The sequence below is a fragment of the Dioscorea cayenensis genome, unplaced genomic scaffold (assembly GCF_009730915.1).
Source record: "Dioscorea cayenensis subsp. rotundata cultivar TDr96_F1 unplaced genomic scaffold, TDr96_F1_v2_PseudoChromosome.rev07_lg8_w22 25.fasta BLBR01001055.1, whole genome shotgun sequence".
In the NCBI taxonomy this organism is placed as follows: Eukaryota; Viridiplantae; Streptophyta; class Magnoliopsida; order Dioscoreales; family Dioscoreaceae; genus Dioscorea; species Dioscorea cayenensis.
Genome location: NW_024087446.1, coordinates 1 through 53,367, shown reverse-complemented (window position 1 = coordinate 53,367; position 53,367 = coordinate 1). Strand labels below are relative to the sequence as shown.

The 53,367-nt window shown below is 32.6% G+C and overlaps 3 protein-coding genes across 7 annotated transcripts; all 3 read left to right on the top strand.

The window, feature by feature from the left end:
- Nucleotides 1-5,472: 5,472 nt before the first annotated feature.
- Nucleotides 5,473-7,391, top strand: LOC120255540. Of its 2 annotated transcripts, XM_039263352.1 has the most exons (4): nt 5,473-5,958; nt 6,350-6,569; nt 6,657-6,865; nt 7,174-7,391. In XM_039263352.1, exons 1-3 carry the CDS (start codon nt 5,858-5,860, stop codon nt 6,828-6,830), a joined length of 495 nt encoding a protein of 164 aa, XP_039119286.1. In that variant the 5' UTR covers nt 5,473-5,857; the 3' UTR covers nt 6,831-6,865; nt 7,174-7,391. The 2 variants fall into 2 exon arrangements, with proteins under 2 accessions (XP_039119286.1, XP_039119285.1); XM_039263351.1 differs by lacking the exon at nt 7,174-7,391 and having other exon boundaries at nt 6,657-6,994.
- A 7,807-nt stretch (nt 7,392-15,198) lies between these two features.
- Nucleotides 15,199-22,737, top strand: LOC120255539 (disease resistance protein SUMM2-like). Its single transcript, XM_039263350.1, has 2 exons — nt 15,199-15,465; nt 20,188-22,737. Exons 1-2 carry the CDS (start codon nt 15,235-15,237, stop codon nt 22,735-22,737), a joined length of 2,781 nt encoding a protein of 926 aa, XP_039119284.1. The 5' UTR covers nt 15,199-15,234.
- A 9,906-nt stretch (nt 22,738-32,643) lies between these two features.
- LOC120255537 lies at nt 32,644-35,698 on the top strand. 4 transcript variants are annotated; one of them, XM_039263348.1, is made up of 6 exons: nt 32,644-32,879; nt 32,998-33,099; nt 33,233-33,277; nt 34,105-34,213; nt 34,602-34,821; nt 34,910-35,698. In XM_039263348.1, exons 2-6 carry the CDS (start codon nt 33,000-33,002, stop codon nt 35,087-35,089), a joined length of 654 nt encoding a protein of 217 aa, XP_039119282.1. In that variant the 5' UTR covers nt 32,644-32,879; nt 32,998-32,999; the 3' UTR covers nt 35,090-35,698. The 4 variants fall into 4 exon arrangements, with proteins under 4 accessions (XP_039119282.1, XP_039119281.1, XP_039119280.1 ...); XM_039263347.1 differs by having other exon boundaries at nt 32,994-33,099; nt 34,123-34,213; XM_039263346.1 differs by having other exon boundaries at nt 32,994-33,099; nt 34,910-35,181.
- Nucleotides 35,699-53,367: the final 17,669 nt, after the last annotated feature.

Sequence of the window (53,367 nt, the reverse complement as noted above, 5' to 3'; positions counted from 1 at the left end):
GGAAATCATTTTGGTCAACAGCTACATAGATATGTTCTAACCAGAGTGCACGGGTACCCACCGGTGGGCGAAGTTATATTGTGGTATCCAAAAAAGCAAATTGAAAAGCGGTACCCATTCGAAGCATAGCAATAGTTGGGTATCCTTTCAAGATTTTTACCCTTAATTATCATTACTGAGTGTCTTTTCAATCAAATGCGTAATTTAATTTCATAGGATTTAATTCCTTAGTAATTATCCTATTCATTGGCTTAGTATTATAGCTTACCGATTCTATGTATGAGAAGACTATCATTGGTGGCTTGAGAGTAACCTCGAGCTATAATTAATGAGGCCTCATCGAGCCACAACACTTGTCCTCAAATAGTTAGTATCGCTAAATGATTTTTGAGATTTTTAATAGATGTAGTGTTTTTTTTTTTTTGTAGCATAGGTTTTTGGATTTTCCAAATATTTTAAGGTTAGCTTTCTTTGAATCAGGTTTAAGTACCCAATGCAAGGAAATTATTCACAATACACATACTATATAATTATAAGTGATTGTAGAAGTAATGAGTGTACAATTGTTCATTATTTTATATTATTTTAAGCACTCATTAGGCAAGTATTAGAGTTGTATCTTGGAAATCGATGCTGAAGATAGTATATTTTATATTCTTAGGCTTTAGCAATGCTTAAAGATGACAAAAGCCATATCATTTTAGAGTCAAAGCGATGAAGATAGACCCTCTCCAAACATCAACAAATTGGGGATAGGACAAAACACTGTAATTACGGATGACTTCTACGGCCATGCTTAGGGGTCAAAGCTGGCCTCTTATAGAGAACTTTACAAAGCATGGTTATGCCCATAAGGAGGAGAATAAAGGGAAATCAAAGAAACTTGCTAGAGACTAATGGTTATCGAGAGAAGCTACGAGCATAGCATACGCTCATAAGAGATGTCATAAAGGTTATCCAGAGAAGCTTATGGTCCAATGCTTATGGTCATATGCTACACCGTGAATACCGAGATAAAAAGACCTTATGGACAAGAAAAATTATAGCCCATATATGTTCTCGTAAGCTCGTGATCCATCATCCCCAACTCCTTATGGTCAGCAGTCCCATACAGACCATAAAGCAACCCATAATCGGCACGATAAAAATATTCTTAACAAGGAGTTTTTAGGGCCAAACTTTGTTCTATTTTGATGGCGGGCTTAGGAAAAAGAGATCTCGAGGGTTCTTTAGGGTGAATCAAGAGGGAATCAACCCACCTATCTTGGAGAAGAAAGATTGCAGCTATCAAGATTAGCTTGGTAGTCCGTAAAAAGGTCTTTGGGTATTCTTGGCAATCATCTTCAAAATGATTAAGAGGGTTTTCATGTCTTCTTTTTCTCTTTGTGTCTTCTTTGCTTTTGATGCTTGGTCTCTATTAATGGAGAGCTAATTTTGTAGATACTTGGGCATAGTTGAACTATAGGGTTTCATTCCTTTTGCGCGTGGTTTTTACGTTTTAATTTGCATATGTTAGTGCAGCGACAGTCTTGATTTCAAAGCAAAAGCTTTCATGTAGGATGTACTTTTGGTGAAATACCCACCAAGTAAAAACAAGCCATGATTAGGGATAGTAAGTTATAGGCTCAGATATCTGCCATTTTACATATCATTTTGCATCTAAATCTAGCATAAAATTTCATGATGCTTACCACCAAACTAGTACCAAATTGCATTCTTTTTGTTCACCATGGGATCTAATTGCATCTTAAAGCCAAAGAAAATAAATATGGGGATAATTTAAAAGGCGAGATCTAACAAAAATACAACTTTAGAAAATCACCACAACCCTCATCACAAGCTGCGCGATCGGGCGATGTGAAAAATCACTGAGAAGACATCACGGGGAGTGATAACAGCCTCCACAATGACCATTGCGACATACAACGCCTAGAATCAGACCATACAAGGATGTGAGTTATGTCCCAATAAATTAACCTTGATCAAAACGGCCCGAGGTTAGAGTTAGACCCTGGGTTTTATTATCAAAGGGGAATTCTTTTGCTAAATTTGGTTAGAGGCAGATGGATTTTTGTAGAATAGTGCGGCTAAAGACAAGGTTCAACCTAATTTTAGCAGATTTTGGCAGATTTCTTAAGAGAAAGTTAACGTAAATCTATAGTGGAGTGTTCGTGAAGAGATTCGACGCTTTTTTCACGTCCTTGGGATCTTCTCAACCTTAATCATCAGATATCTATTGGAGTGAGTTAGTTTTAGGATTTTTTACTATTTTCCTATGGATTCGTTATATTCTTTTATCGATATTTTTATATTAATAAGAGGACCTAATTCGAGGGAAATTGTATGTCAACGTACTTTAGCTTTTAGTTGTCAACTTTCATTGGCAATACATTATATTTTCTAGTTAATTTGGATTCACTGCGTGTTTGTTTAATGTTATTTTGTTGATGTTGTAAAAAGAGATTCCCACTCATTAGAACACACATGATTTTGCTAGAGGGGGGTAAAAAAACAATGTTTGGTTGGAGGAATAAAATTAGGGATAGAGAAAAAGAAAAGATATAATAAAAATTACATTTATGCATTTGTATAATTAAAAATATTTGTATAAGATAATGAACTATATTTAATAATGAATATTTAACATTAAATATTATTAAATATTTAGAATATAATTATTTACTTTAATTTATTATAATTAAATATTTGACATTAATATAATTAATTCACATATTTAACTATAATAATTTAAAATATAGTAATAGTTAAAAAAATAATGATATTTAAGTTATTTTATTATGTTAATCAATATGTAACTATGTTATTTTAATAATTAATTATTTAAAGTAATAATTTTATTAACATATAATTAATTAACAAAATAAAAAAACACTAATAAATAATTTAAATATAATTATTTTTTTAATTATTATTTTATTTTAATTGTTGTAATTAAATCTATTAATTAATTAGATTGAATGATTGAATAAAAGGTATAAAGGTCATTTCATTGCTAGGGATAACCAAACTCATTATTTTTGTAAACGATGCCACTCACCCACATGCATTAATCCCATTACCATAAAAGATACTATTCATATATTTCCTAGTTTCCAAACATTGGTTAAGGATTTATAGATGCAAGTGATTCTCACTCCTAAAGAAATAATCCATGATCCAAATGGGCTAGATTTCTGGATCAATTAAAACGGACATAAAAGGTTAGAGTGGAAGAGATTCCATCTTACGTTCATAGTATTTCAAACTTTGCTGCCAAGAGATTTTTATATTCAGAAGTAATTATCTTGTCCATAAGAATTGATTTTTTATTATTGTATAAATGTGTGATACATTTATTGTAATATTTTGATTTAATAATAATTATTTATTATTTATTTATTTAATTAATACACTAATCAATTTCTCTAACTAAAGGGCCAGAAGCTAGAAAATCAAAACATTGTGATCTACTGTATCTCAAGAGCAATGAATGGTAGGGTGCAACAATTTTATTAGACATAGAGGTAAAATAGAAATAGATTTGATTTAATTGAATCCATAAGTAAAATAAAAATTCATAATAAATTATAGTTAAGTTTTACTCTTTTACTTTTAATTTATACTGAAAAGCAAGAGTAATCAATCAAATGAATAGGAAAAAGTTAGATAAATTACACGATTATAGTGGATGATGAAATCAGGCTAGTTCCCCATACATATTTAAGGTGGCAGTATAGATTTTATTTTATTTTGGTAAAGCATGTGTTTAATAATAATAATAATAGCCAATAATAATAATAATAATACCATTTTATTGTTTTACAGTAGATGTGTCATTTCGTTGTATTAATAATAGTATTATTTTGAAAATAAAATAAATTTTTAAAATTAACAACATTTAAATAACGGTAGGGAAAAGTTCCAAAAACGGAGAACTTTGTTTAATTTTTTTAAGCTGGTGCTTACTTTATCTTAGATCTAGCACATTGGCAAGATGGTTCCATGACAATTTTACAGAGGTATGACTAAGCCTTGGTGTTATTATGATAAATGTAAAAAAAAAAATAAGGGCAAACTTGAAAAGAAGCCACACACAACATATATATATATATATTTATATTTATATTTATATTTATATTTATATAAATACATATATATTATTTATTAAATATAATATAATTTTTTTCATGTACCCTTCTTATTTGAATATCTTTCAGTAGTAATTTTTGTATAATATTAATTATTAAAGTTATAAATAAAAGAACAAAAGACAAGCATGGATTGATCCTTTTTTTCATATAAATAAAAATAAAAACACCCAAAATTGTCAATTTGCCGGTTTTTATAAACGAAATTTTTATTGAAGGACTAATAGTAATTAACCAGAAGAAAGGCCCATAAATGGTCCACATCTATAAAGACTAATGGGAAGGCCCCTATATATTCTGGTTTTGGCTCCTGCGATTTTTAGGATTTTAAGAAAATTTTTTAGGGTTTTATCAGAGCACTTTGGGAGGAAATACGATGGTTTGATTCATCTTCCTCCGTCTCTCGTTGTCTGTCTCTCTGGGGTTCGTTGTGGGTGTGGGTGAAGAAGAGAATGGGCATTTGCTTGCGGAGCTAGCACATCTACTCCGATCAGTAAGGAGAATTTAGCTCAAAATCTCATAATTTGATGTTTAGGGTTTTCAATGTTTCACAATTATTAGATGTAGTTTCGTTTTTATGAATTTTTGATTTTGGTGGTTTGTTTTGATGGATGATGATGTTGCAGGAAGGGATGACGAGGAGGAGGCTGTGTTCTTCAAGGGAATGCAAGGATAGAGCAATCAAAGTTTCACTGTTGGTGCTTGTGCTTCTTCAGCCATTGCCTGGATCAGTATATACTTTATACATAGTTTCTCGATGAATAAAGACTTTTTCTTTACTGCAATACTTAATGCTATGAGCTTATGTGAGATCTCTAAAAATTTTGAGTGAATATGTGTAGTAATGCAGCATCTAGAAGCTTGGTTCCTTGGCATGGGTTTCAGCCTTTTCAGCTGGTGAGTTCATGAATCATTCTTCTAATTTTTGTTTAATTTTTCACTAACATTGGCTCATCTATGTTTTCTATATGTAAATACTTAAATTCACCACCTTTTTAAAAAGGAAAAAGACTGATTAGTAGTGTTGAAATATTGGTCTACGTATTATTTCTTGTAGCTTAAATTAATTGAAACAGTAGATTGTCAAATAATTACATTTGTGTAGTGTGTGTGGCTTCAAGTTATTGTGTTCATGAAATTTGATTTGTATGTGGAACTTCAGTTAATTGTGATTCATGAAGTACCCAAACAAATTACATGTTTGTCTTTGCGTTGCAAATTCAAGCAATTGAGCTGATGATATTGGATATATATATGGTACTTCAATTAATCTGGCATGAATCATCCTAATAATGTTACATTAGTGTATGCGCATGTGGAGCTTTAATTAATTGACTGCATGAATTATTAAAAAGAAAAATAGTTACATTTGCGTGTGTGTGCGTGTGTGGATGGAGTTTCAATTAATTGAGCTTATGAATTATCAAAAGAGTTACATTTGTATTTTTGTGTGAGAGGCTTCAAATTATTGGGTTCATGGATTATCCAAATGATCACATCTGTGTGTATGTCAGTGTTCATGTGAGCCTGCATGTTTGTGTGGATTTTCAATTACTTGAGCTCATTAATCGACAAAATGATTAAATTTATGTTTTTGTGTGCTGGGCTTCAAGTAAATGGGTTCATGGATTATACAAATAATTACCTCTGTTGGGGTGTGTGTGTGATAGCTACTAGCAAATAATTCTGTAAATGGTGCAGGTTCTGGTATGCTGGCAGGAATGTGGAGGTTTAATCATTCATTGGATGCTTGTGTGGATAAAATTCTAGGGCGTGATTGGGATCGCATGAAGTTGGGTTTGGCAGGCATGTAGGTTCTTCTCAATTTATATATTTATATTTATGTAGATATGTTCTTGCATTGTGCCATTTGCAAATGTGCCCTTCAGTAGAGCTCTCCAATGCACCATGTGGCACACTTAGATTTTTCTATCTGTGCACCGGCAAATATGTAATGCCAGCACCTCCTGGATATTTTGGAAATTTTTGGTTATCTTTGTGACTTTCTTCTATTTTTCTTAGTAACTCTATAACTCTAGTCTCGATTTAAACTATGATTTATTTTCTACTGAATATCTGGCAGTATTATCACAAGAAGGATTGAATTTCTGTGTGTTACATTTATGTTTGTTTGAATGTTCAATTCAGTATATTTGTGGAAAGAAATGTTTATTGGACTGAATGCATGGCATTTTTGGCAGAATCATGAAGAGGCATATGTATAATCCATCACGTGTGAAACTTTTGAGTAAACATATGTACCCAGAGGAGGTATTCAATGACTTGAATCCTGATCGTGCTTTCACATTATGGCGGTTCCGGAACATGTATGTGGAGGGAAATGATGTTCAAAAGTTCCAATACAGCAAAGTCGAAAATTATAAAAACTCCATCACAAAGGAGCAGCCCAAGCAAATCATTGTAAGTATTTCATTCTTTGATCCTGCTTGACACGTTTAACTTCATTTTTTAGAACAGTTATTAAAACTTCTTTCCTTTGGAATACAGAGCAGCCAGGGCAGTGATATGATCACGGATCCTATGGATTGCATTTTTGGTGATTTGGAAAATGGCAAGGAAATCTCTCATTCTAACAATGTCAGCAAGCAATCTAGAAGAAGAATACGTGGCCATAAGAGAGCTCGTCGCCATTACCATCATCGTGAGGCTAACCAAATGTAAAATTTTTGTCACACATGACATCAAAGTGACCACTGGTGAGTGCTTAAGACACCATTCTGGTTTTCTTTGATAGAGAGCATAAAAGAGATCATGTTTGTCATCCAAAAACCAAATACTTATAATCTAAATCCATAATGTGCTTTCTTGGGTTTTATCTTTTGCTAGGAATAGTCCTCATTGTCTTTCAATTTCTCATGTCTCATATGGTGTGGTACTTTTGCTGATTATTTTTACTAGGGAAGTACCAGATGGTACTGAGGAAATTCTGAATTAACAAAAATAAAGCCTGATATTTTGTGAAATTCCCAAATAGTCTGAATTTTAAATCATGAGATGTGTGAAGGTTCAAGGTGAATCATGGATTTTGCCATGCATTTAAAGATCTTTTTGTGTTTGAAAATATTGTGCTGAGAAATGGTTGTGAAGTATTTATTGGAAGAGAAGACAGTGCTTGTGAAGGAATACTAGTTGGAGTTCACTTGGAATGGTTGGTGAACGTGCAACCAAAGCCACAGCTGAGTGAGAAGTGATGAGATTATGGTGGCGTTTGATTAGATATAGCTGGTGAGAGTGCAATGGCCAGAGCTACAATAGAGGGAGAGTGATGAGATTATATTAGCTTATTGTTAGATACAGTAGAATTTTAGTTGTATTGTATTTATAAAGTTTTTATAATTTTTGTATTTGAAGAATACAGAGACAGTGTCTTATTAGATGTATTTAGAGTGTTGCTAGATTTGGTTGAGGTGAGACTTGGATTTGGAAAATATATGTTAATGGTGAAGTTACCTTCATTCTCGGTGATCATTAGGTTTTATTAACTATAATATCAGGTTAAATTTTATTAATTATAAAATAAATAACTAGGTATATATATTCAATTTTATTTTATTTTTCTAATATATGGTTATGTGTTCTTTGTGGAATTTATTTCATATGACTAAATGTTTATATTAATTAGTTATAATTACCTTTTAGTCCTTAAGTACAATTTACATTCTTTTAATCCTTTTTATAATTTTTGTGACCTCTGAGTAATTTTGGCGGTGTTAGTTCTTTTGCATGTGACGGATGATGTTTTCATCATTGGATTCGATTACTGATCCCTCTATGTAAAAGCATTATTTAAAAATAAATAAATAATGTAAAAAAAATTTAACAGATCCGGATCCGCCAGAATGAGATGGTTTTCTTTTTTTTTTTGGAAAATGGGAAAATTTACTTATATATATATAATTTTATGTTTTTTTCAATTTATAAATCAAAATAAATAAGCATATATCCACTCAATTATAATAATTGTGTGTTTTGCTTATATATATATGTATTGTAATAGTTTAATTAAAAATAATAATAATTATTATTATTATAATAATAAAGCAATCAGTATGGTTGTGGAATAAGTAGAGATTCTTGGACTTATCAAACATTTGCCAACCTGGAATATAAGTATATACCGACTACACAATATGCCCATCCTCCATTTTTGTGACTTGAGTTACAAGCATGGTGAGGGTTAAGGTTAGACATCACTGATTGCGATGTTGAGGAGTTGTTGATAGATGGTAGTGCATTCAGTGTAAAGTATTTTAAGTTGAAATGGCTTCAAAATCTCAAACGAATCACTTGGCTAGCAGAAACTGTACCTAGTGCTTGCTTCCAGTTGTTAACAAATGTTTCTATTAGTTGGTGTTCATCTCTAAAGAGTCTTTCATAGGTTTTGCATCTCCCATGCCTTAGGAAGTTCAATGTAAGTGATTGTTCAGCAATGGAGGAATTGATTGACCCTGCCGAGATTCAACAAGTTTCATCAGGCCTTTCCACCTTTTCTAGTCTACTATCTTTGGAAATCAAGTATATGGATGACTTAGTGAGCTTAAGCATATGCTCATTGGATTTTCCTGTTTTGCCTGTGCTTTACTTGGACAGCTGTCCAAAGTTGAAGAAACTTCCTCTCAAGTCATCCATTGTTACTAATAAATTCAAATATGTGAGAGTTGACAAAGAATTGTGGAATGGTTTGGAATGGGAGGACACAACCATCCCATCTCACCTAGAGCAGACAAGCGCATCATTCATCTCAATGGTTTAGTATATCATACAGATTTGTATTTCAATCATTGTTAGTTGGTAATAATCTCTACTTTAGAAAATATTCTTATACAACATTTTGTATTTGGAAGTAATCTAGTCTGTAAGAATTAATGATTTGCTATTATTTTGTATGAATGTGTGAGTTTATTGTAATATATTTTTGTTCAGCCTGCCTCCATCCTTCTTTATTTTTAGATTGCTCATTATTTTTTTCCTTTTTTTTTTATAGTCAATACACTCAATTTATCTTTATAAAGTCACATGGAAGAAAATCAAAACATTATTGGTTTTAGCTGTAGTTTAATGACCAATGGCTGGTGCAACAACTTTATTAGATATACGGTATAAAACACAAAGATGGCTCATTTATAGATGGATGATCTACGAGTAAAAACAAACGTATATTAAGGTTTCAGTGCTTCACAATTTAATACGGATTTCATTTCTTTGAACCTTGATTTTTGTGGTCTGTTTTGATGGATGGATGTTAGCAGGAAGGGATGAGGAAGGAGGAGGCTCTATTTTTCATAGAATAGTAGGATAGCGCTATCAAAGATTTCTCTGTTGTGCTTAATTGTGTCTCTTCAGCCATTGCCTAGAATGGTATACTTTATATATAGTTTCTCAATGAACAAATAAAACATCTTTCCTTTTTGTCAGAATTCATACTGCTATGAGCTTCAATGAGATTTCTAAATTTTTTTATTTAAACATTTTTCAATAGGCATGTAATGCAGGATCTAGAAGATGTTAAGAACCTGGTGATAACTTAAAAGAAAAGATGAAGAAAACTGCACACTTTATTCATAATCATTGAAGTCTTTATAAAAGGCAAAAATTCTAAAAAGATAATCTCTAGTAATTTGAGTTTTAATCAACACACACTAACTTAAATATTTAAATCAAATATCCCTCAAACAAATTAAAATAAACATCATTATCTTAATTCCTCCCATGAAACTTATGTTTATCTCCATAAGTTTAGTTATCTCTCTGCATGAATGCTTTTCATACTAGATACACCGATCAATGCCCCGAGCTCGAAAAGTAGCTATTTTTGAGAGGCTTTGTAAATAAATCGACAATCGATCTTTGCTTACGCATTAGATGAGATCAATAATTTTCTCCTTTGTAAGATCTCGCAAGAAATGATATCTTACGTCAATATGTTTGCTTCTTCCATGAAAAACTGAGATTCTTAGATAGCTTGATGGTTGAACTCTGTTATCGCAATATATTGGAGTCGAACCTTCTTGTTTTTAATTGAAGTTCTTCAAGAATATTTCTTAACCACATCTGCTGGAGAGGCACATGTCGTTGTCTGCTACAAATTCAGTAGAGTAACAATATGTTGCTTTGCTTTGATGACCATGAGATAGCTCCAAAAACCCATCATAAATACATAACATGATGTGCTTTTTCCGATCATCTAAATCTCCCGCATAATCACTATGTTGTAAAATCCAATTAGTTATGATATCTCTCTCTGTACAATATTCCATAATCTATTGTTCCTTGTAGAGTATCGCAAAAAGTCGTTTTGCGGCCATGAGATGCACTGTTTTTGGATTTTTCCATGAATCTACTAATGAGACTTACACCAAACATAATGCTCGGGCCTTGTTGCGATTAAATACATCAAACTTCAATAATTTGCTTGTAAAAAGTGTTGTTAACCATGTTTCCTCGAATTATTAACAAGCTTCAAACCCTGTCTCAACAGGAGTACAAACCGGGATTACAATCTTCCATTCAAAAACCGAGTCGATATTATGCACATATCTTTTTGAGAAATAAAAATACACGAAGAAGATTGGATAACTTCTATACCCAGAAAGTAATGCATTAAACCAAGGTCAGACATATCAAATTCAATCATCATGGAAGTCTTAAAAGCGCTCAATTATCACTTTGTGCGCTTTTGCGGTGTAGATTAAGTCATCCACATATAAGTAGACTATAAGTACCTTTCCTTCAGACTTCAAAATTTCATAAAAAGCTGTATGTTCATGAGTGGCACTTCGAAATCCTTTCTTTAAAAAGTAAGCTTCTATGCGACTATACCATGCTCGTGGAGCTTGCTTTAATCTATAGAGAGTTTTTTTTTTCAATTTATACACTTTATGCTCATCCCCTACTTTAATATAACCCAAAGGTTGATCAACAAATATCTACTCTTCTAATTCTCCATGTAGAAAGGCAGATTTTACATCTAGCTGAAATATTGACCATGAATTTTGAGCCGCCAATGTAACCACAAGCCTGATAGTGTCAAGCCTTGCAACTAGAGCAAAGACCTCTTTATAATTTATACCAAATTCTTGCTTATAACCTTTTGCAACCAATCGTGTCTTATATTTGTCAATCTCACCTTTCTCGTTTAATTTTGTTTTGTATACCCACTTTAAACCAATTGTTTTTTGCCCTTTGGGAAGTTCAGTCAATTCCCATGTTTTATTTTTTCAATGGATGCAATTTCATTATCCATAGTTTTTTTCCACTTTGAATGTTGGATAGCTTCTTCAAAAGATAAAGGATCACAATATGAAAATAAAGCAAAGTGAGTAGCAAGGTCTTCAAATTGGTTGAAATCTGTTACTTCATAATCTGCCATCCAAGTCGGCCTTTTTCGGACACGAGTAATAGGGGATTTAGTTGATGTCTTTGCTGCTGTTTGTGAAAGTTTAGTAGTAATTGAGGTTTCATTAGTTGAAATTTCTTGATGTGGGACCATATTTCCAACATCCTCCCTCAAATTCAATTGGGTCATCGGTTTGAACTTGCTTCCGGACTTCAGTACAGCGAGAGCTTTGTTTTTACTGAGACTTGTACACTCACTATGTCTCGGAGGTCCCCTACACATGCGTGGACTTATCCCACTGCTAGTCTCGGAGGTTATATTTTAACTCGACTATGTTCTTCCTGAACCCTCGTATGTCTTTTACTGGGTCCCACTATAACTCGCTTTTTACTAGGATCATCCCCAAAGCTCGATACCAGCGATAAGCTTAAAAGAAGATGAAGAAAAGCATGCACGCTTTTATTCATAATCATTGAAACTTTTTATAAAGGCAAAAATTCTATAATCTCTCTACTAATTTGAGTTTTAATCAACACAAACCTAACTTAAATATTTAAATCAAAGATATCCTAACAAAACTAAAATAAACATCATTATCTTAACACCTGAATCATCAACAAACAACTTTGTAATAATACTCGTACTCTAATAAGGCCTCATGTATTTGAAGGGAAAATTCACACAAGTTTTGTTAGCTAAGAACATCCCACACACACACTACCTTCTCTGAATAACAGAAACAAAACAATTAACAAAACACATTTATATCCCCTTAGTTTTGATGAGTCATTCTTCACCGTGTCCAGTTTAGCTCACTGAACCAACTAACCTGCATTTGCCTCGGACTTACTCTAATGTAATCTATCAGATCTCTTAATCTCCACCGTTCACTTCCTTTCTCATCAACTCATCAACTTCTGCCTCGAACTTAAAACACAAACCTCGCTGATCACATCTACACCATCCATTCCATCCCCTCTCAAACCAGCAACTACTATACCGAACTATCAAATACCTGAAATGACTAAACTACCCTTGATTAACAAAACACTCAACAGCTTTTTCAAATCACAAAACAACTGACAGCTTCCAAAAACATCTCCGCCTTCTCGTCTTCAATCACACACCAACAGAAGATTGGTCTCTTGACATGGGTTTAGTCTTTCAGCTGATAAGCTCAAAAACCATTCTCCTAATTTTATTTTATTTTTGCATTAAATTTGATCCTTTCTATGTTTTGCTATTATAAATGAAAGGAGAATGGTCGGCATTGCTGAAACATTGGTCTTGTTGCTCTTTCTTATAGCTTACATTAATTGGGCTTGTGAATTATCCAAATAATTACATTTTGGATTGAAAGCCGCATGAAAAAAAAGGGGGGGATGAAGGATTAATAAAATAAAAATGACTTTTTTTTGGAATATCATGGCAAACAAGAAGAGATTTAACAACCACTACTTGGTATAGTGGAATGTTATGAAAATAGTAAATGAGCAGACCCATAATCAAATTTTTGGATCAATAGTACTATTGTAATATTGTGCATATATACTGCCATGCAAAAATCACTACTTTTCACACGATAAAACTCACGTTATTTATATTTGCTGAAATGTTGGAATCTGATTCTTAATATGAAAATTGTATCAAATTATTCTTACAATTTTAACCTTAGAGTGTGAGGTAGTTTTTACAGGATAAAACCATTGGGGTGAGGAATGATTTGGAGCAAACCGAAACAAAAAATATATATATCTATGGGTAGAGCCTGTATAAAGCCCTTTTCATTGTTTTTGTTGTTGGTACTCTTATGATGGCTGGTTGACGTCACACTCTTCTTGTCGTTAGGATCATATATATGAACATATGATGTGAATTCCTACTTCTTGTACTAACCAGAGCTAATTAAACCACATAATCGTAGTTAACGTCTAATGGAAGATGGAAAAAATAAAGCAAGTGCGAGAAGATACAACAAAGGAAAAAAAAATGAAGAAAAGAACCATTAATTAATTTTATAAAGAGAAAGCAACTATTCTATTTATACATGAGTGTCCATTAAGGCATAATTACATTAAGCACCAAAGAAAAGAAATCATGCTCATTTTTATTTTTGGTTTACAAACTCTGGCGTGTTCTTTGCTTCATTGCAACACAAGAGCAAAGCATTGGTTCTTTTAACTCTATATGCACCCAAAAAACGATTAAAGCCATCTTGAATAAGATGCTTTACTTTCTCTTTTTTCCTTTTATTTCATATGTATAATTTTAAAATATTCGATAGAGTTGATCATGTATTTAATTGTTTTCCCTTGTATTTTTAAAAATTTTTAATATAATTTCCACTTAACATGGAATGAAGAACATGCTATTGTTTTATTAAAATTTCTAAATCAACAACTAATTTAGCATATAAATTTTAGCATCTTCAAAGTTTTCTAAAAACTAGAAAAAAAAAACAATTAAATCAAAACAATAAATAAAATAATTATGCATTTTAGATCAGATGTCAAATAGCAACAATATATATACCAAAATGAGAAAATGCAACAAATGGAGCTCATGCTCATTTTTTTTTTTGGTTTACAAACCCTGGTGTAGTTCTTTGCTTCATTGCAACAAAAGAGCAATGCATTGGTTCCTTTAACTCTATATTGCACCAAAAATCGATTAAAGCCATCTTGAATAAGATGCTTTACTTTCTTTTTTTTTTCTTTTATTTCATATGTATAATTTTAAAATATTCGATAGAGTTGATCATGTATTTAATTGTTTTCCCTTGTATTTTTTTAAATTTTTAATATAATTTCCACTTAACATGCAATGAAGAACATGCTATTGTTTTATTGAAATTTCTAAATCAACAACTAATTTAGCATATAAATTTTAGCATCTTCAAAGTTTTCTAAAAACTAGAAAAAAAAACAATTAAATCAAAACAATAAATAAAATAATTATGCATTTTAGATCAGATGTCAAATAGCAACAATATATATACCAACATGAGAAAATGCAACAAATGGAACTCATGCTCATTTTTTTTTTTGGTTTACAAACCCTGGCGTGGTTCTTTTTGCTTCATTACAACAAAAAGAGCAATGCATTGGTTCCTTTAACTCTATATTGCACCAAAAAACGATTAAAGCCATCTTGAATAAGATGCTTTACTTTCTCTTTTTCCTTTATTTCATTTGTATAATTTTAAAATATTCAATAGAGTTGATCATTTATTTAATTGTTTTCCCTTGTATTTTTAGAATTTTTAATAAAATTCCCACTTAACATAGAATGAAGAACATGATATTGTTTTATTGAAAAATTCTAAATCAACAACTAATTTAGCATATAAATGGATGGGGTGATATAATGTGATGGATTTTATTATTTCAGCATCTTCTAAGTTTTCTAAAAACTAAAAAAAAACAATTAAATTGAAAAAAATAAATAAAATAACTATGCATTTTAGATCCGTTGTCAAATAGCAACAGTACATATACCAACATGAGAAAATGCAACATACGGGAATCAATTTAAACATTTTAATACAATAAAAATGAAAATTAATTAATTTTAAAAGCAAAGGTATCATTATGAATAATTTTTTTTCTTTTTCATTTTTTTGGTGGCAGACTATAAATATAAGGCTCATTCTCAATGTTGAAGTTCATGATCATATTCTCATCATTCAAAAAATCAAATAATAATTAGTGAGGTTAAGTTGTGAGAAATATGACGGACATTGTGAACACATTGTTGGGGGCGCTGTGTACTTGCATGCAGAACCCTGCCGTCCAAGAAAAACTTCGTTGCATTATTACAAGCACAAGCAAATTGTTGGATGATGTGAAGAATGAATTGGAAGATCTGAAAGCCATGGAGAATGGTATCCTCAACATTCAAGAAGAGGCCAATAGGACTGGAAAGCAACTCACACCTCCAGTTCAAAGATGGCTTGACAAGGTATGAGTTTGTCTTTTTTTTTTCATATGACCATATTGCAATAGTTAAAATGTTTCTTTTTTCCATTGCGTATTCTTCAATATAGATTTGATATAATTAAAAAAAGATTGTTAACTCATATATATGATACATTGCATCACCCTTCATGACTAATCATACTTTTTTTATAAACCCAATCATCATTAGGGTCTATCAAAAATAATAAATGGTTAAATGTCAAAAGATGGCGCCTCTCACCTCTAGCTAGCTAGTTTTTTTGTATGTCTTGGTCTTTATATAATTTTTTGTTTCTCACACAAAGTTGAAGTAGAAAAAAGTTAAAGTAGCTAATGAGATATCATAAGTGACATGTAAAAAAACATCTGACATGACATGTGTTTGAGTGTGATGAGGCAAGAATAAGATGTGGCATAATATTCCCCTCTAATTATCGTTAGTTTGTGGCAAGTTATGCCCATCATTTATAAGGGGAAAAAAAAAATTTTTAGATGGATGATGCGGTGTGATGTACCACATATATATTACATACACATCACATCATTGAAATATATCCATACCACTATTAAATAATTTTTTGAAAAATAATTGGCATATTGCCATATGGGCAACATGTTATAAACTTATAAGTTGTACATGCCTAGATGCCTAAAAAAAATGGAACAAATATTATTTTTTTCTTTTTTTTGTCATCTTAGTCTTTCTTTTGCCTGGTTTACTGTTCTCCTCATCTCTGGTGAGAATTTCATTTTTAATTGTTGTTGTTCTTTCGTTTGGTGTATCTGTTTTTCTTAGTTCTTCTCTGTACACTTTTCTTTTTTAATAAATTTGTGGTTTATTCACTTTATTAAAAAAATGAAACAAATACATATTATAGGAGCTAGAATGTTATTTTCTAAAATACAAGGACCAAAATACACTATGAGCTATAGCATAGGTAGTATGTGCACTTAATCTTTAAGAATACATAATACTTATTAATTTATATATATAATTCAATAATAATATAATCAGTTTTATTGGTTTATATGGAAAAGAGAAAGATAATATTTTGATGGTAGGGAAATAGAAAATAATTTATGACAAATAAAAAAAAAAGAAAAATAGGCTCTTAGTTTCAATTGTACGTAGGGAGGAAAACTAACAAAACAGTATTTTAGGGATTTTAATGATTTTATTAAAATTTTGATATATGTCAATTGAACTTTTAAGGGAAAAGCTCTAAGATAGTCCATGTATTATAACCACTCTATCTTTTTGGTCTTTATATTATAAAAGTTACTAATTTGATCCCTCTATTTTTCAATTGGGCAAATTATATCCCTCTACCAAATTGCCAGTTTCTCTATTTGATTCTGACTTGCATAAAATATTAATGAAAAATTATTAAAATGTTATTAAAAACTATTAAAATTTTTAAAAAGAATTTTAAAAAATATTAAAATTTTTAAAAATAAAATTATTTAAAATTATAAAATCACTGAAAAAATCAAAGGACTTCCACATGTTGCCACATCATTTTTGGATCCGGCATGAAACTCCAACCAAAAACTAACTCCCCGATCTATTTTCTCCAACTTAATCCTGATGTTCTCCTATCATGTGGTGCTGGCCGAGATTGGGGTTGACCAAAATGTGCTGGGAATTAGTTTTGGCTTTCGGGTGTGTGGAGCTTTATACTAACAGAGAAGCTAATGGAGGTTTAAAAAAAAAAAAATACTTCCTTGACAAGCTTTTTCTCTTTTATTAATAAATAGCTTACACAAACTCTTTCCTGACAATAATTTTACTTATAGAATAATTGCCCCTCTTTGTCAAGGACAAAAAGCATCAGTGAAGAAATTGTTGGAGGATTAAGTTGAAATCAATTTAGATTCAAAGACTAAAGTGACCTTTCGAGCATACTGAGTATACTATAAGAGTTAAGACATTTAGTATAATTCTTTGTGACTCTATCATTTCACCACAAATATAAGTTTTTTATGATAAAAAATAAATAAATTGATACTATTAATTGAATTTATTTTGATGTCTTTTGTTTATGCTACTAATATAATTATAATTATGACAATTTATTATCTTTCACAATGTACCATTATTAATAGTGTTATAAATTCTTTTGTTGCTAAAGTTTATCACTATCAGTATATTAATAATAGCGCATTTTTTTATCACGAATATTTTTTTATCACATGATATTTTATTTTTTTGCGATGATAATTTTTTTTCAATAAAAATAGAACTAGTTAGTGACCACTAAATGTTATGATAAAAACAAAATTCCCATTATTGTCACTATTATTCATTTTTTTTTTTTGTTTTATGATGTGTCAATATAAACAATATAAACATAACAAGTTAATGATGATATATATCTATCACAGTTAGAGATAGAGCCAAGAATTTTTTCTAGGGGTAACAAAAACAAAGGCTACTGAGTTGTTTAGGTTTTAGTTGGAGTCATAATACAACTAGTAAAATGTCATGCCAGCCAAACAAATTTTTTTTTTTAAACCATATATACCAATTTGTAAAAATTCAGATAACCTAATAAATATTTCTACAAATATTTTTCTAATAAATATAAATTTTTATAATGCATATACCAATCTGTATAAAGTCATAGAGACAGATGAGATATTACTATAAATAGTTTCTTAAAAATATAGTTTTCATACCATATATATATCAATTTAGAAAAAATCAAAGGACCAAACAATAGATTTTTACTAATGTTTTCTTATAAATAAAATTTTTTATTCCATATATTTTAATTTTCAAATAGTGAAGTTTTTTATAAATATTTTCTTTAAAATATATGTTTTTTTATAGCATATATCAATTTATAAATAAACAGTAAACACTTTGCAAAAAGCCAAGGGAATATGGTCTATTTGGTCCGTTCGCTCCATACTTGGTCACATTGTAATTGACAACTATAAATTCATATAATTTGTTTAATATTATTATTTGCAAATAATTTTAAATATTTTTTTATAAATATTCAACCTATATATATTGACAACCCAACAGTGATATTTAACATATCAATAGCATTTACCAAACTAAACTTTGAGACTTCATCGAATGGTAAGGTTTCATTTTTGTAATCTTAGCTTTTTAAATTTAATCTTTCATATTTTTAATTTTATTTATTAATTTATTAGTTTTTAATTACCATTTGTATTTTATTTTTTATAACATATTGTGCTATTAATAAGAAATTTTTATACAAATTATAATAAAAACATTAAAAGATGTATCAAAAGAAATTAATTCTATGCCATTATATATTGCATAATTTTTAATTTAAAAATAAAATAAAATTAGGACTGTCAGTTTTGATTTGTAATTTGCAAATCAAGTCAGAACTGTTAGTTTTAGATAAATAACATAGCCCACAATCAAGTCTACCTTCTAGAAATAAAATATTCTCTGATTTGTTTATATGTAAATAGTTATTAGGGTTTCTAAATATGATATAGCCACTCACAAATCTAATGATACAAGGTTATATATCTAGTCCTCTATAAGTCAACCATCTTAGATTTTCCATAGGCATTTGAAAAGATCAGAATCAATCTTCTCTTCTTCATCCGATCCTTTTCTTTTCTTGGCTGACATTTCATGAGTTTATATATATATATCATCAACAAATTAATTCATCATCTTGAATTTTTCACAAAGAATATATTTTACTTTAACTCCTAGAAAATATGAGCTTAATATCTATCGTTCCAAATTCTTGACCCATAAGATTCTTTAAATCTTTAGGCAAACTTGGATTAATTCCATGAAGATATAATGGTTATCAACATAGAGTTAACAAATAAAAAATTTTAGTTTTCTCATACCTTGATTTTGAGAGCATATCTATGTGGGCATCTAGTGAATCCATTTTCTTGGAAATACTTGCCAACTCGAATATTCTATGCCTTTAAAAACCCATTTTACTTCAATTGTCTTTTATATTTGAAGGAGAGTTGCCAATTCTTCATCTATTACACTCCTCCGCTACTCATCTTTTGCAATATTTTAAAAATTTATAAGCTCGCCTCACTCTCCTCCTATAAGTAACTCAAAAGAATCTTTAAAAGTAATGCTACAACTAATTTAATTTATCATTAAGCCCCACAAAACTTTTGTCACTCTTTAATTAATTGAGATGTGGGTAAAGGTTTTTTTTTTGGGCATTAATGATAATCTCTTTAACTCCTTAAGAACCAATAATAGCTCTCATCTGAATAGCCCCAACTACCAAATTTTCTTTAGTGAGATAAGGATATTGGAAAGAAAATGAACCTTTGGGTAGGTCCATTGCTTCACTAAATAAACTAGATGGCATACCATTTTGTTTGAAAATAAATGTAATAGGCACTCACAAACAACTCAATAGATACAGTAATATATGCACACAATAATGATTCAGAAGAACATGATCAAACTTCTACATGGATTTTTCACTTATTTAGCTTGTTTATAAGATCATAACTATTTAGGTATTTATAGTATTTGGAAACTCATCATTTAGGTATTTATATATTTACAGAAGCATTGGGTTCTCTTTGTGCAAAACTATACAACTTATTCTCCAAACATTTATTTCATGTACGTGAAAACTCGTCAATTTATCATTTAGCATATAGATCTTAATCATTCAGCATCACTTAGTTTTTTATTTATTTTAGAGTCATTTAATTTCTCATCAATCCCACTCACAAATAGGCACACCTAGGTGAGAAATATAATATGATGATTCAATTGAAGGATGACTACAACAACAGAGGTTGTCTTGTTGGGAGTTGTTCCCTCAATTGTTGGGCCAAGTACAAGATTAGCCAAAGATCAATCAAGTTACTCAAAGAGATCAAGAACTTGAAGACCGAATATGATGCTTTCAAAGAAAAAACAGAGGCACAACCTCCAAGAGCAGTTAGGGAGATCCCAACTTCATCAATTGTTGTGGGCAAAATTATCAAGTTAAATCTTGAGAAAGTTCATGGTTACTTGGCAGATGACAATGTATCTATGGTGGGGATTTGGGGCATGGGAGGGGTTGGAAAGACAACTCTCTTGAACGAAATCAATAACTCATTACTTGGTGGTGATACTAATCTAGGGTTCAAATATGTCATACCTCTGGTGGTTTCAAAAGAACCTCAATTTGAAAAGCTTCAAAAGGAGATATCTATAAGGTTGGGATTGCAGCCCCCTCATTCTGAGAAGAATGATATATTTGAGTTTTTGAAGAAGGAGGACTTTTTGATACTATTAGATGATATGTGGAAGGCAGTGGACCTTCCTGAAACCCTTGGTATTCCACTTCCTCACCATCAAAGCCAAAGCTGGGAAGATAGAGGTCAAAGGTGCAATCACAAGGTGATCTTCACAACCAGAGAAGATGATGTGTGTGCTCGTATGAAAGCTGACAGGAAGATCAAAGTTGAATGTTTGGATGGAGAAGAAGCATGGCATCTTTTCAAGCAACACGCAAATGAAGAGACCATCAATTCCAATGCTAGTATTAAAAAAATTGCACTGAAAGTTATGGAGAAGTGCTTAGGCTTACCACTTGCCCTTAAAGTTATTGGTGGAGCCATGTCGAATAAGAAGAAGCCTGAAGAGTGGCGTGACATGCTCAGGTCATTAGTTAACTTGGACATCAAGACCGTCACTGGTATGCAAGAATCATTGTTCAACACTTTGAAGCTCAGTTATGATAATTTGGTTGATGATACTCTACAACAATGTTTCTTGTGTTGTGCTCAATGGCCTGAAGATGAAGAGATTGATTTGTTTAAACTTATAGAGTATTGGGTTGGAATTGGATTGATCGATGACTTCAGAAACATTGGAGAAGCTTTTGATAAGGGATATAATCTCATTGGAAACTTAAATGCAGCATGTTTGGTGGAATTGCACTATAGCTCTCGTGAAGAATATGTCAAATTACATGATGTGATTCGGGATATGGCACTGTGGATTGTCTCTGAGTGTGGCAAGAAAAAGAACAAATGGATTACATGTACAAATGATGGTGATGATTTTAGTCAATCTATAGAGTGGGAAGAAGGTACTTGGAAGGAGACAGAACGAATATTTTTCGAAATGGATTGGGAGAGTGACACAATCTTATTATTAAATAATCTAAATATTGATGCACCAACTTCTCCTCGATATCCTAATCTTAAGAGTCTATTTATTAATGCATCACTTAACAGTTTTGTCACCTATGATGCCGTGTCGTCCTATAATAGCTTCCTAAATATTTTCGTTTATACTCCATCTCTCATATACTTGAATCTATTTGGGGCACCTATCTCTGATCTTTCAAAAGAAATTCGAGTTCTAGTCAATCTTCGTTACCTCAACATCAGCAACACATTCATTTGGTCACTTCCACCTGAATTCAAAGAGCTGAGGGAATTAAAATACTTCATTTGTAGAAATCGCCCAAGTATCAAGGATGGGTTGTCTATATTATCAAGGTTGCCCAAGTTGCAAGTGATTGATCTTTATAAAAATAATTGTTTAGAAGCAGATGATTTGAGTTTATTGAAGACAAGAGTTAAAGCAATTGGTATGCATGTGACCTCAGTTGAGACTCTTGGTCTTTTCAAGCATTTGCCAACCTGGAATTTAAGTATGCATGGACTGCGTCATATGCCTAAACTCCGTTTTTGTGACTTGAGTAACAAACATGGTGGTGAGGGTTTGATGCAGTTAATAATTGAAGATTGTGACTTTGAGGAGTTGTTGATAAATGGCAGTGGGGTCAGTCTAAAGCATCTCGAATTGAGTTTTCTTAAAAAGCTCAAGCAAATCACTTGGCCAGCAGAAACATTACCTAGTGAATGCTTCCCGAGGTTGACATCTCTTTACATTGGTGATTGTGATTCTCTGAGGAGTCTTTCGTGGGTTTTGCATCTCCCATGCCTTAGGACATTAAATTTAGAATGTTGTTCAGCAATGGAGGAATTGATTGACCCTGCAGATCAGATGCAACAAGCTTCATCAAGCCTTCTCACCTTTCCTAGCCTACTATCTTTGCAGTTATCGGGCATGCTGAACTTAGTGAGCTTAAGCACATGTCCATTGGATTTCCCTGTTTTGTCTAGGCTTGACTTGCACGGTTGTCCAAAGCTGAAGAAACTTCCTTTCAAGTCATCCATTGTCAATAATAAATTCAAAATGGTGGACATTGAGGAAGACTTGTGGGAGAGTTTGGAATGGGAGGTCACAACAATCCAATCTCATCTCGCGAAGTTTTTGTAAGACATTATGATTCATGTCAATATTTTAGTATATTATGAAAATTTCATTCAAATCATTGTTAGTTGAAAATAATCTCTATTTTAGATTATGTTGTCGTAGAATATTTTATATTCAGAAGTATTCTGGTTTATAAGAGTTGATTTGTCATTATTGTATAAATGTGTGCATTTATTGTAATATTTTGATTTAATAATAAATTATATCTTTTTCATTTCGCGCTTTCGATCATCATACCTCATTTTTAGGTTAATTATTATTTTTATTTTTAATTTTTTGTTTTTGTTGTATAGTCAATAAACTATCAATTTATCTATATAAGGCCTTGGTTTTTATTATAGCTCAATGAATAATGGTTTGTGCAACACTTTTATTGGATATAGGGGTAATTTTTTTAGGTGGGTACCATACTATGGTCAAATATCACTTTGAACATCAAACTTTAATTTGTATCTTTTCGGGTACCTTACATTAATTTTATTTCGCCGGGTGGTTACCTGATGATTTCAGGCCATGAAATGCTGACGTGTGCACCTGACTTACAACTTAGCATCTTACATGGCACTTGGTTTGCTTACCTGTGAAAAAACAAAGATTTCATAATCCATGTCAGCGCAAGTCATCTACCACGTCATCATCCATTAAACTAGACATAAGCACTCCGTGGGGGAGAAAACCTCTCCCCCTTTCTTCATCCGCTAGCCATCACGGCCACCATTCCAATTATCTAGGGTTTCTTCTCCATGGTCCCCATTCTCGAAGATCATAAAAGCAACCATGATCGCCGACTGGAGAAGGTGGCAAACTCTCAATATGTCAGTCGATTGGCGCTTACGGAGGGCTAAAGATGAACCACCCCGTTACAGTAAGTGCCTTGATGATGGAAGTTGGTGTAGTGATGTGATTAATTATTGATTTTCACATGTAGATGCATCCTAGGTTTTGAAATGGGAAAGTTTAACTTTTCAACATTTAGGGTTTTGCTAATAGTGTTAGGTCTCGAATGCCATTTCTTATTGATTCTATCTGTAGTAAAGAAATAAGGTGTACCATATTATAAACATTATAATGATCCACTTGTCATTGAAAGAGTAGAGCTTGTGTTTTTAGGCACATCTTGAAATTATTTTATCTTGAATTGGAGTGGTCCCCTTCTCTATGAAAAATTGTTTATAGTGGTCCCCTTCTCCAGGAGACAATTTTATTTTTTATTTGGTGAATGTTGTTCTTAAAACTAACATTTTGGATAAATAATTTTCTAGTTTAAGTTATATCCACTTATATGCAGGATACATACATAACAACAAACAAACAAAAAATGTTGTCTTTCATTGTTTAACCATACTATTATTTCTATTGATTACATTAATGACTTGAACATAACAAAATTAATACCTCCAAATGCATATTGATAAGTGAGGAAATTCTTATGGAAGGATATTAACGACATAATGATACATGCAGGTGTTCCTAATGCATAGAGTATATTATTGTTTGTGCTATACTTTGAACAATCTATTGATAGATGCAGGTGTTAAAAAAAAACTAAACATAACTAAGATATTCTATGCATGGTTGTGTTTTTCATGCGTAGTTTGTACCATTGACATTTGAAAATAAAAAAACCAGAGCAATCTATACATGTAAGTGTTACTCATAGATTGCACTCAATTGTAACTTTGCCTATTGATCTATGCATGAAGAAAAATTATTACTTAGAAGCCATGGTGCATAAGAAAATGATTCTTTCTTATGCATTGATCCGGCACCATAGATTATTCTAATTATCAATCAATATAGTTTGTACCATGCTGTTGTTTGTTTTGCATGTGCATGTTTTAATAAAAAAAATGAATGTTTATTATGCATGTGCATGTTTTTAATTAAAAAGAATGTTTATTATGCATGTGCAGTTTTTACAAAAAGAATTGTACTAATACCATTCTATGCATGTTGGTGTTTTATATGTATAGTATACATTGAGAAAAAAAATTCAAGTCATTCCATATAGCTATTTCTATTGATTACATTATTAACTTGACCATAACAAGTAGAGCAATCCATACATAAACTGTTACTCATGAATTGTACTGATAGATTTGTACTCAATTGCAACTGTGGCTATTGATCTATGCATTAAGAAAAATTATTACTTACAAAACAATGCATAAGAAAATGTTCTAACAATTAATATAGGTTCATGCTGTTGTTTGTTCTGCAGGTGCATGTTCTTAATAAAAAAAAATGAATGTTTGCTATGCAGGTGCAAGTTTACAAAAAACTTTTTAATAATACTATTATATTCATGATAGTATTTTTAATGCACAGTTTTTACATTGGGAAAAAATTCAACCCATTCTACATGTTTGTTCTGCAGGTGGATGTTATTAATAAAAAAACTGAATGTTTGTTCTATAGGTACAGGTTTAACAAAATTTTTTAATAATACTATACTATTCATGTTAGTGTTTTTTATGCATAGTTTATGCATTGGGAAAAGAAATTCAACCCATTCTACATGTTTGTTCTGCAGGTGTAGGATGTCTTTGGCAACAATGCAAGTTTAGATATTTTCCTTTTATGTATTTCATGCATGTTGCCCTTTATTTTTATTTTTATTTTTTGTGGCAGCAAATGCAAGTTGCTTTTTCTTTAGCCTATTTGAGGATATCTTTTGCATTTTCTTTAATGTATTTGAATAAAATTGCCTTGTCTTTTCTGATATAATAACTGTTATATTTTTATTTGGTGGATTTTCTACATTTCAAGTTAAACATTTTGTTAGAATCAGACTTGGCTATGCACTATCTGATTTATTTTTCATTAATTTGCTTTCAGCAACTAGGGCTGAATACTTTGCAATAAAGATGTTTTATACAATTGGAGAATTACATAAGTTTGATGACCAGAGATTTGGCGGACATGTGGATTACTGTTCAGTGGATAGAATGTCTTTGTTAGAGCTTAAGAGTATGGCAAGAGAAATGAACTTGCATGTGGAGGGGTGCAGCTTTTGGTGGTTTGACCTTGCAAGTAATAAACCAGGTTTGAGAGAAATAAAGACTGATCAAGATGCAATAGAAATGGCTTCGAGTGTTTGCAATACTAGGCACATTAACATTTATACCAAGGTTTGTAAGCTACTATCAGAAGAAGAAAATTTGAGAGTAATGAATGTTGCTTTGGAAGGAAATGTAGAACAAGTGGGGATGAAAAAAAGCTAGCATGGATGGTAATTCTAGGATTTTAGAGAAAATTAGGATTGGAGATGTGGATGCTTTAATGGAAAGAAAAGTAGATCTAGTGGTTGTAGAAAAGGCTGTCATGGAAAAAACTTTCAGGTTTAAAGAGGAAATTGATGTTGATCTAGATAAACACATAGAAGAAACAATAGAAGAAAATGATAACATTGAGGATGTAGCAGTTAGGAATGAAAGATTGGGATTGGAGGAGGATGAAGAGAGTGAACTGCATGATTCTGAATATAGCTTTAATAGTCAGGAAGAGCAAGTGGATGTAGATGATGTGAGCATTCCTATGTCTACCACAAATCCACGGGGGGAGAAAATGCAAGTAGGCAATGAAGATGAAGATGATGATGCCCATTCAGATTATGGTGCATCAGAGGAACTACATTCAAATTATAGCACAAATGAAAAGGAAATGAATCCATACAGACCTAAATATGCAGAATTCAGTGAGGATTATGATATGAAGGATCCCCATTTCATGATTGGTATGAAATTCAGCAGTTTCAAGCAGTTTAGGGAGGCAGTCAGGAACTACGGGCATCAAAAATAGATGTGTGATGAATTTTAGGCCTAATAAGAAGAAGAGGTGTAAGGCTTACTGCAAAAAAGGCTACCCATTCTATCTTTGGGCTTCACTAATGGTGACAAATAGGAATACAATTCAGATAAAATTAGGTGTTCTGAGGCATGAATGCAGCAGAGACCACAACATCAGACATGTGAGTGCACACTGGATTTCCCACAACTACCTTGAACAATTTAGAGCAAACCCATCATGAAAACCTTCTGGGATAATTCAAGCTATCAAGAGTAACCAAAATGTAGACATTAGCAGGCTCAAGGCTTGGAGGGCCAAATCTATTGCTTTAAGGTATTGTTTTGATCTTTTCTGTATGTTTTTTTAGAACTTGTCCTGCTGCAATGTTATTATTTTATTTAATTTTAATGTGTCTTTGAATTTTGTATGATATAATGCAAACAGACTTCTTGATGATGATGAGAAATATCATATGAGTAGACTGCATGATTATAGGCTTGAATTGTTGCGAACACACCCTGGATCAACCATCAAATTTAGATGTAATGAAGGTAATTTTGAGGCCATGTACATCTGCCTAGCACCACTTAGAGCTGGTTTCAAAGCAGGATGCAGAAACATGCTTTCTCTGGATGGGTGCTTCTTCAAAGGTATGTATGGTGTGCAGCTGCTTGTAGCTGTTGGGATAGATACAAACGATTGCATCTATCCTACAACATGGGCTGCGGTGGATAGAGAGAACTGGGAGAATTGGACCTGGTTCTTAGAACTTTTAGCTAGTGACTTGGAGATAAACAACAATTACCACTGGGCTTTCATGAGAGACAGACAAAAGGTAAACACTTTCGCTTTCTTCTATATTTTTATTACTATGAAATCTCAAAGCTAAATTTATTTTTCCTCTCATGACATTGCACTATATGATTTATTCCCTGATAGTGAACATAGGTTTTGTGTTAGACATATTCACACAAACTTCAAAAATAGTTTTAAGGGAAAGGCCCTTAAGGACCAGCTTTGGAGATGCACTAGGTCTAGTTATATCCCAACCTTTAACAAAGAAATGGAAATACTCAAATGTATGTCTGCAGAAGGTTATGCATACATGAAAAATATAGATGCACATCATTAGAGTAGGGCATATTTCCATGGCAAATTTAAATGTGATATGTTGCTAAATAATTTGTGTGAGTGTTTCAATAGTCAAATACTTAAAGCTAGAACAAAGGGAATAATAACTATGAATGAAATGATTAGAACCAAATTAATGGTTAGAATACAAAAAAAGAGAGATGTCATGAGAGGATGTAAAACCATGCATTGTCCTAGAATCATGAAAAAAATTAGAGAGAGCTAAACAATTAAGTTGGTCTTGTCAACCCACATGGTCAGGAGGGGATAAGTATCAAGTTAATAGCAATGATGGTCAGTTTATAGTTGATACCAAAGATAGGACATGTACATGCATAAGGTGGCAGTTAACCGGGATACCATGCAACCATGCAGTATTTGCCTTGTATTATAACAAAAATAGCCCTGAGAACCAATTGGATGATTGCTACAAGGTTAGCACATTTTTAGCAACATACAACCATATCCTAAACCCGACACAAGACAAAGATTGTTGGCCCAAGAGCAATCAAGGCCCAATGATTCCACCACAGGTTGTACATAAGAAAAAAGGCAAGAAACATTGCTTAGGAGAAGGGAGACAGGTGAGGAGGTAATTGGTTTCACAAAAGGGAAGGTTAGCAGAAAAGGAGTTAAAATGAAGTGTAGTATATGTGGTGTTCAAGGCCATAACAAGAGGTTTCATGGATTAAAGGTATTGGACTTCCTGATTAAATGCAATTCATTCACATTGCTTATTGTTATTATTATTTTTTTCTCCTTGAATGATGAGTTTGAGTTTTACATGTGCACATAACAGATGGGGCAAGAGCAAGAAAGCAGTGGACAACCAGATATGCAACACTATCATGCAACAAATGAGGTAAATACCTACCAAATTAATAAACTGGATAATTTTAGACCTAATTAAGGATGTGATTCAATCTTACATGTGCACCTTATAGGGACATGACCAGCATGGCACTAAAGAACCAGATGGACAATGCAATCAACAACTAAATGAGGTAAATGAATATTTAAATTAAGTACATAAGTTTAAAAATTTCATACTTGTTGGTATTAATTTCCTATACTTTCTATTAATTTTTCATGATTAGTAGGGTGATAACAATGGCTCCATGGAAGAATCGGCTCCTCAGGATCTAGTAGGGAACATAGTGTTTGAAAATGACCAATCACAACCCATGTCACAGGTTTGCCCAATGTGTGGTACATAATAATTTTTTTTATGGATTGATCAATTGAAGTAACTAGATTGTAAGTGTTAAATTTTGTATGCATAGAGAAATGGCAAGAATTGGCTTTTAAGCAATAAATTTTTGATGCACATAACAATAGGCATAATTGGCTTTTTAGTATTAAATTTCTTATACACATATCATTATGCAGAAATGGCTAGAATAAGATAATTTTTTTAATGTACAAAACAATAGGATCAATATACACAATAGGAACAAATGCCTTCTTTATACATGGAAAAATAGGCAAACTTAAGCACTAAGGAATTAAACTTACTTGTTTAACAGATCATTGATACTCATGATCATGCACTCCATATACCTCTAGCTGGAGAAGGAACTATGATAAACAGGGCAAGAAAGAACAATAGAAGAGGAAATGCTAAAGGCAAAAGGGAAGGAAATTCCAAAGGCACAATTGAAGCAAATACTAAAGAAGCAACTGACAATAATGAACCTGCAAAGGAATCAAATGCAGCTGACATGTTTGTGGAGAAACATCCAAAGAAAAAACCCCAAACAAAGCCCCTATCTGTTGTTGTGAAGAGAAGGAAAATATGGGTTCTAGCAGGGGATGCAAGTGGTTCTTCATCCATTACCCATAACAAGAATGCTTAGATGCATGAATTATTTCTTCAAAGCTCTGTAAACATGTTGTCATGTTCTAATGGGTATATGTTTTGAAAAATACTGATTACGTGCTAGTTTCTTATCTATTCACAATTTTTGTAAAAATACTGATCTTTACAGATGGACATAGGTACATGTGAATGGTGTTAACAACTTTCAATGAACAATATTATGTTGCAAATTACTATAATGGTGATTGTAATAGTTTGTGATGTCATGCAAGTTTCCAGATGGAAACATCATAGATGTAAATTTCTAGTGCCAGTTAAATGTGCACATTGTAGTATTTCTAGTGTCATTTCTAATACAGATTATAGTGCCATTTAAATTTATAATGGGTGTAAATTCCATTATTATGTTGCACAGGTTCATTATTATCTTGATTATGATGGGGTGTAAATATATACACAATTTCTTCTAAAGGACTACCTCATTTTTTATTTATGTGTATTATAGTGATATTTTTTATGTAAATAAACTTTGGAAAACATTGCATTCTTTCACCATTTCAATGGAAATAACTCCAAAGATTTAAAAAAAAATAAATGAAACTTTTGCAAAAACAAATATCTGAAATCATTCAAAGAAAAATAACTTCAACCACTATGCTCAACATTAACAAGTTCAAAACTTTTTCTCTTCTTCCCAAATTAACATTATAGGAAAAAAAAACAAATTGAAACTCTGCAACCCTCTTTCCTTTTTTAGGAAATAGGAAATCATTCACAGGGCCATTACCATGTTGATGACTTTGTGTATGATTTTATCGAAAAAATTGGTATGAATTACAATATTTTTCAAGTTGGTGATATTGCAATCTATATATTTGTGGACATTATTTATAGGTTATTTATTTTTTAAAAATTTAAAATATACTGATAAATAAATCATTAAGGAAAAATCCAAAAAAGTCTATTTTTTTTTAAAAAAAGACATATAACTATATTATAAAGGGTAATTTTCTCTATTTACATATCATTCATATCATATCATGTCATTATCCGGTCCACTTCAAACATAAAATAGGATAACAAAATACTATCTAATGGTTTATCCGGTGCGCATCAAAATGAAGATAGGATATAGCTTATCATGCCCATATCCTTTACTACTCATATCCAGACATTATATCATATCCGTTTCCTATCCTGTCCACCAAACGAGCCCTAAGTATCATATTAATTAGGTTAACTTTTAATTTTATTATTAAATTAATTATTAAAATTATTATTATATTTATTAATTTTCATTATATTTTGTAATTTTGAAATATAATTATAAAATATATAAAAATTATTGCCAAGAGATTTTTATATCCGGAAGTAATTATCTTGTCTATAAGAATTGATTTTTATTATTGTATAAATGTGTGATACATTTATTGTAATATTTTGATTTAATAATAATAATAATTTATTATTTATTTATTTAATACACTATCAATTTATCTAACTAAAAGGTCGGAAGCTAGAAAATCAAAACATTATTGATTTTTTTACTGTATCTCAAAGACAAATGTTAGGTGCAACAATTTTATTAGATATAATAAAAATTCATAATAAATTATAGTTAAGTTTTTATATTTTTTTTATTTTAACTTATATTGGAAAAGCAAGATAATCAATCAAATGAATAGGAAAAAATGAATCAATTGCACTGTAACGGATGATCTGAAATCAAACCTGTTCCCCATTTGCATCGGCTCCGGATCATGGTCCTTTACCCCTTGTTTGGTTGGAGGTTTTTAGAGGGGTGAGGAGGAGTTAGGAGGGGTGAAAGTTGTTTAGTTGGGGAGTGAGGAGGAGGAGGAGGAGTTTGGAGGGGTGAAAGTTGTTTAGTTGGGGGAGTGAGGAGGAGGAGGAGGAGTTTGGAGGGGTGTTTCACCCCTCCAAACCCCTCATATCCCACCCATCCAAATCGGGGTCTTTTGGAGGGGTGGGATTATTAAAACAAATTTTGATGTTTAAATCTTTATGAAAAGACCAAAGTATCCTTTATCAATTTGAAAAATTACGATAATATCCTTTTTAAATCTAATTTCATAATAACAATTATTATTATTATTATTATTATTATTATTATTATTATTATTATTATTAATGATAAACAAATATAAAAAAATGAGTTATACAAATAATATTATTACTAATATTAATCTTAATTTTAATATTAGCAAAGTTTGTACAAAATAATCTTTTAGATATGTATAAAAAAGTATTATGATCAATTTTATATAAAAGGGCAAATTAGTAAAATACATATCAGATCTCTCCTCACTTCTCCTCACCCCTTCTTCTAACCAAACATTACCCCTCCACACCCCTCCATTGAACCAAACATAAATTTTTTTTCAAACCCTCCATACTCCTCCCCTCCTTACTCCCCTCACACATCCCCTCCCCTCTCCCCCACTGAACCAAACGAAGGCTTAATGTAAAGCACGCCATTTGATTTTATTTTTGGTAAAGCATGTCATTTTAATAATAATAATAATAATAATAATAATAATAATAATAATAATAATAATAATAATAATAATGCATGCCATTTTATTGTTTTTTGGTAAATCATGTCATTTAATTAATAATAATAATTATAATAATAATTATTATTATTATTATAATTTTGATATAAATATATTTTGTAAAAATCAACAACATTAAATAACAGGTAAAATAGTTCAAAAGCTTGGAAAGAAACTTTGTTTAGTTTTTTTTTTTAACTAGTCAACACTTTGTGCCGATCTAGCATTTAGCAAGGTGGTTCATGACAATTTTGTGGTATTAGGTTATTATGATAAATGTAAAAGAGATATAATTTTTTTCATGTACCCTTCTTATTTGAATATCCTTCAGTAGTAATTTTTGTATAATATTAATTATTAAAGTTATAAATAAAAGAGCAAAAGACAAGTATGGATTGATCCTTTTTTTCAAAAAAATTAAAATAAAACTCCCAAAAATTGTCAATTTGTGGGTTTTCAAAAAGAATTTTTTGTTTTGAAGGACTAATAGTAATTAACCAGAAGAAAGGCCCATAAAAGGTCCACATCCATGAAGCCCAATGGGAAGGCCCATATATATTCTGGTTTCTTTAGGATGTGCAGCAAGTGTGTTAGTGGGTTTCGGCTCCTGCGATTTTTAGGGTTTTAAGAAAATTTTTTAGGGTTTTATCAGAGCACTTTGGGAGGAAATCCGATGGCTGGGATGGAAATTCCGCAGGAGCTTCAGCGATTTCTTGAGGTTTGATTCATCTTCCTCCTTCTCTCGTTGTCTGTCTCTCTGGGGTTCGTTGTGGGTGTGGGTGAAGAAGAGAATGGGGGATTTGCTTGCGGAGCTGGAGCATCTACTCCGATCGGTATGAGAGATTTCACTCAAAATCTCATAATTTGACGTTTAGGGTTTCAATGTGGATTTCGTTTTTTTATGAATTTTGATTTTGGTGGTTTGTTTTGATGGATGGATGTTGTAGGAAGGGATGACAAGGGAGGAGGCTATGTTCTTCAAGGAATGCAAGGATAGAGCTATCAAGGATTTCACTGTTGGTGCTTGTGCTTCTTCAGCCATTGCCTGGATCGGTATATGCTTTATACATAGTTTCTCGATGAAGAAATAAAAAAAAAATTACCTTTATGTAATACTTAATGCTATGAGCTTATGTGAGATCTCTAAAATTTGAATTTTTTTTTTTTGAATATGTTTGTAATGCAGCATCTAGAAGCTTGGTTCCTTGGCATAGGTTTAGCCTTTCAGCTGGTGAGTTCATGAATCATTCTTCTAATTTTATTTAATTTTTCACTAAAATTGGCTCATTTTTTCTATGTTTTTCTATTGTAAATACTTAAATTCACCACCTTTTTTAAAGGGAAAAAAGACTGATTAGTAGTGTTGAAATATTGGTGTTGTAGTTATTTCTTGTAGCTTAAATTACTTGAGCTTGTGAATTGTCCAAATAATTACATTTGTGTATATGTGTGTGTGTGGCTTCAAGTTATTGTGTTCGTGAAATTTGATTTGTATGTGAGTGGAACTTCAGTTAATTGTGATTCATGAAGTACTCAAACAAATTACATTTTTTGTTTGTCTTTGCGTGAAAATTCAAGCAATTGAGCTGATGATATTGGATATATATCTGTGGTGCTTCAATTAATCTGGCGCATGAATCATCCTAATAATGTTACATTAGTGTATGCGCATGTGGAGCTTTAATTAATTGACTACATGAATTATCAAAAAGAAAAATAGTTACATTTGCGTGTGTGTGCGTGTGTGGATGGAGTTTCAATTAATTGAGCTTATGAATTATCAAAAGACTTACATTTGTATTTTTGTGTGAGAGGCTTCAAATTGTTAGGTTCATGGATTATCCAAATGATCACATCTGTGTGTATGTCAGTGTTCATGTGTGCTTGCATGTTTGTGTGGAGTTTCAATTACTTGAGCTCATTAATCGACAAAATGATTAAATTTACGTTTTTGTGTGCTGTGCTTCAAGTAAATGGGTTCATGGATTATACAAATAATTACTTCTGTTGGGCTGTGTGTGTGATAGCTACTAGCAAATAATTCTGTAAATGGTTCAGGTTCTGGTATGCTGGCAGGAATGTGGAGGTTTAATCATTCATTGGATGCTTGTGTGGATAAAATTCTAGGGCGTGATTGGGATCGCATGAAGTTGGGTTTGGCAGGCATGTAGGTTCTTCTCAATTTATACATTTATATTCATGTAGATATGTTCTTGCATTGTGCCATTTGCAAATGTGCCCTTGAGTAGAGCTCTCCAATGCACCATGTGGCACACTTAGATTTTGTCTATCTGTGCACTCGCAAATATGTAATGCCAGCACCTCCTGGATATTTTGGAAATTTTTGGTTATCTTTGTGACTTTCTTCTATTTCTCTTAGTAACTCTATAACTCTAGTCTCGATTTAAACTATGATTTATTTTCTACTGAATATCTGGCAGTATTATCACAAGAAAGATTGAATTTCTGTGTGTTACATTTATGTTTGAATGTTCAATTCAGTATATTTGCTGAAAGAAATGTTTATTGGACTGAATGCATGGCATTTTTTGCAGAATCATGAAGAGGCATATGTATAATCCATCACGTGTGAAACTTTTAAGTAAACATATGTACCCAGAGGAGGTATTCAATGACTTGAATCCTGATCGTGCTTTCACATTATGGCGGTTCCGGAACATGTATGCAGAGGGAAATGATGTTCAAAAGTTCCAATACAGTAAAGTCGAAAATTATAAAAACTCCACCGCAAAGGAGCAGCCCAAGCAAATCATCGTAAGTATTTCACTCTCTGATCCTGCCTGACATGTTTAACTTCATTTTTTTAGAACAGTTATTAAAACTTCTTACCTTTGGAATATAGAGCAGCCAGGGTAGTGAGATGATCGCAGATCCTCTGGATTGCATCTTTGGTGATTTGGAAAGTGGCAAGGAAATCTCTCATTCAAACAATGTCAGCAAGCGATCTAGAAGAAGACTACGTGGCCATAAGAGAGCTCATCGCCATTACCATCATCATCATCGTGAGGCTAACCAAATGTAAAATTTATGGTAGAAGGCATAAAAGAGATCATGTTTGTCATCCAAAAACCAAATATTTATAATCTAAATCTATAATGTGTTTTGTCGGTTTTATCTTTGTCTTTGTCTAGGAATATTCCTCATTGTCTTTCAATTTCTCATGTCTCATATGGTGTGCTACTTCTGCTGATTGTTTTACAAGGGAAGTACCCGATGGTACTGAGGAAATTCTGAATTAACTAAGAAAAAAAGCCTGATATTTTGTGAAATCCCCAAATATTCTGAATTTTAAATCTTGAGATATGTGTGAAGGTTCAAGGTGAATCACGGATTTTGCCATGCATTTAAAGATCTTTATGGGTTGTGAAATACTTACTGGAAGAGAAGACGGGGCTTGTTTAAGTGCAACCAAAGCTACAGTAGAGAGGGAGAAGTGATGAGATGATATTAGCATATGGTTAGATACAGTAGAATTTTAGTTGTATTGTATTTATAAATTTTTGTAATTTTGTATTTGAAGATACAAGAAAGTGTCTTGTTTGATGTATTTGGAGTGCTAGATTATCGGACTTTGTGCTTGGTGAGAGAGAGTTTTAGATTTGAATTTGATAAACATATATTTAATGGTGAAGTTACTTCTTTCTCTGTGATCATTAGGTTTTATTAACAATAGAATATCCTGTTAAATTATGTTAATTATAAAATAAATAACTAGGTATATATTTAATTTTATTTATTTTCTAATTGATGGTTATATTTTTGTTGCTGTGGAATTTATTTCATATGGCTAATGTTTATATTAATTAGTTATAATTATATTTTTTTAGTTCTTAAAGAAGTACAAGGTCTCGTTCTTTTAATCTTTTTATAATTATTGTGACCTCGGAGTCCTTTTTATATTTATAAATTTGTGATGTTAGTTCTCCAGTGTGATGGATGTTGTTTTTAGCAATTAGTTCGGTTCTTATAATCCCTTTATAATTTTTTGTGACGGTTGAGTCCTTTTATCTTTTTAAGTTTGGCATTGTTAGTTCTCCATGTGTGACAGTTGTTTTTTGCAGTTAGTTTTCCTTGAATTAATTTATTCTATATTAAAGCATTATTTAAAAATAAATAAATAATGTAAAAAAAAAAATAACAGATCCGGATTTGATAAGGTATCTAGATCCGAAATCCTGGTCCTTGGTAGAGATGGTAAAAGGCTAAAAAGCCAAGCCAATGTGTGGTTTTTCAACCCAATACATTTGGAACGAGATTTTGGAAAAGGGGAAATCTTTACTTATATATCTATAAATATATATTATTTCATGTTTTTTTAATTTGCAAATCAAAATAAATAAGAATATATCCACTCAATTATAATAATTGTGTGTTTTGCTTATATTTATATATTGTAATAGTTTAATTAAAAAATTAATATTAAAGATATTATTTTCCTAATTTTAACTTATTAATAAGTATTATATATTATAAGGGGTTTGAAAAAAAAATTCTTTCGATTTTTACTTTATAAAAGTGTTTGGTTTAAAGTAGTCTATCGACTCGGTTAAAGTGTTGAAGTGAAAGTTTTAATTAATTCAACTACCAGGTAGAAGTGTTGGAGTGAAAGTTTTAATTGAAAATTTTTAATTTCATATGTTGGTTGAAGGGGAAGTGTTAAATCATTAACATATTTTGTTTGGTTAGTGGAAGCGAAAAATTAGAAACGATGAAAGTAAGATTTCGCAAATCACTTTAGCATTTCACAATAGGGGTGAAATCAAATTACTCTCTCAAATTTATTAGGTTGAGTTTATAATTATTTAACATGATAATTTAAAAAAAAATATATTTTTATGAACAATAAAAAAATTTAAAAAATAAAAGATAATAATAATAAAGCAATCAGTATGGTTTTGGAATAAATAGAGATTCTTGGACTTCTCAAACATTTGCCAACCTGGAATATAAGTATATACCGACTACACAATATGCCCATATATCCTCCATTTTTGTGACTTGAGTTACAAGCGTGGTGAGGGTTTTGTAAGGTTAGACATCACTGATTGCGACGTTGAGGATTTGTTGATAAATGGCAGTGCGGTCAGTGTAAAGTATTTCAAGTTGAAATGGCTTCGAAATCTAAAACAAATCACTTGGCTAGCAGAAACAGTATCTAGTGCATGCTTCCAGAGGTTAGCAAATGTTTCCATTAGTTGGTGTTCATCTCTAAAGAGTCTTTCATGGGTTTTGCATCTCCCATGCCTTAGGAAATTAAGTGTATGTGATTGTTCAGCAATGGAGGAATTGATTGACCCTGCTGATCCAGATGCAACCAGTTTCACCAGGCCTTCCCATCTTTCCTAGTCTACTATCTTTGAAAATCAATATATGGATAACTTAGTGAGCTTAAGCACATGTTCATTCGATTTTCCTTTTTTTGTCTGTGCTTTACTTAGACAGCTGTTCAAAGCTAAAGAAACTTTCTTTCAAGTCATCTATTGTCAATAATAAATTCAAATATGTGAGAGTTGGCAAAGAATTGTGGAATGGTTTGGAATGGGAGGACACAACCATCCCATCTCACCTTGAGCAGGCAGACGTTTCAGTCATGTCAATAGTTTAGTATATATCATACAGATTTGTATTTCAATCATTGTTAGTTGAAGATAATCTCTACTTTAGAAAATATTCTTATAGAGCATTTTGTAGTTGGAAGTAATGTAGTCAGTAAGAATTATGGATTTGCTATTATTTGTATTAATGTGTGAGTTCATTGTAAAATATTTGTGTTCATTCCCTGTCTCCATCCTTTCTCATTTTTAGATGGCCCATTATTTTTAGTCCTTTCCATTTTTTTATAGTCAATACACTATCAATTTATCTTTATAAAGTTGCATGGAGGAAAATCAAAACATCATTGGTTTTTGCTGTAGTTTAATTAATGACTAATGGCCGGTGCAACAACTTTATTAGATATAGATATAGAGTATAAAACACAAGGATGGCTCATTTATAGGTGGATGATCTACGAGTAAAAACAAACGTTTATTAAGGTTTCAGTGCTTTAATTTACAATTTGATGCGGATTTCATTTCTTTGAACCTTGATTTTTGTGGTCTGTTTTAGCAGGAAGGGATGAGGAAGGAGGAGGCTCTGTTCTTCATAGAATAGGAGGATAGTGCTATCAAAGATTTCTCTATTGTGCTTCATTGTGCTTCTTCTGCCATTGCCTAGAATGGTATTTTTTATATATAGTTTCTCAATGAACAAATAAAACCTCTTTCCTTTTTGTCAGAATTAATACTGCTATGAGCTTGTATGAGATTTCTAAATTTTTTATTTAAACATTTTTCAATAGGCATGCAATGCAGGATCTAGAAGATGTTAAGAACCTGGATCATCAACAAACAACTTTGTAATAATACTCGTACTCTAAGACCTCATGTATTTGAAGGGAAAATTCACAAAGTTTTGTAATAAAAAAAAAACAAGAAGCTAAGAACATCACACACACCAGCTTCTCTGAATAACAGAAACAAAACAATAAACAAACACATAACCCCTTAGTTTTGATGAGTCATTCAGTCATTCTACAACGTGTCCAGTTCTAGCTCACTGAATCGACTAACCTGCATTTGCCTCCGACTTACTCTAATCTATCAGATCTCTTAATCTCCACCGTTCACTTCCTTTCTCATCAACTCATCAACTTCTGCCTCAAACTTAAAACAAAAACATTGATGATCACATCTAGACCATCCATTCCATCCCCTCTCAAATTAACCAGCCAGCAACCACTTTACCGAGCTTTCAAATACCTGAAATGACTAAACTACCCTTGATTCACAAAACACTCAACAGATTCTCAAATCACAAAACAACTGACAGCTTCTAAAAACATCTCCGTTTTGCAACCATCTCCTGCCATCTAGTCTTCAATCACACACCAACAGAAGATTGGTCTCTTGACAAGGGTTTAGTCTTTCAGCTAATAAGCTCAAAAACCATTCTTCTAATTTTATTTTATTTTGGCATTAAATTTGACTTTTTTTCCTTTCTATGTTTTGCTATTATAAATGAAAGAAGAATGGTTGTTTCAAAACATATTATAAATGAAAGGAGAATGGTTGGTGTTAGAGTAATATATTACTTGTACTTATACTATATACTTATACGTATATACTTACTCATGTATTCATCCTTCTTGTATTTATATGGGTTGGTTTCACTCTAATGAACACACATTCATTTCTTCATTCATACTTTGTCTATAATGGTATCAGATGTCGGCCGATCTCTGTCGCGTCTTTGTTAACTCTCCGATGAGTTTTGTCTTGCCGGAATTCTTTTCCGTCTAGTCTTCATTAGCTCCCCGTCGAGCTTTGTTTGCTCCCTGTCAAGCTTTGGTAGCTTTGTTAGCTCTCCATTGAGCTTTGTCAAGTCTTTGTTGCCAGCCTTCTTCTTCTTCACGGTAGCTCCAACAAGCAGAAAACCATTGCCAATGTCCTGTCAAGCTTGGTTAGCTTTTTATTGCGCTTTGTTAAGTCTTTGTTATTAGCCTTCTCAGTCACGCTAGCTCCGACGAGCTGCAAACCACAACCGACGTATTCTCTCATTAATCCTCCGCCGAACCAAACCACCCTCGTTGAGTTATCGACAACTCCCAACCTGTACGAGCTCTGCCTGCTGCCGATGATCGCCTGACGATGAGGCCTGCATGCTCTCACCGATGAACAGTAACAGACCAAGAGTAGTGGACCAACAGTAGCCAATCAAGAGACAGCACAACTTTCAGCATATCAAGTTCCCAAGCCCTTGGCATTTTCCCCTTGTTTTAATTATTTGCTTTATTCCTCTCACAGTATATATTATATATTATCCTATATATGATTATATATTAAAAAAAACAAAAATAAACCAAAAAAAAAAAAAATTCTACTTTTCCAGATCAAGTCCCCATGTCAATTAACCGTTTCCTTCAGTCAAATCCCCCCACTTTTTCTTAAAGTAGTATCTATTATTATATATATTTATATATTTATATATCTATATCTTCATATATATATATATATATATATTAAAAAAAAAAGGCACCATCTTCTCCACATTTTCTATCTTCAATTGATGTCAAATTAAATGGTTCCAACTATCGTGAATGGTTTACTACTGTTCGCATTGCATTACTTGGTATGGATTTGTTTATCCCAACCGTCCACCCCTGATGCTTCTTGGACACTTGCTGATTGTCGAACATTGACCATTATCTGTTAGTCTTGTGAGATTGATGTTCGTATGGAAATTGGACACCTTCCCACTGCTCAAGCAATGTGGGGAACACTCAAACCATATGTTTGAGCATTCCGGCTCCGCTCGTTAGTATGTCATTTTACAGGGGATCTTACTCACATTCGAGCAGCGTGGTGATCCGTCAAAAGAATATGTCAATGACCTCACGGTCCCTGTGGTGTCGAGTTGATTCATTAGAGAGTCTACTTGCCTAACATGCACATATTGCAAATCTACTTTTCGGTCTACGCAAAAGTCGAGTGCACCTTCGAATTTCTGATGCGTCTTCATCCAGATTTTGAGGTTGTTCATAGCCAATTGCTTAATCGAGACCATCTTCCATCATTTGACGATATCATTCGTAGTGTGATTACTGAAGAAACTTGTCTCAGCACATTATTTCCAAGGTTACTCCTTGCAGACACAGTCCTTACTGTGACCTCTCCACGTTCCACTAGAGTATCCTCTGGCCCTTCTGTGTCATCAGCTCCTGCTTCATCAACCACTTCTCAGTCTTTTGTTATCTGTCATTATTGCAAGCGTCTTGGTCATATGAAGAATCAGTGTTTGAAGCTTCAGCAATGTCAACAACAATAGCCATCACAGTCTCGCCCTCCTCCTCGATCTCTTGCTTTCTCTCTTCATGTTGCTTCTGTCTCAGCTTCAGATTCTCCTTCCTCTGTTGATCTTCTTTCTCAGGTTGCTCAACTTACAGAATAGATTCATGTCTATGCGTAGCGTTTTTGCCCTCTAGCACTTCCTCTACTATGTTTGTTGCCCTTTTGGTATGTCTTCCTCCTCCCGGATTTTTAGATTACGATGCTACTCATCATATGATTGCCGATACCTCCGACCTAGTCTCTATTACTATGCCTCATACCTTTTCTAGTATTTGTACTGCTGATAGGAGCCTTCATCCTGTTATGTAGTGTGGTCGTCTTCAGTCCACTTCTTTTGATATTCCTGATGTCCATCATGTCCCTGGCCTAGCTCTCAATCTTCTCTCTGTTAGTCGACTCAGCTGATCATGGTCTCACACTTACCTTTTCTTCTTCTATTTGTACTGTGCGGGACCATTTTCTAGGCCAGAGGATTGGGATCATGCGTAGAGTTGGCAGCCTCTATTACTTAGACTCTCTTCATCTTCTTGCTCCTCTATCTTCTAACATTGTTGTCTTTGTATGTTCCCTTGATCGTTGGCACAGTCGCTTTGGTCACTTGTCTAGTTCTACTTTGAAACTCTTAACAAGTTCAGGTAATCTTGGTTCTGTTTCTTTTCTTCCTTTACATCCTTGTATGGGTTGTAAACTCGCTAAACCCACTGCTCTTCCTTTCTCTTCACGAGAATCTATTTCTGAATCTACTTTTGATCTAGTTCATTCTGATGTTTGGGGTCATGCACCATTCTCCTCTCTTGGTAGGTTCTTTTATTACATATCTTTCGTTGATGATTTTTTGCGTTATACTTGGCTTTATTTAATGTGTTCCCGATCGAGAGGTTTTTACCATTTTACTCTCAATTTTGCACAAATGGTATATATATTCGAGTTTGGTAAGCGGATTAAGATTTTTCACTCCGATGGGGCTTACGAGTATCTCTCTACATCCTTTCCCACATTACTGTCCACTCATGGTACTTTTCCTCAGCAATCCTATCCTTATACACCTGCTCAGAATGGTGTCGCTGAGCACAAATATCGCCATATCCTTGACACATCACGTGCACTTTTTTTTGCCTCTTCTGTCCCTCAATCCTTTTGGGCTAAAGCCATTCTTATATCCATCTATCTTATCAATCGTACTCTTACCTCCACTCTCTCTAGTCTTACACCTTATGAGCGTCTGTAGTCCATTTCTCCCTCCTGTGGTCACCTTCGCACGTTTGGTTGCACTTGTTTTGTTCTTTTGCCCACTGTCGAGAGAAACAAACTTTCTCTACGTTCTGCCATGTGCATTTTTCTTGGATATAACTCTGAACACAATGGCTATCGTTGTTATGATCCTCATTCTCACCGTCTTCGAATTTCCCGTCACGTAACTTTTCTTGAAGATACCCTTTTATTTCTCTTCATCCTTTCCAAATCATTCCTTTTCTTGGGTCTTACGCTATTGCATCCTCTTCTCTCCCCTCCATAGTTCTTCCGAGCATCACCACCACTGCTTATTATGTGCCTTTTCCAGACGTCTCTGTAGATACTTCCTCTATTCCTCACTCTCCTCTGGGTGCATTGATCATTCTGGTAATTCGTCTCCTCTCTCCATGACCCATCCTCCCTAGAACATGCTCATATTATTTCCCGTTGTTACCTAGATCATCCTTGCAGCCCACCTACTCACTACGCCCCTTTCTCTCATCACATACTCTCACGATTTCCAAAGCCTTTCTTGTTACTATTCACTTGCATTCGGAGCCGCAGTCTTATCGTGAGGCTGTGAAACATCTCGAGTGGCAATAGGCTATGTCAGAGGAACTTGATGCTCTTCAGCGTATGCATACATGGGATCTTGTTCCTCTTCCATCTAGTGTTACTCCTATCAGTTGTCGCTAGGTCTATCGAGTTAAGACCCGGGCCGATGGTAATATTAAGCGCCACAAAGCGCGTCTTATTGCTCGTGGTTTTACTCAAGAGTATGGCATTGATTATGAGGAGACATTTGCTCCTGTTGCCAAGTTGACTGGTGTTCATCTTCTTTTCGTTATTTCTGCTGCTCGTCACTGCCTACTTCATCAGTTAAATGTGACCAATGCCTTCTTATATGGAGATCTCTCTGAGGATGTTTATATGACTCCTCCTCCCGGTTTCTCTCATCCTTCTCAGTATGTCTGTCATCTTCGCCAAGCTATCTATTAGCTCAAACAAGTTCCTCGTGCCTGGTTTGAGCGATTTCGCAGTGTGGTTCTTACTCTCGGTTTCATCGAGAGTTCTCATGATTATGCTCTCTTTACTCGGCAGACTCCTTGAGGCATCACTATTCTTCTTCTTTTATGTTGACAATATGGTTATTCTTCGATGATGATGTTGATCTTGTTCTTTCCTTGAAACAACGATTTACATCCGAGTTTCAAATGAAAGATCTTGGCCCTCTTCATTACTTTTTGGGTCTTGATGTTGCTTATTCTTGTCGAGGCTACTTGGTGTCTCAACAGAAGTATATATTTGACATCTTTCGACGAGCTGATATCACTGATCTCCAGCTTGCTTCTACCCCTATATAGCTACATCACCGAGCTCTCCTCTTACGATGGTGAGCCTGCGCTTGATTCTACTAGTTATCCTGTACTTGTTGGTGCTCTTGTCTATCGACTATTACTCGGCACGATATTGCATATGTTGTTCGTGTTCTTAGTTAATTTGTGAGTGCTCCTCACTCTACTCATTATGCAGACCCTTTTTACGAGTTCTCCGTTATCTACGTGGTACTATATCTCGCTCTCTATTTTTCTTTGCCACGTCTTCTCTTGAGTTCTGGCGCCTATTGTGATCTTGATTGGGAATGTGATGCCTCGATGAGACATTCTACTACTTGGTTTCTGCATTTTTTTCTTGGAGATTCTCTTATCTCTTGAAAAAAGCAAGAAACAATCTATTGTTGCTCTTTCTCTTCTGAGGGTTGAGTATGGTGCTATGTCTTCTCTTTGCTAAGGAAGTTCTTTGGTTGTGACAAATTTTGACGGACTTTGGTGTCACTTTGTCTGCCCTCTACTCCTATATACTTGTGACAACTAGAGTGCCATTAAAATTGTTGCCAACCCTGTATTTCATGAATGTACAAACCATCTTGAGGTCGCTCTTCACATTGTTCGGCATCATTATCTTGTTGGCAGTATTATTCTTCCTTATGTTGCCTCTACACAGCAGCTTGCTGATCTTTTAGCTAAGGCACATATTGTCTCTCAGTTTCAGTTTTTAGTTGGCAAACTCTCGGTTTATGACCCACCGTGAGTTTGAGGGAGCATGTTAGAGTAATATATTACTTGTACTTATACTATATACTTATATGTATATACTTACTCATGTATTCATTCTTCTTGTATTTATATGGGTTGGTTTCACTCTAATGAACACACATTCATTTCTTCATTCATACTTTGTCTATTAGTTGGCAGTGCTGAAACATTGGTCTTGTTGTTCTTTCTTATAGCTTACATTAATTGGGCTTGTGAATTATCCAAATAATTACATTTTGGATTGAAAGCCACATGAAAAAAAAGGGAAATGAAGGATTAATAAAATAAAAATGATCTTTTTTGGAACATCATAGCAAACAAGAAGAGATTTAAGAATCACTACTTGGTATAGTGAAATGTTATGAAAATAGTGAATGAGCATACCCAAGGTCAAATTTCTAAATCTATAGTACTTTTACAATATTGTGCATACACTGCCGTGCAAAAATCACTTCTTTTCACACTATAAAACTCACGTTATTTATATTTGTTGGAATGTTGGAATCTAGTTCTTAATATGAAAAATGTATCAAATTATTCTTACAATTTTAACCTCAGAGTGTGAGGCAGTTTTTACAGGATAAAACCATAAGGTTGAGGCATGATTTGGAGCAAACCGAAGCAAAAAAATTATATATCTATAGGGTAGAGCCTGTATAAAGCCCTTTTTCATTGTTTTTGTTGTTGGTATTCTTATGATGACGTAATCATAGTTGACGCCACACTCTTCTTGTTGTTAGTATCATATATATGAACATATGATGTGAATTCCTACTTCTTGTAATAACCAAAGCTAATTAATTAAACCACATAATCAAAGTTGACGTCTAATGGAAGATGGATAAAATAAAGCAAAGTACAATAAGATACAAAAAAGGAAAAATAATGAAGAAAAAGAACCATTAATTAATTTTTATAAAGAAAGCAACTATTCTATATATACATGAGTATCCATTAAAGGATAATTACATTAAGCACCAAAGAAAGGAACTCATGCTCATTTTTTTTTGCTTTTTGGTTTACAAACTCTGCCATGGTTCTTTTTCTTCATTTGCAACAAAAGAGCAAAGCATTTGTTCCTTTTAACTCTATATTGCACCAAAAAGCGATTAAAAGCCATCTTGAATAAGATGCTTTACTTTCTTTTATTTTTCCTTTATTTCATATGTATAATTTTTAAAATATTTCGATCACGTATTTAATTGTTTTTCCCTTGTATTTTTAGAATTTTTAATATAATTTTTCACTTAACATAGAATAGAAGAACATGTTATTGTTTTATTGAAAATTTTCCAAATCAACAACTAATTTAGCATATAAATGGATGGGGGTGATATAATGTGATGGATTTTATTATTTTAGCATCTTCTAAGTTTTCTAAAAACTAGAAAAAACCAATCAAATTGAAATAAATAAATAAAATAATTATGCATTTTTAGATCGATGTCAAATAGCAACCCAGTATATACTATATATACCAACATGAGGAAAATGCAACATACGGGAATCAATTTAAACATTTTAATACAATAAAAATGAAAATTAATTAATTTTAAAAGCAAAGGTATCATTATGAATAATTTTTTTTCTTTTTCATTTTTGGTGGCAGACTATAAATATAAAGAGCTCATTCTCAGTGTTGAAGTTCATGTTCATATTCTCATCATTCAAAAAATCAAACAATAATCAGTGAGGTTAAGTTGTGAGAAATATGATGGACATTGTGAACACATTGTTGGGGGCGTTGTGTGCTTGCATGCAAAACCCTGCCGTCCAAGAAAGACTTGGTTACATTATTACAAGCACAAGCAAATTGTTGGATGATGTGGAGAATGAGATTGGAAGATCTGAAAGCCAAGGTGAATTGTGTCCTCCACACTCAGGAAGAGGCCAATAGGACTAGAAACCAACTCACACCTCCAGTTCAAAAGATGGCTTGACAAGGTATGACTTTGTCTTTATATGACCATATTGCAATAGTTAAATTGTTTATTTTTCCCATGCGTATTCTTCAAAATAGATTTGATATAATTAAAACAAGTTTGTTAACTCATATGATACATTGCATCACCCTTCATGACTAATTATACATATAAGCCCACTCATCATTAGGGTCTATCAATAATATATGGATTTAAATGTCAAAGATGGTGCCATATGTGACTTTTATTTTATTTTCCCTCTCCCGTCTAACCAGCTAGTTTTCTACATGTCTTGTCTCTGCATAATTTTATATTTCTCACATAGTTAAAAAGTAGAGTTATTTTAGGGTTTTAATGATAAAATTTTTATATATATTAATTGAACTTTTAATGGAAAAACTCTAAAATAGTCTATCTATTTATAATTACTCCATCCTTTTTGGTCCCTCTATTACAAAATTATTAATTTGATCTCTCATTTTTCAATTAGGAAGAATTAGATCCCTCTACCAAATTACCGTCGGGTTTCTTCATCTAATTCCTTCTTATTGCTATAAAATATTAATGAAAAATTATTAACATGTTATTAAAAATATTAGTATAAAAGCTATTAAAAATATAAAAGAGTTTTATATTAAAATTTTTAAAAATAAAATTATTTAAAATTATAAAATCACTCATCAAAGGACTTCCACATGTTGCCACGTTATTTTTGGATCGGGTGTGAAACTCAACCATAAACTAACTCCGACCTGTCTTACTCATTACCTAATCGATCGGTCTTCTCTACCATGTGGTGCTGGCGAGATTCGGGTTGACCAAATATGCTAGAGGTTAGTTTGGCTTTAGGGTGTGTGGAGGTTTATGCTAACTTGCAGCATTCTCCAATGGAGTTTACTTTCCTTGACAATCTATTATTATTAATAAATAAGCTTACACAAACTCTATCATTGACAGAAATTTTTACTAACGAATAATTGCCCCTCTTAGTCAAGGACAAAAGCGTATGTGAAAGAAATTAGTTTGGAGAATAATTTGAAATCAATTTGAAATCAATTTAGATTCAAAAACTAAAGTCACCTTCGAGGGCACTACTTTGAGTACACTATAGGAGTTAAGACATTTAATGAGAAATTTTGTGACTCTCTATCACTTTTCTACCACACAAATATAAAGGTACTTGATAATAAATAAATAAATTAGTACTATTAATTGAATTTATTTTAATAGCTTTTGTTTGTTTTACTAATATAATTGTAATTATAACAATTTAGTATCTTTCACAATATACCATTATTTAATATATTGATTAGTGTTATAAATTCATGTTTGCTAGAGGTGTCACTATCTCAATATATTAATAATACTTCGCATTTTTATCCACCCAAAGATTATGTTACTTGATATTTTAGTTTTATTATGATGATAATTTTTGTCAGCTATAGAACTAGTAAGTGACCACTAAATGTTGTCGTAAAATAAAATTATTCCCATTATGCTCAGCTCTGTTATTCGTTATTATTATTATTATATTTTTGTTATCTGTCAGATAAACAATATAGGCATAACAAGTAAATGATGAAATATATTCCTATATGAATTAGCTTGATAGAGACCAAGGAATCAGTGAGCAAAACAGGCCTAGTGGAGGTTGTTTGGGTTTTGGTTGGGTCATGACTAGAAGACTAAGTAAAATGTCCTATGACTCGAAACAATAATACCATATATGCAATTTGTAAAAATTCAAAACACAAATAAATGTTTCTACAATTTATTTTCCTAATAAATATAAATTTTTATGGTGCATATACCAATTTGGTTATGAGGTCATAGAACGAGAGTGAGATATTACTACAAATAACTACGCCCAGATATACCAAGCTTTTATAAATTTATACCATGTATATATATATATACATGATTTACAAACAAAAATCAAAGGACCAAACACAGATACCTAAATGTTTTCTTATAAATAAAATATTCCACATATAATTTTCAAATAAGCGAAAGTATAAATATAAAATCTATGTATATCGTATATCAATTTACTCCCGATAACGGTGACCACTTTCTGCAATAGCCAAGGAATATGAGCCCTGAACTGGCTGCATTCGCTCCAATGCTTGGGCATATTATGATGAGGTGGCTGACTATAAATTTTCCATAATTTGTTTAATATTATTGTAGTAAATAATTTTTAAATATATAAATATTCAAGCTATATAGTTTTGACAACGTGGTGATATTTAACATATCAATAGCATTTGACAAACTAAACTTTGAGACTTTAGCAGAATGAGATGCGGTTTCATAATCTTAGCTTTTTAAATTTAATCTTTTCATATAATTTTTAATTTATTAATTTATTAGTTTTTAATTACCATTTTATTTTATTTTATAACATATTGTGCTATTAATAGAAATTTTCTATACATACTTATAATAAAAACATTAAAGATGTATCAAAAAGAAATTAATTCTATGGCATTATATATTGCATAATTTTTAATTTAAAAATAAAATGAAATTAGGACTGTCAGTTTTGATTTGTAAATTGTAAACCAAGTCAAGAACTGTTAGTTTTAGATAAAATAACATAGCCACAATCAAGTATACCTTCTAGAAATGAAAATATTTCTCTGACATTTGTTTTATATGTAAATAGTTGTTAGGGTTTCTAAATATGATATAGCCACTCACAAATCTAATGATACAAGGTTATATATCTAGTCTGTTGGGTTGTGGACCACACAATATGTAGGGATATAAGGACTTATGTGCATAAGTTGTGTAGACGTACACAACTAATGTTTATAATTGTGTATATATCTTATTATATTCAAGTTTTGAATGGACCCAAATTGTGATCTGCTGATTCAAGTTTGAATTTGGTCCTGGCTCATTCAATTTAAATGTATGGATATACATATTAATCATATGTTGTGTAGAATTTGGGGTAAAATTGTCAAATCTATGATGGGCAGATTTGTAATTAGCTCCATAAAGATTTCTTATAAATAGGGTGTGGTCACTGACTGAGCACGCAACAACGATCTGAGATTCAGGATTAGGTTTTCTGAATTAGGGTTCCCATCTCCCCTCTCTGCGTGTGATCAGTGAGAAGAACCATAAGACCCAATCACTTTCGTTATAATCAATGGATTCAAGTGCAGGTACGCTTCCGCCACTTTCTTTGTTCATAAGCACCTCCAAGCAAGAAGATCCAGGGTTATAAATTAGGTTTATACCCATTAAGATCTCCACATCATAGTCCTCATGTCAACCATCTTAGATTTTCCACTAGACATTTTGGAAAAGATTAGAGATCAATCTTCTCTTCTTCATCCCGTGATCCTTTCGCTTGGCTGACTTGCATGAGTTTCATAGATCATCAAACAAATTGACTCATCATCTTGAGTTACTCGCAAATAATATTTTCAGTTTTAAACTCCTATGTAAAGATAAAAGTATCTATCGTTTCAAATTCTTGTTACCCATGCTTCTTTGATCTTTACGTAAACTGGATTCAAATCCATAGAGGCTAATAGTGGTTATCAATAGAGCTAGCAAATATTTTTAATTTTCTCATGCCTTGACTTTGAGAGCATATATATGTGGGCATCTAGTGAATCCATTTTCTTGAAATACTTGCTAACTCGAATATTCTAAGCCTTTTCTACCATTTTACTTCATTTGTCTTTCATATTTGAAGGAGAGTTGCCACTTCATCTATTACACTCCTCTTGCTACTCATCTGCAATATTTTCAAAATTTATAAAAGCTCGCCTCACTCTCTCCTATAAGTAACTCAAAAATCTTTAAAAGTAAATGCTACAACTAATTTAGTCTATCATTAAGTTTCTCCACAAAACTTTTGTCACTCTCAATTAATTGGAGATGGGTAAAGGCTGGAATTAATGATAATCTCTCTAACTCCATAAGAACTAATAGATAGCTCTCATCTGAATAGACCCAACTACCAAATTTTCTTTAGTGAGATAAGGATATTGGAAAGAAAATGAACCTTGGTAGTCCATTGCTTCACCAAATAAACTAGATGTCACACCATTTTGTTTGAAAAATAAATGTAATAGGCACTCACAAACAACTCAATAGATACAGTAATATATGCACACGATAATGATTCAGTAAGAACATGATCAAACTTCTACATGGATTTTTACTTATTTAGCTTGTTTATAAGATCATAACTAATTAGGTATTTATAATATTTGGAAACTCATCATTTAGGAATTTATATATTTACAGAAGCATTGGGTTCTCTTTGTGTAAAACTATACAATTTATTCTCCAAACATTTATTTCATGTACGTGAAAAACTCTTTCAATTTATCATGCTTAGCATATAAATGTTAATCATTTAGCATCACTTAGTTTTTATTTATAGAGTCAATTAATTTCTCATCAATCTCACTCACACATAGGCACACTCGGTGAGAAACTATAATATGATGATTCAATTGAAGGATGACTACAACAATGTAGGTTGTCTTGTTGGAAGTTGTTCCTCAATTGTTGGGCCAAGTACAAGAGATTAGCCAAAAGATCAATCAAGTTACTCAAAGAGATCAAGAATTTGAAGACGGAATATGATGCTTTAAAGAAAAACAGAGGCACAACCTCCAAGAGCAGTTAGGGAGATCCCAACTTCATCAATTGCTGTGGGCAAGATTTTCAAGTTAAATCTTGAGAAAGTTCATGGTTACTTGGCAGATGACAATGTATCAATGGTGGGGATTTGGGGCATGGGAGGGTCGGAAAGACAACTCTCTGAATGAAATCAATAACTCATTACAAGTTGGTGGTGCCACATGAGGGTTCAAGCATGTCATTTATCCGGTGGTTTCAAAAAGAACCTCAATTTGAGAAGCTTCAAAAGGAGATATCTAAAAGGTTGGGATTGGCCTCTAACTCTGAGAAGAGTGACATATTTGAGTTTTTGAAGAACAAGGACTTTTTGATGCTATTAGATGATATGTGGAAGGCAGTGAGCTCTCGAAAAACTTGGTATTCCACTTCCTCATCATCAAAGCCAAAGCCGAAGATAGAGGTCAAAGGTGCAAGCACAAGGTGATCTTCACAACCAGAAAAGATGATGTGTGCTCGATGAAAGCTCGACAAGAAGATCAAAGTTGAATGTTTGGATGGAGAAGAAGCATGGCATCTTTTTCAAGCAACATGCAAATGAAGAGACCATCAATTCCAATGTCGGTATTATTGCAATGAAAGTTATGGAGAAGTGCTTAGGCTTACCACTTGCTCCTTAAAGTTATTGGTGGAGCCATGTCGAATAAGAAGAAACCTCAAGAGTGGCGGACATGCTCGAAAGTCATTAGTTAACTTGGACGCCAAGACAACAAGCAGTATTGAAGAATCATTGTTTTGCACTTTGAAGCTCGCTTATGATAATTTGGCTGGATGATACTCTCACGCCAATGTTTTCTGTGTTGTGCTCACAGGGTCTGAAAGATAAGGAGATTTGTGTGTTTGGTCTTATAGAGTATTGATTGAATTGGATTGATCGATGACTTCGTAAACATTGAGAAGCTTTTGATAAGGGATATAATCTCATTGGAAACTTAAATGCAAAGATGTTCAGTGGAATTGCACAATAGGTTTGTGAAGATTATGTCAAATTACATGATGTGATTCGTGATATGGCAATCGTGGATTGTCTCCTGAATCGTGGGAAGAAAAAGAACAAAATGGATTACATGTACAATAGATGGCATGGCGATCTTAGCTCAATCTATAGAGGGAAGTGTGTACTGGAAGGAGACGTAATCTAATATTTTCTAAATGGATAATTGGGAGAGTGACACAATCTTATTAAATAATCTAAATATTGATGCACCAATTTCTCGATATCCCAATCTTAAGAGTCTATTTATTAATGCAGGATTTACTATCTCCTACGCCCGGTGGGGTAATATGTTCCTAAATATTTTCCCTCATATGCCATCTCTCATACTTGAATCTATCTAGGCACCTATCTCGATGTTTCAAAAGAAATTACGAGTTCTAGTCAATCTGTTACTCTCAACATCGCGAACACATTCATTTGGTCACTTCCACCGAATTCAAAGAGTCGAGGAATTAAAATACTTCATTTGTAGAGAGTGGCCCAAGTATAAAGGATGGGTTGTCTATATTATCAAGGTTACCCAAGTTGCAAGTGATTGATCTTTATGAAAATAATTGCTTTAGGAAGCGTATGATTTGAGTTTATCGAAGACAAGAGTCAAAGAGATTGGTATGCATGTGACCCTTTCACTGAGACTCTTGGTCTTCAAGCATTTGCCAACCTCGAATATAAGTATGCAAGGACCAGCATTGTGTGCCTAAACCCGCTTTTGTGGACTTGAGTTACAAACATGGTAGGTGAGGGTTTGATGAAGTTAAAAATTTATCAATGTCGTGACGTTAAGGAGTTGTTGATAAAACGGCAAAGGTCACTCTAAATCATATCAATTTTGACTCATCTTGCAAAGCTCAAGCAAATCACTTGCACGCCAGAAACATTACCTAGTCAATGCTTCCGAGGTTGACATTTCTTTACATTGGTGCTTGTGATTCTCTTAGGAGTCTTTCGTGGGTTTTGCATCTCCCATGCCTTGGGAATTTAATTTTAGAATATTGTTCAAGAATGGAGGAACTGACTGACCCTCGCAGACGATGCAAATAAGCTTCACTCGTGCCTTGCCACCTTTCCCAGCCTCACATTGTTTCGAGAAATCTTACTACGCGAACTTAGTCGTCTCTAAGCACATGTCCATTGGATTTTCGCTTTGTCTAGACTTGACTTGCGCTGATTGTCTCAAAGTCAAGAAACTTCCTTTCAAGTCATCCATTGTCAATAATAAATTCCAACATGTGTATATAGATCATGAATATGGGAGAATTTGGAATGGTAGGACACAACAATCCAATCTCATCTCGCGAAGTTTCGGTAAGAAATTATGATTCATGTCAATATTTTAGTATATTATGAAAATATACATTCAAATCATTGTTAGTTGAAAATAATCTCTATTTTAGATTATGTTGTTGTAGAACATTTTATATTAGGAAGTATTCTCGCTTTATAAGAGTTGTTTTGTCATTATTGTCTAAATGTGTGCATTTATTGTAATATTT

What these genes read in the sequence shown, in the direction of transcription:
- LOC120255540 (XM_039263352.1), top strand. Translation starts at nt 5,858, where the DNA reads ATGCTGGCAGGAATGTGGAGGTTTAATCATTCATTGGATGCTTGTGTG. An exon ending in AAGTTGGGTTTGGCAGGCAT is followed by an intron (nt 5,959 to 6,349) that starts GTAGGTTCTTCT and finishes CATTTTTGGCAG; the next exon opens with AATCATGAAGAGGCATATGT. An exon ending in AGCAGCCCAAGCAAATCATT is followed by an intron (nt 6,570 to 6,656) that starts GTAAGTATTTCA and finishes TTTGGAATACAG; the next exon opens with AGCAGCCAGGGCAGTGATAT.
- LOC120255537 (XM_039263346.1), top strand. Translation starts at nt 32,838, where the DNA reads ATGGGGGATTTGCTTGCGGAGCTGGAGCATCTACTCCGATCG. An exon ending in TGGAGCATCTACTCCGATCG is followed by an intron (nt 32,880 to 32,993) that starts GTATGAGAGATT and finishes TGGATGTTGTAG; the next exon opens with GAAGGGATGACAAGGGAGGA. An exon ending in TTCAGCCATTGCCTGGATCG is followed by an intron (nt 33,100 to 33,232) that starts GTATATGCTTTA and finishes TTTGTAATGCAG; the next exon opens with CATCTAGAAGCTTGGTTCCT.
- LOC120255539 (XM_039263350.1), top strand. Translation starts at nt 15,235, where the DNA reads ATGACGGACATTGTGAACACATTGTTGGGGGCGCTGTGTACTTGCATG. An exon ending in TTCAAAGATGGCTTGACAAG is followed by an intron (nt 15,466 to 20,187) that starts GTATGAGTTTGT and finishes ACTCACAAATAG; the next exon opens with GCACACCTAGGTGAGAAATA.